The sequence below is a fragment of the Lactuca serriola genome, chromosome 8, assembly GCF_051521515.1.
Source record: "Lactuca serriola cultivar US96UC23 chromosome 8, Lser_US96UC23_V15, whole genome shotgun sequence".
Taxonomy (NCBI): domain Eukaryota; kingdom Viridiplantae; phylum Streptophyta; class Magnoliopsida; order Asterales; family Asteraceae; genus Lactuca; species Lactuca serriola.
In genome coordinates, this window is record NC_136415.1 from 154,009,098 (window position 1) to 154,081,186 (window position 72,089).

Sequence of the window (72,089 nt, forward strand, 5' to 3'; positions counted from 1 at the left end):
AACCTTCTTCAGCTGTGGGTACAAGTGCTCCATCCCAATAGCAGTCACAATCACAAGCACCGTAACCAACACAGGTACTTTGATTGTAACGACCCAATTTTCAAGTCCAAAATTTTCATTTTAATTAGCTGACTCATAAAAACATTCATAAGAAAATACTGTGAAATCACATCATCTCATAAAACAATGTATCATGTCTGAAAACCCAAGTCATAAAATTAGTAACATGTCAGAGTACAATCCCAAAATATCCATGGTGCGGAAAACAATGAGTGTGTGTATGATGTGCCGCTACCGCGCCAGCTCCTTCCCCTTCGCTGAAGAGGTACCTAAAACCAAAACTGTAAACTGTAAGCACGAAGCTTAGTGAGTCCGCCCATCGTACCACATACCATACAATCACATAGCATACATACCGCCGGGAAATTCTGGGGTGCCTGACCTACCCGGTACGGCCATTCTGAGGTGCCGACCTACCCTTGCGGCCATTCTGGGGTGCCGTCCTACCCAGGTCAAGCCATTCTGAGGTGCTGACCTACCCGTCGGTCCTAACAACCGACCGTCAGGGACTATTCCACCCCTACTGCTACTATCACATATATCATAACACAAACATACTATCAGACATATCTGGGGTGTCCGAACTACCCTTCGGTCCTAACAACCGAACTTGGGGACTATTCCCCTCCTACTACCACTATCACATATAACATATCATGCCAGCATATAAACATATCATTACGTACTGTCAGACATATCTGGGGTGTCTGACCTACCCTTCGATCGTAACAACCGAACTCTACTACTATCACATATAACATATCATGCCAACATATAACATATCAGGTAGTAGCATACCTAGATGATATCACAAAGACAATCATCTAATCATACAACTCCTACTGGTGGGCCGGCATTGTGGCCGTAGACCCGCCGCTACTGGAAGGTAACTCACCTCGAACGAGTAGCTGCTGATAATCTGTGCGGGAAACCTCTGTCTGCTGCTACTCCGGAAATCCTCCAGCTTTTAAAGACTGCAAATGATGAACCAAACTCGAATGCTTCAGTCTCCACTTGATCCTTCTATGCTCTTCCTTCTTCCTTGAGGTCAAAACCCACAAAAATCACTCAAAAGCCTTAGATCTTGCACCAAAATACTTAGGGTTTGCTATGGAGGGTTTCTGGGAGCAATAGGGACGAGTGGTGGCTGAAAGAGATGATTAAATATGGTGCAAACACTCAGATTAGGGTTTTTGTCCAGTCAGAGCCTACTCATTGAGTCCGGGACCCGACTCAATGAGTCCATCACTTAAATCCCGCGTCCTGTCCCGATTCTACTCGGCGAGTTGGTCCTTCAATTCGCCGAGTCCCAGGCCAAAATTGCAAAACTCTAAAATGAAAATACATACTAAGAACCAGGTGCTACATTGATGGTTTGTGGTTTGTTAAATTGTTAATGACTTAATATGTTTGTGACTTAATTGTAGGATGGTGATATGAATGCTTTTCTTCAAAACCCGACATTTGTGTGGCCATTGGAGACATTATCCGATCGTTTAAAAACCAAATTAACAACGAGGAAAACAATGATATGGAATACGAAGACACATAGTATTTCTTGTTTTATGTTATGGATGATGTTATTTTGGATTTATTAGATATTTTAAGGATGATATATTAGATGTTTATTTGAAATTTATTAGATAGTTTATGTAATATGGTATATTTGATGTTTTATGTAATACGGTATTTATTTATTTATGTATTTTTATCAAATCTGCATTTTATAATATATACAAACTAACATCATAAAAAAATATGTTTTTTTTATAAAAAAAAAAAGAGAAAAAAAAAGAACATTAGCAGCGACACCTTTAGGGACGACATCGACCAATTGCGACGACCAACGACTCTGGGAAGCTTTGTCGGAAAGTCAATAGAGACGAAGTCAATAGCGACAACACATGCGTATTTGAGACGACAAGTATTAGAGACGACGCTATCAGCAACGTAAAAAACGAGTATTAGGTACGAGGTAATAGGTATTAACGACGACAAGGGGCATCAATCGTGACGATTTGTGTCCCCGCTAAAGGTTAGGTTTTTTGTTGTGTTGGATATGCAATAAACCGTTGAAGAAGAGAGGCCGATGAGACGGTGAGAATGATGCCGTCCGATTCTTTGGGTTTTTTTTTTATATTATTTTTTTGAACTCATTTGTCCTTTTTGCGGCATATGATATATGAATGCTGATAAGCTGTTATCATGTGAACTTACGTGCATGTTTTCAAAAGTTCCGGCAAGGTGGTGTTTGGTGTTTTACCCTTGGTTATAACTTATAAGCCCCTCTATTTTTGGTGTTGTTTATCATTGTCAAACGGAAAAACGTAGTTAAGCATATCTGATTTCATCATTTTCATTCCTACGTCTCATGTTGTTTTATTTCTTCTAGCTTTTGCTATAGTGAGCGTATCTCATCTTGAACTCTATATTTAAAAAGAATGAAATTTTCATACATATTAAACTATGACCAAAAAGCAATTCGTTGTGGATTATTTTTATTAAATTTCGTTTTATCTATTTTATACTAATTGAAAATTTTATAATGAGCAAAAATTGCATAGCAATCAAACAAAAACTAAATTTTAGTGATTAAACCTTTCAAATTTAATTTGGGCTATCTAAATGAAACAATATTGGTTATTATTTATGAAATTATATATTGAAAAAAAAAATATTGAACAAAAATTACATAACAATGAAACAAAAATTAAACTATAGTTGTTAAACCTTAAAAAATTAGTTTTATATATATATATATATATATATATATATATATATATATATATATATATATATATATATATATATATATATATATATATATATATATATATATATATATACTTGGTTACAACCTGTAGAAACCACATGTAAAAAATTTATAAAACATTTATAATTATTATTGAGAGTTAAGTTTTTTTAAAACTTTTTGTATTGATTATTTAAAAATAATATATATATTTATAAAACATAATACAAAATTGAGTATATTGTCAATGATTTATAAAACATAATAGAAATTTGAATAGAATTAAAAGAGAAACACATTGAATAATATAAATGACATTGATATATAAATATAAAAAATAAAATATAACACAAATGTAATAAATAAAACACAATAGTTTGACTTTAAAAACTACGAACCATTTATAAATTTCTAAAAACTTACTTATAAACAACATTAGAAGTTTTGTTTGTAAGTCTATCATCCTTATTTAAAATTAACAATTTCAATCATTATCTACTTTGAACTCTAGATAAGGCAACATACAACTGTCCATGTGAAAAAAAAAACAGGATGTTTGAGATACAGACCAACCTTTGATAATGACTGCCCCTGACTTTTATTAATTGTCATTGCAAAACATACAGCCAATGTAAACTGTTTTCTTTGAAATTTGAAGGGAATTTTTTTTTCAGAAAGAGTTAAAGACATTCTTGGAATAAAGGTTCAGTTTCCAATATTACTTCCAGATATGATAATTGTCTCAATAACACGTTTGCCTAGAGATTTGACTTGTAGTCTAGAGCCGTTACATAAGCCATTTTTCTGATCAATGTTTTTCAGTAACATAATTGGAACACCGACCTTTCAAATTAACTTGTGATTTGGAAAACCTGATACTTTAAGACCATTTAAAACATATGTGGAGTATAAATTGGCATCAAACTGATCATGAACAAACTCAGATTGACAGAGATTATCTAAACTTAAATACTCTACTTCGTCTCCGGGAAACAATGATAACAAACGATCATTTATTAGTTGGACAACTTCATTTTTTGGAGCAAGTATATGCAAACTCAATTAACGTTGAAGTTTTCCAAACGATCATTTATTAGTTGGACAAATTCAATAATAGTTTCCCCATCTTTTGAACCACCAACTTTTCCTTCTCCTATGTCCAAAAGCCAGTTTGCAAAATCCTTAATTTCTCAAATATCAGATGGATCCCTTCCAACAGTTAGCCTCATGTTCATCGTTAATATATGGACTTTGCAGTGTTGCCATATATATATGAAGAACTTAAAGAAGCATTAACGATGTTTTGTCTGCTACCTCCTTGAACAACATGTAGAATCTGTCTGAAGTCTCCTCCAAAAACAATCGCTTTCCCTCCAAATGGAATTTTTGAGTGGCTAGACTTATCAAACTTACATACATCTTTCAGAGCTCGATCTAAAGCTTCAAATGCATGCATGTAGACCATAGGTGCTTCATCACAAATAATCAATGAGCTTTTTCTTACTAATTTGTCGAGTTCAGTATCAGGCGGTATCTTACAAACAGAATCCTCCATAAGATTCAACAGAATTATAAACCGAGAGTGTGTTGTCCTACCTCCAGGCAATAATAACGATGTGATACCACTTGAAGCAACATTTAAAACTATCTCACCATTACATCTAATTGTTGCAGATATTGTCTTCCAAAGAAAGGTTTTACCCGTTCCACCATATACATACACAAAAAACACACCTCCTTTCTTATCCTTGACTGTAGTCATGATATCAAGAAAATATTGTGTTGCTCATTTGTTAATGCAAGAAACATACAATCAAACTCTTTCTTTAAAATCGGTATGTCATAATCTAGCTCCTTCGTGATAAGGCGAGTGTTTGAAGCAGAAATAGAATCAACATCAGGGTAAGGCATTTTTTTATAATTTTTAAGACTGGTGTTGTTACGAAGTAAAATTTTTCGATCTCAAACAAAGTCAAGTTTTTAAGTTGAACTTCATTGAGTGATAAACCTGTACGATGAACAATATTCAAAAAGAATATAATATTAATAATTTTAATGGTAATAAAAAAAATTGTACCGTGCATTTTGAAAATATATAGTATCTGTTTTTACAAATAATAATAGAAAATTATAATACCTAGAGACCTTAATCTACGTTGTTGGTTGTAAAGAATACCATCTGACAAGTGTTGCCATGTATTTTCCCAAATAAATTCTGGTCTACCCAAACTGTTAGACATTAACATCGTAGCAAATAAGAACCGTAGATAAAAACCAGTTCCTGAATGACTTGCTTCAATAATTGCATCGACGTATTCTTTGTCGTCATCTAATAGGCCCAAAGCATAACATCCATCTCTAAAAGAAGGAAATTCCTCACCATTTACTGTACGAATTTCTTCAAATGATTTTGGACCTTTCACTTTATTTAAAAGAATCCTTAAGAAGTATACTTCGCCAAGTTTAGGTGAAACCGAGTGAATTCTTCTAATTCAACATCCAATTTTCCTTGGCGCCCAAAACCTACCATTAGGTTTCCAAACAAACTTTGTAGGAAATTCAACGTATGTAAGTTTTTGTGCATCCTTATTAATTTTATTACATTCCATCCAAGATGTGAACATAGAAACAACAACTGAAGGTTGTTCAATAACATCGTCAATATCATCATCTGCAGCATATATGACTTGTTGTTGATCAGGAAGATGAAAAGGTGGTCGAATCACAGAAGGATATCGGTAATGAACATCGTATCCAAATATTCGCCATAATGTCTCACATGCAGATAGATATCTACAATCATAATAATCTTTTATTTCATCTACAACATCGTCGTGATCAAAATTGTTGTCGCTTTGTACAACAGTAATTGTAGCTCTATCTGGACCCTTGTTTATATATTTAAACAGATACTTTATGGAAGATCCCTAATTGCACCATTCAACATTAATGTGTGCCTGATATGTTTTCAACAGATATTTGTTATATGGAACAACATTTTTGTTGTCTAACTTGACACCATATATTTTGACAAAACTTCCATTGTTTCTTCTCATATATAAGGGATAACCGTTGGCATCAACTGAAGAATGATTAGAGAATTGCTTTGGAAAAATTTTCGAACATTGTTTGTCAACCATGCATGGGAAATTCATATTTTCAGCTCCACAAGGTCCATATATCATGAATTCACTCACAAGTGAATACAATTCTGGATCTTCATTCATGTTTGGAATCTCGGCGGAAATAACCGGATCAATATATTCAACAGTAGGCCACTTGGAGTCAGCATGCATAAATAGACAAATTTGACTGTGCGGCAAACCCCTTTTTTGAAATTCAATTGTATAGACCACTACAAATTAATTTTATAAATAACATATGATTTGTATTAGATGAAATATATTGCGTAAATAATAAAAACTGTCAATAAATAAAACAAATATTTTAATATGCATGTATTAAACAACAAGTTTAAATACCTGCTTGAACGATGCCAAAAATTTTATTTTCCCGTATGTATTTAATAAAAGCATCAAACTTTATCTTAAATAACCTACATAAGATATCAAGTCTATTTTCTGGATGTAGTGAAGTGTTATGAAGAAACCTTTTAACTTCAAGCCATTTTGGATTACATGTAAAGGTTGTGAAGAAATCAGGATATCCAAACCATTTACAAAACGACATGGCATCCAAATAGTTTTGCATCATATAATGTGCTCCGCCTATGAATGAACCAGGTAAGATAACACGCTGTCCGTCTTTGGATATATATTTATTCCCGAAATCTTGTTGATTACATAATTTCTCATAAGACTCGCATCTAAGAATTTGTTGTTTTCTCTTTACGAAATGTAATCTCTCACTTTCAATCATGGTATAAGCATCTACCAAAAATTGTTGGAACAACCTTTTCGAATTAAGAATTAATGAAAAACATTAATCCTTGTCTTGTACTCTATAAGAAAAAATACTCTCTCATTTTATAGTTGGGCCCAGTTGGGCCCCTTGCTGTTGCTTGAAGGTGTAATATCTCGATGTAGTATGTCAACTCTGTAACCATCATCACCATATGGAAACAGTAGCGGATACTGAAGAGGAAGGTACGAAGGATGTAATTCACTAATATGCCTTAAAGAACCAAAAGACGTTTGGACAACAATATCTCTATTATCAATTGAATCACCAATATCTCTAACAATTAAAGCGGCAACCTCAAAAGTAGTTGGTAGGTTATATGTCCTTCCATCTTGTTCCCCTCTTCCAATAATTCTCAACTTGATATCAACATGAGGGTTTTCATGAAAACAATCTCTAACCATTCTATAAGACTGAACCAAGACGTTATTTGAATCTAACATCAACTTCAAATCTTGTATAATATCATTATCAACGACAGAAGAATTTGATGTACATTGTTGATTTTCTCTACTACAATTAACATAAACATATAAACATAGGATAAATAAAGAAAGTAATGATAATGAATAAGATATTTATTAATTAGAAAATTATTAAAAGTATACCCAAGACATGTTTGTCTATTTGAGATCTCATTATCGGTATCGTATATGTACAACTGAGAGAATTTTGGTTTAGATCCATGTTCTGGTAAAAGGCTTTCAATACTACGATAATTTTGACAGCTAAGTCTAAAAATGTATGGAACATTTCCTCTATTGATTGATGAATCAATTTTGCCTCCCATTGACGTAAAAGAAAACATAGAATTGTAAAACAACGAATATTCTTCATGGAGTGTTTGCTTTTAGAATCTACAGATCTATAAAGATTTTCATAACGTGGAGGTGCATTCTTTAGCTCTGGTAGTTCAACTTTTCCATAAGCACAACATAAAGAATAATTAATATTCTTTTTTTTTTACTTCTAACAGATTCATCTTTCCACAATTTTGCAAAACATGTTTGACATACAACACTCTGATCATAATGATCTAAATAATCTGTTAATTAAGATTGACATAAAGAAGTTAATCATATGAGTGTATATAATTGAAAAGGATTGAATGGTCAAATGTAAATATTGTATTTGTGGAAAAAAATTACCTTTTGATATACCGATGTGTATATTTTGATTATTTTGGCCATCATTGTTGTCTTCATCAGATCTCAGATCAATTATTGGAATAAGAGATAAATTTTCCGTTTTTCTTTTATTTTTATTATTTGGATTAGTTAACATGATTGATGACCTTGATGTTACCGTAGATGATTTGTTGGATATGACACTATTTGAAGATACAAAGTATCGTCTGATATTTGGTAACCGTGATTGAAAACTGTTATTGTAAATATCCATGGCTGGGGAAAAAATATTGAAGATATACATTGTTAAATATGATAGAATAATAATATATATTATAAAATAAAATGGTAAAATAAATAAATTACCATTGGAAATGTTAGATAATTGAGTTCTAACATTTAGATGTGAATGAGGAGTCTGTAATGTTGTTGGGGGAAAAAATATTGAAGATATACATTGTTAAATATGATAGAATAATATATATATATATATATATATATATATAATAAAATGAAATGGTAAAATAAACAAATTACCATTGGAAATGTTAGATAATGGAGTTCTAACATTTAGATGTGAAGGAGGAGTTCGTTGCTTGTTTTGACATATTTGCATTTGATTTAGATGCCAATACATTTTTATTTAGACGGACAACTCCTTTAAATTTGTCTGGAAAAAAATTGTTATAAGAAATACAGAAATTATTAATATTTTTTATTATATTATATGAAGATTAATATTGTTAAAGATATGATATAAAAATGACGATGAAAGAATTTTTATTTTATATATTTAAAAGAAGCATAAAAAATGTAAAAGCAATTAAATAGTTTACCGTTTTCCTTCATTTTTAAAACATGTGATGTCGATGAAGTTGTATTGATTGATTCGGTCATAGTTTTTCTTTTTGGTATCCAAGTATAACCTTTTTTTTCGCTAGCTTGAACATGATAGATGTTCCTATTTGAATCAGTATATATATAAGATAGTTATAATTGAGATTAATAATTAATAATATTGATAAACAAAGTCGTAAAATATATAATGAAGGTACCGTTAGCACCTGGGTTAATAACATTTGTAGATGATTGAATTTGTACGACTGATGTAGTGTACAAAGGTATATGTTTTGTATTATCCAAATAAAAATTATTTAATTTTATCTTCTTATTAGTCTTAAAAATGTCCATGCTAATGTTTAAAATATGAAATATAAGAAATTTATAAGTTTATAAAAAAAAAAGTTGATATGTTCCAATTTATTGTAAAAATTTAAGAATGAATACATATTAAAAATCTAAAAATATAGGTTGCCATTAAAAGGCTATAAAATATTATTAATTAAATGTAAAAAAAAATATTTATGTGTGTGTTCTGTTAGTAAATATTTTGATTTTGAAATACTTGTATAAATAAAATTTAAAATATGGGGCCATTTATAGGGGCCATTTTTATAAATTCATTTTCATAAGAGGAGTAAAAAAATTAATATTTCTTTGATATTTTTTTTGGTTTTATTATTTAACCGTGTAAATGGTACATATATGAAAGTGAAATTATATAAATTGCCCTTGGTTTTTAAAAATGGCAAATAAAGTTATATTATCAATTATAATTTGGTATATTTGTAAAAATATAATATATTAATTACAATAGATTTTTAAAAATATTAGAAGGTAATCTCACTTAAACTATTATGGTTTATTAGGCATATAAGTAAAAATACATTGCTATTAGGCGATAAAAAAACACAAATTATGAGTTTTTAATGATAATATTTTTTGTTTGTGCCCCTTTATAAATTTTGTCCAAAAAAATGAACAACATAGAACCTGCAAAAGGATGAACTTTAAGAGAATAACATAATATTAGTTTAAAATACTAGGACAATTTATGTAAGGGTATAACATAATATTAGTTTAAAATACAGGGGCAATTTATGCAAATAGATGACTTTAAGAAAACTTCATAATAATTAATTAATGAAGTATACCATGGTTGTATCCTATCAACATTATTAAGTATGATGAATGATGAATTAGAAGAAAATCATCGGTTATTCAAGGAGTTCAAGATCAAATCGAAAATCGATTTGAAGAAAAGATGGCAATAACACTACATGCAGTGATTTCTTCTGAACTTTCTTCGATATTCAATACAATTTCTTAAAAGACCAAATAATGATACCTATGGTACAATTAGGAAGAATCAACGATAGGGAAGAATCAATCTTGCACAGTGGCTCGCATAGCCGGTCATGATTTTTATGTTTCGTGGGAGAAGTTGTTTGGTACGATTAAATTGATGAACTCCTATTAACCTCCGATGAAAAACACGTAAGAAATTAGGTTTTCTTTTTTAGGAGAAGATGAAAATAGTGTATTGTGAAATGCTTTCCACAATATTCTTTCAGTATATATGCTTTGATTAAGTATGATTTTTGAATCGCTGAATTATCTCCCATATTTTTGAAAAATTTTGATTCCCGCTTTTATAATTTTAGGTTAATTCCATTAATGGGTTATAATTCACATTGAATATTAATTATTTTGTATATATCTTGATGTTATTCTCTATCACACCCCAAAACCGGAATGGCAGAAACGTTCTGGGGTGGATGACGTTATGTCAAGTATCACAACACATGCATTATAGTAATCAAAGTACAACAAAACATTGCATTAATAGTAATAGTTTTACATGGTTTACATTACAGTACATCAAAGTAATACAAGTAAATATAATAAGTGCAGCTTGGTACTAAGCTATCATCATCAATAGCTCCGGGGATGTACCTGTCTAATGCCGACCTGATAATACAAGTTATTTGAAAAGCGAGTATCAGCATTTTTACAAATGTTGATGAGTTCATAAGCATTTAGTGACATTTTATATAAATAACTTTATATAGTAGTTTTCAAGTGTACAGTGAAATAGAGTCCTTTCCAGAAAATCCTATATTTTCTAATTAAAAAGCAGTCTTCTACCAAGACTGGTCAGAGTTATGTGGTAAAAAGTAGTTTTCCCTTGATCACTTTCATTATCAAAATACGGGATTTGCTTTTTAAGAAAGTCGGAGAATATCAGGGAAAATAACATATGCCTTAGCAGTGCGGACTGCTGACTATGGCAAAAGAATCATAGACTCCAGGAGAGTATCGAATGAACGGTACGCCTGGCTCAGTCTAACAAAGAGACACACAGACTCCAGATGGTACCAAATGAAAAGTACAGCTAGCAAGGTCTAAAAACAGAGGATACTGACCCCAGACAGTATCAAATAAAAGATACAGCTAGTAAGGTCTAAAACAGAGGATACAGACCCCAGACAGTATCAAATGAAAGATACAACTAGTAAGGTCTAAAACAGAGAGTACAGACCGCAGACAGTATCAAATGAAAGATACAGCTAGCAAGGTCTAAAGACAGAGGATACATACCCCAGACGGTGTCAAATGAAAGATACAGCTAGTAAGGTCTAAACAGTGTGACTCTGAGAGTGGGTTTCCAGCATACAGTGTAAATTGCTGGTGAAATACCGTTACCTTAAGGCCATGAATTATAAGGTAACCTGGGATACTCGTAACCATACTAACCGACACTAGAGTACCTGACGCCCTGCAAGCGTCTATATAAAATATAACATTTGTCACCCCTTGGCTTGGTAGGCTGTGGACTGTAGCTAGCAGTCAGGGTGCGGGGGTGTCAATCCCATATAGATCTATACACACAATGTCTGCTCTCCCTACAGGAGACTCTGGTTACCAACTAGACGACGGAGAAGGCCGTGTCCCGAAGATGCATCCCAAATAGTGGGTAGTGAGTTTTCCAATATAAGTGTTGAACTAGAGGTAGAGACTCATAACTGAACTGACTAGAGTAAACCTATATGGCTATGCTCGTACACATAATATATAACTAATTAATCAAACGACCTTCAGATGGACATCCGATCCTACCAGACCACATCTCAACGAAGAAAAGGAAATAGGGCGGACAAGCCTTCCTAAGTCCTTCAATCATTATTTATATGCATCTATACAAGCACACACATACATCTAACTACGTTTGAGTGTGTAACAAGTGGAATCATATCGTGAAGTATAACCAAATCATGATGTATAACCGAATCGTATGTAATAACCGAATTGTGAAGTATAAGTGTACAGTGTGGAATAACCGAATTGTGAAGTATAAGCGTACAGTGTGGAATAACCGAATTGTGAAGTATAAGCGTACAGTATGGAATAGCTGAATCGTGAAGTATAAGCGTACAATGTGGAATAACCGAATCGTGAAGTATAAGTGTTACCAAATATAAGTATATCACGAAGTAGAAGCAACAACAAGTGAAGTAGGAGCGTATCGAGTATAAGTGAAGTAGAAGCGATATCAAGTATAAGTGAAGTAGAAGCGTATCACTAAGTCAGAGTGTAAACAAGTATAAGCATTTAACTAAGTAGAAGTATCCACTAAGTAAAAGTATAACAAGGTAGTGGTATATAACGAGTGGGGTATCAAAACATGGAAGAAAACTTTATACTTAAGAAAATCACGACTGGGTATTCCTTTGTAAAATAAGTTTGAAAACCTTTAGAATTTCTTTGGAAACCTTTCATAAATCAGTTTTAAATGAAACTTTAATAAAACAATATAAGTAAGAGATTTGAACAAGTGGAAACATTTTAGAAAACCATTTACAGTATCAAACTCGGTAAAACAGTTAACAGTGTGGTAAATCCTTGTGCATGCGGGTTATCAATCACATGTGATTGATATGATAATTGGCATGTTAAACTTGTATTCCCCCCCTATAAAACATGTAAAAACGTTTAAAAGGTTCATTCAGGGGTATGAACTCACCTGGTGTAAGTGGATCCGACGAAGGTGACAGTTGGGTGCTCAGTGTCAAGTAAAGGCTTGGACACACTTAGTGACCTATTTAACATATGATAACATATGTTCACATACAATTAGTATATATAAAACTAATTAAACAAGTATACGCACCCTAAAGAGCGGAAAACACTTTGGTTAAGTGTTTGGGGTGTCCCGGGTAACATTTAAGGGTGTGAATGACTTAGGAATGGAGTTTAGTCTTCAAGAGTAAACTCTATACATAGTGTTTACGGCCCTGGGACAACTCCCCATGAGTTTACGGCCGTAAACTCATGGTGAGGGTGTTCTAGGATGCTTAAAGGCTTTATCTCGATCGTGGAATTTTGCTAGGTCCAAATCTAAAAGGTATGAATGGATTTAAGGCTTTTAAAGGAACCAAATGGGAGTTTACGGCCCATGAACCACCCCTATGGGAGTTCACGGCCGTGAACTCCTATACCCTTTGTTTTATTTGAAGTTTAAGCCCTTGATTAATCCTAGCATTTTCTAGTGAAGGTATAAGGCCAATTAGGGGGTTTAAACTCTCATTTGGTGAGGTTTGGGGGTGTTTACGGCCTAAGCATTTGCTTGGGCCGTAAACTCCTTTCTACCCCTCATTTCTTTGTGTTTAATTGTTCTAAACCCGAAATAGCATGTCCCTAATTTATGTCTTAAGCCTAAGGGTGGTTTGGGAGTGTTTGGAACTTGATTTTACAAGTTTAGAGGGTGTTTACGGCCTAAACATGTGCTTGGGCTGTAAACCCTCTTTTATGCCCCAAAATTGATTGTTTTAAGGTGCAAACACTCCTAGGCTAAATCCCTAATTAGTTTCCAAGCTTTTAGGGACAAATTTGGGTCATTTTGGCCTCTTTTTAGGGGTTTACGGCCTAAGGAGGCTCTTAGGCCGTAAACTCCTTTTTAACAGCTTAAATGGTCTCTTTTTGTGCTATAACAACATGAAATAGGTTGTAAAACAAGCTAGGATACAAGAACTTACGATCTAGAGGCGGAAACTTGCGGTTTTCGGGACGAAATCGGGTTTTATGAGAGAGAGTATAGAGAGAGGGTGAAAAAGGTTGAAATGGAGTTTACTCTCCCTTACAAGCACACACATACATCTAACGAAATCGGGTTTTATGAGAGAGAGTATACTACCATTAAACGGGGCTTTTGGTCGCAACCGATTTAGTGGTCGTAATAAAATTTAACTTTTTCCAAATTAATATGGAAATGTAATTTACATGCTTTTACTTTATTTTATTACGACGAATAACGACATAGAATATAAATAAATAAAACATTTATTTATTTGACGACCTCTTATTAACGGAACTTTTATACAGTGGAATATTCCGTCAACGGAAACGGGGTAATGTAACGGAATGAACTTTGGGTTGTCACATCATCCCCCCGTTAGAGGGAATTTCGTCCCGAAATTTAGGTCTAGGCAAGGAAGTATGTATGAATGATAGGGGCAGGAGGATACTTCCTACTCGGTTTGTCCTCGCACTCCCAAGTGAACTCTGGCCTGTTCTTGTCATTCCAACAAACCTTCACCTACGGGATGCGGATTCCGTCTCGTGTAGTTAGCGAGTTCCGACTGGTGCATCTACGAGGTTAGGGTTCTCAATGGTTTCTATCAAGATGGGTGGGATACGCAGAGTGACGTCGGTTAAACACATATCAAGTCTAAGAAGTGGATCGATCTGGTGTGGAACTTGTGGAATATCCGAAAGTAGTAGTGGTCTGACGAGGTTTGGACCAAATCTCCGTGAGGATTCTCAGCTGGTCCTGAGCTCTCGGAAGGGTAGAGCTTTTCAGTACTTAGAACATAATGTATTTCTATGTCAAGATCATCACTGGCGTGATTGCCATTCCGAAGTTCCTAACGTTCTCTCCCATATTGGTAGTGTAGTCCTTCAGGTTGGTTCTCAGGAAGCTCAGGTTATCTTTGGTTTCGCGTTTCCTGTCAATTGGCTTTTAGAGGCTTTCTAGATCATCGGATGGGTTGCGTGTCTATGGTATCTATTTGCTGTAGAGTGTCTATCTCAAGCTCGTGCAAAATGAACCTGCACAACGAATCTTGAGATATTCCCAACGGAAACCCTCAGGGTTAGGGAGATAGGGTTTCACTAGATGAGTGTTGGACTATCTCAGGAGGTGGTTCTACTATTTCTGCATGAGATAGTATTCGTGGAACACCTAATAGTCCAATGAATCTCTAAGACTTTGGTTTATTCTAGTGCGGAAAGCGCATGCTCCTGCATAACCCCTCGACTAACACCAAGGCTGGTGTTAAGTCTATAATCTCTTCGGGATCTGGGTCATGAGGCTTAACGCAACTACTTTCGCACTTTGATCAAGTATTCTAGGCTGCGGAGGTTATCCTGTGGTTCTCGGTATCCTAGTGTTCACTTCGGAGAATGTAGTCTATCGTCTACAGGGCGACGACGATTTCCTCCATGCGAGAGGGTGGAGGTTATAGGCACTACTTTTCTGTAACAGGGTGGACGAAGTGCCTGAGTAGTGCGAACGTCTACTGCAACTACTCTTCCGAAGGTTCTGAGTTTCCCCGGTGTAGGTCAAATCTAGTGAGTATAGGTTCCCATCACTCGGAACTTTAATCTCTTTACTAACTGAGGGTGTTAGCTACTATGTGGACTTAACCGGTATGACAGCAATTTCGGATCTGTGGTCATTTTAGTAGCTCAACCCGCAGTGGTTCTCTTGACTCCAGCTCCTATTTTATGGAATAGGATGAAGGGCTTTACTATGAGGTTCGTGGTAGAGCTCATACTTGGCTTAACCACTAATACTTGGTGTATGCAAGCTGTATATAATTGAGGTCGACAGGATGTTCAGTTGTGCGACTCCACCCCAGACCCACAACCCAACGAGGAACAGGGAGTAGGGAGGAAACACACATCTTAAATCTTTTTGATCTCAATTATATACCACCTTTACGCCTATACCTGGTTATAATGGTCATTCCTATGAGTTCTTTTTTCTGGTTTCACGAACCTAGTGTGCGAGGTGTGAAGGGTCTTTATGGGGGATCTACGAAGTGTGCTTCGGGTGGTTATTGTCTTCTGGAGTATCTTGCATAGTCTTTTGCTTCGGATTCCATATGACTAAGAGAGGTCGGTCAACAGCGCGCGGTACCCTTCTCCGGGTACTTCGGAAAGTTTGAGGTAAGAGGGACGACTGACGGATCGCATTAGGTTTGTTTATTTGTATTATGTTTAGGTTCGGGAGAACCTTTATTTACCGACATGGCTATGGAGAAAGTTCTTTTTACACAGCACTAGGGATGTACACATGGTTGCACTAGGTCAAACCATGATCGATAGAGTCGTCGAAGTTGGCATACCTCGACAGGATATAAAATGAAGATCGATAGAGTCATGCGCCGATCAGGCACACAAGTTCTAGGTGTCTAGGGTTTCGTCCTATTTATCATTGTCGTGGATACTTGGACCGATAGAGTCGACGCGGAACTATAAAGTGTTCTAAGTGTTTCTGAGTAGAGTATCTTTTCGTGAATGGATTCTCACGAGACATTTCTATAATCGTCTAACATTTACTAGTCATGTATAGTTAAGGTGGGGAGGACTATTGACTGAGCGACTCCGCCCTAAATCCACAACCAAACGAGGAAACAGGAAATGAGGCGGCATTCACTCACTCTAGGTCTATGCATCTTAACTATACATGGTTGTAACGCATATGTTTAGCCATTATAGTTTTACCTAATGAATTTTAAATTTTATAACAGTGATGCGACTTTCGCCTTAATGGGGAAGTATTTACATTTGAATTAGCCCTTTAATGTTCTTAGTTAGTTATCTGAGATCGAGAGACGTACCAAAATCTTCCGGGTTCCTTGACGCTTCTCCCTAAACAGTAGAGTTAGGCTCCTCCTGTGTCCTTGTTGTTTCCTTCAGTTGGGCAATCCCTTTTGAAGTGTCCAATCTCACCACATAGACGACAAACTGGGTCGGTCGTCACATTGGTGATTGATGCAATACGCTCCACCGGAGTTTTGCATACGCGAGCAGTATGCCCCTTCATGTTGCACCTAGCACAATAGAGTTCCCGACAGCCACCATGATGGTGGTAACTGCACTTGCTGCAGTGGGGAAGGTTTCCTAGGTATGGTCTTCTTGAAGTCGGGAGGGAAGGATTGACAGGGGTATCGACTGTCTCATCTCGTTGTCCTTCGGAAGGTCCTTGAGCCGAGGTACCTCCCTCCTCGATCTTGAGTTTTCTCTTCAGTGGATTCGGTTGAGGTTCTTGGGTGGCTGGGTATGTAGGGGTTGGTTGCTGCTGTCCATTGCTAGGATCGGGATTCCCGATAGGGCCCTTGCTAACATTGGCGTTGTTAGCATTCAGGTGAGCCATGACAGCTGCTATGGCTGCCGAGACTGCAGCTTGGAACGTAGCTTCATGGAATAGGAGAGTAGGTTTCTTGCTTGCGGACTGGTTACACTTCTTCGGTGGCATGGTTTTCCTACACGGAAAGAATACATGATAATGAGAGACGACGGCTAACCCTGGACATATCTGTCCTGACTGTATTAGGCGTAAATTTTTCCCGTGCCTCGGGTACTGGTTGTCTGAGTGTCGACCTACATCCTTATGATGTAGTCCTGGTAATCAAGGTAGGAGTATGAGTATCGGAAAAGGCCATAAGAGGCGAGTCGTTCCTACTAAGTTACCTTTATACTGGGAAAGGTTTCACTCTCCGGCCAGGAGAGATTTGAGAACAGTTCGGAACGAAACCGCGGAAAGAGAGGCTCATGAAGGCTTATGGCTAAATACTCTCAATAGAGGTGCGGGGATCCGCTCTAATCGTGTGGCTGGCAACGGGAAACGACGATTTACCTAACACATAGCGTGAGTAGTGTAACCACTTACTCACTAAATTGTATTATTTTAAGGGTGTATTAGCGTGACGAACACGAGGAAAAGACACTTCCCGGGTTCCATGTACTGGCTCCCTCTGTCTGCCTCGTATCTTCGTCTGGAATCGGCGTTGGTTTCCTTCGGGTAGTTACCTAGGGTTCTTTTCTCATGAAGACACATTGAATTTCTACTCCACCTTACTTCCGAATCCGACTCCGGGTGTCATCACTTCATGATGGATGACTGGAAATTTTGGAAGTTTAGGCGAATTTCTCACCGATGTCCCTAAAAAGATATAGGCACTTGGTGAATTAAATAGTCTCAACCCAGTTCATTTATTTTCGAACAGGAAATCTTCTCAATGAACCTCTTCTGGGTCTGTATCAACTCTTCTGTCAAGCACTGAAGTGGATAGGGTTGTCTACAGGGTTCGTGCGAGAACGGGAATGTCTAAAGAATCCTAAGAGATTTTTTAACATTTCACTGAGTGATCCATATTGAGTCCTGCTACGATTACACAGGGTATACAAATCATATATAACTTAGATCCGATAGGCCTTCGAATATGTGATACTACTCTAGATCCACATCCAAACAAGGAAAAGGAAGTAGAGCGAAACCACACATTCTTAGCCTATGGGATCCTTATTATATATAACCTTGGGAGTACACTCTCTGTAATTGTAGGTATATCAATAAGGATCTTTTTAGTTCTTCACACAAGGTTAGTTATGGATCCTAAAATACCCCTATGGTATTTTAATTTCTTGTTTGATTCTTATCTTCTGAATATGGTTCTGGGATTAGTGTGAATCTTTTAGTGTTCCAAAATACTCCTATAGTATTTTAACTTTATGTTTGGCTCTAGCATTCCTAGTTGGTAAGTTTCAGACCTGTTGCAACACCACTATCACTCCCAATCACACGTTCATCGCATCTCGAATAAATGTAGTTGATCAGGTTAGATTTATTCCAGCTTACGATTACATAACTGCCCAGGTTTGACGGTAATGCTCAACATCCGAAGACTTTTATTCTTGTTGTTCTTGTGATACTTGTGTTCGAGTGTTTAGCTTCTGGATGTTCATATACTTTGGTAAAATATGGTTATATTTTAAAGTATAATTCTTGGTCATAGTGTTTTATCCCTTTGTATTTATAGGCTGTATATCTTTTATGAATTGATATACTTAGCTCACTATAAACAATGCTCTGATACCAATCTATCACACCCAAAAACCGGAACGGCGGAAACGTTTGGGGTGGATGACGTTATGTCAAGTATCACAACACATGCATTATAGTAATCAAAGTAATACAAAACATTGCATTAATAGTAATAGTTTTACATGGTTTACATTACAGTACATCAAAGTAATACACGTAAATATAATAAGTGCAGCTTGGTACTAAGCTATCATCATCAACAGCTCTGGGGATGTACCTGTCTAATGCTGACCTGATAATACATGTTATTTGAAAAGCGAGTATCAGCATTTTTACAAATGTTGATGAGTTCATAAGCATTTAGTGACATTTTATACAAATAACTTTATATAGTAGTTTTCAAGTGTACAGTGAAATAGAGTCCTTTCCAGAAAATCCTATATTTTCTAATTATAAAGCAGTCTTCTACCAAGACTGGTCAGAGTTATGTGGTAAAAAGTAGTTTTCCCTTGATCACTTTCATTATCAAAATACGGGATTTGCTTTTTAAGAAAGTCGGAGAATATCAGGGAAAATAACATATGCCTTAGCAGTGCGGACTGCTGACTATGGCAAAAGAATCATAGACTCCAGGAGAGTATCGAATGAACGGTACGCCTGGCTCAGTCTAACAAAGAGACACACAGACTCCAGATGGTACCAAATGAAAAGTACAGCTAGCAAGGTCTAAAAACAGAGGATACTGACCCCAGACAGTATCAAATAAAAGATACAGCTAGTAAGGTCTAAAACAGAGGATACAGACCCCAGACAGTATCAAATGAAAGATACAACTAGTAAGGTCTAAAACAGAGAGTACAGACCGCAGACAGTATCAAATGAAAGATACAGCTAGCAAGGTCTAAAGACAGAGGATACATACCCCAGACGGTGTCAAATGAAAGATACAGCTAGTAAGGTCTAAACAGTGTGACTCTGAGAGTGGGTTTCCAGCATACAGTGTAAATTGCTGGTGAAATACCGTTACCTTAAGGCCATGAATTATAAGGTAACCTGGGATACTCGTAACCATACTAACCGACACTAGAGTACCTGACGCCCTGCAAGCGGCTATATAAAATATAACATTTGTCACCCCTTGGCTTGGTAGGCTGTGGACTGTAGCTAGCAGTCAGGGTGCGGGGGTTTCAATCCCATATAGATCTATACACACAATGTCCGCTCTCCCTACAGGAGACTCTGGTTACCAACTAGACGGCGGAGAAGGCCGTGTCCCGAAGATGCATCCCAAATAGTGGGTAGTGGGTTTTCCAATATAAGTGCTGAACTAGAGGTAGAGACTCATAACTGAACTGACTAGAGTAAACCTATATGGCTATGCTCGTATACATAATATATAACTAATTAATCAAACGACCTTCGGATGGACATCCGATCCTACCAGACCACATCTCAACGAAGAAAAGGAAATAGGGCGAACAAGCCTTCCTAAGTCCTTCAATCATTATTTATATGCATCTATACAAGCACACACATACATCTAACTACGTTTGAGTGTGTAACAAGTGGAATCATATCGTGAAGTATAACCAAATCGTGATGTATAACCGAATCGTATGTAATAACCGAATTGTGAAGTATAAGTGTACAGTGTGGAATAACCGAATTGTGAAGTATAAGCGTACAGTGTGGAATAGCCGAATCGTGAAGTATAAGCGTACAGTGTGGAATAACCGAATCGTGAAGTATAAGTGTTACCAAATATAAGTATATCACAAAGTAGAAGCGACAACAAGTGAAGTAGGAGCGTATCGAGTATAAGTGAAGTAGAAGCGATATCAAGTATAAGTGAAGTAGAAGCGTATCACTAAGTCAGAGTGTAAACAAGTATAAGCATTTAACTAAGTAGAAGTATCCACTAAGTAAAAGTATAACAAGGTAGTGGTATATAACGAGTGGGGTATCAAAACATGGAAGAAAACTTTATACTTAAGAAAATCACGACTGGGTATTCCTTTGTAAAATAAGTTTGAAAACCTTTAGAATTTCTTTGGAAACCTTTCATAAATCAGTTTTAAATGAAACTTTGATAAAAACAATATAAGTAAGAGATTTGAACAAGTGGAAACATTTTAGAAAACCATTTACAGTATCAAACTCGGTAAAACAGTTAACAGTGTGGTAAATCCTTGTGCATGCGGGTTATCAATCACATGTGATTGATATGATAACTGGCATGTTTAACTTTTATTCCCCCCTATAAAACATGTAAAAATGTTTAAAAGGTTCATTCAGGGGTATGAACTCACCTGGTGTAAGTGGATCCGACGAAGTTGCCGGTTGGGTGCTCGGTGTCAAGTAAAGGCTTGGACACACTTAGTGACCTCTTTAACATATGATAACATATGTGTAACACCCAAAGTTTTGAAGGCCAAGAAAGGAAAGAAAACCTTAATGTTAAGGGGCGACTCAGCGAGTCCAAGGAGGAACTCAGCGAGTCCGAGCGGGATCCGGGTCGAGGAGTAAGTGACCGACTCGGCGAGTCGGCCAAGGTGACTCAACGAGTCTGGTCTGTGCGTGGAAAACCCTAAATTCGGGACTTGGAGCCTATATAAACGTCTTAATCTCCTTCCTAGGGTTCCTTGTTGCCTTTTAAGCCCTGGATATCAAACCCTAGCCGCCATATCCTCTATTTGAGCCATTTATTGCCTTCAAGAGTGCATTAAGCTTGGAGAAAGAAGAAGAATCTTGAGAGTGCAAGAAGGAGGCTGTAGATCCGGGATTGCGAAGACATTTCTGGGCTTTTGGAGGTATAAAATAGTTCCTGGACCCTTTTTGCATCTAGATTTATGTGTGGTTGTTGGCTCTTTAGCCATAATGATATTATCTTGAGTTAGGAGCCGGATCTGGAGTTGCTACTTCAGATCCAAGTGTGTTATGGACTGGAGAAGCATAAAGTATCAGCCCTTGAGTCAATTTTGAAGCCCCTTGGCCTTAAACCCTAGTTTATGGTGCTTTTTTCCTAGATCTCCCTCTCTACACGTAAAGTTTGCAACTTTACGTGGGGGATAGGCTTGGGAAGGGTAGATCTACAGTTTGGAGTCCATGCATGACTCGAAAGTCCTCTGCATGTATGTAGATCTGAATGGACTCGGCGAGTCCTTCGAGTGGACTCGGCGAGTACCTTGAAGATGAGGAGGCACTCGACGAGTGGGATGAACAGCTCGTCGATTCGGATGAAGATGGGCATGAACTCGACGAGTTGGATGAACAACTCGGCGAGTTGGATGAAGATTGCCTTGTGCTCGGCGAGTCTGCTCTTGGACTCGATGAGTCAGGTCGCGTAGCCCCAAACCCTTCGAGTTAAGATTCGAATTAGTGAGTCGGGTGGAGACTCAGCGAGTTGGTCAGGTCAGGACTCGGAAATCGTGGGACTCGGCGAGTCATGGACTGACTCGGCGAGTCATGTCGCGAATGGAAGGACCTTGAATATGTGAACTCGGCGAGTCAGTAAGTGGACTCGGCGAGTAGGGTTGACCTGGAAGGGTTGACTTTGACCAGCACTTTGACTTGACCAGAGTTGACTTGGTTGTCTGTCAGGGGTCAGTTTGACTCAGTGTTGTATTGATATTGGTAGCTCGGGGAGCTAGTGGAGCAGCAGTTCGGAGTCAGTGGTCAGGTAGCGGTCAAAGGGATTAGCAGCAGCAGTTCAGCAGTATCAGGTGAGTTTCCCATTATATGAATGGGTCTACGGCCACAATGTCGGCCCATGTAGTTATGAGTAGAAGACCCAGGGGTTAGCCCTAGGCATAGTATGCTAGTATGATACTCGGGACGAGGTCCAATGATAGAGGGTGGGTGCCCAAGGAATGGTTTATTTGATAGTTTATACTTGTTGTCTGTGTGATACTTGTATGTGCCTGGTAGGGAGGTGAGTGTGGGCGAGGTCCCGTATCTCACCAATAGCAGAGTGTGGATGGTGTTCTACATCTCAGTAGCAGCAGAGTAGGGGCGAGGCCCAAGTCAGGAAAGGAGTGAGTGTGGGCTGGGCCCGTATCTCACTACCAGTAGGAGCATGGACGGGGTTCCGTGACTCATCAGTAGCATGTCAGGGGCGGGGCCCAGAGATAGGCGAGGCCTTAGGACAAGATCCGTTAGTATGTGTTTAGCTTATGTGAGATGTTTATGTGCTATTATATGTTAGTGGGCGAGGCGCTGTGACAGGCGAGGCCTACGTGAAACAGATATGTATCCGAGCGGGGCTCGAAGCTAGGCGGGGCCTGGAGCGGCGGGGCCGTTGTAGCGGGCGAGGCCCGAGGTAGGGGGCGAGGCCCAGGATAGCGGGCGTGGCCCGGTATGTGCAGTATGTGGTTATGCATGGTGTGTGGTAGGGTGGGGAACTCACTAAGCTTCGTGCTTATGGTTTTCAGTTTTGTTTACAGGTACTTTCGGTAGCGGAGGGAAGAGCTCGGGGTGATCGCATGGCACACACCATAGTTTAGACAGCCTGGGAATGTTTACTCTGATAACGAATATGTATTTTGGAAACTAATACTTTGTTTATGATTGAAAACGATGAATTTGCTTAACATAATGTTTTATTAAATGAAATTTTTAATCTTGAATTTTGGGACGTTACAAGTTGGTATCAGAGCCTTGGTTTGAGGGATTCGGGCATACTCTCGGGTTTGCTTGAACTCAAACTGAGGGGTCGGATAAAAAGTTTCCAAAAAAAAAATGAAAAGACAGTTTTGTAAAAAGAATTTTTGAGAACGAAAGACAGTTTTAGAAAAGCAAAAAGAATTCAGAAAGAGAAAAATTTTGAAAAGAGAAAAAGGGGTGTGGTGCATGTAATCAGCCGAGCTCAAGTAAGTACCCCAAAATACCCATACCAGTTTATGTTATGATTATCTGTTGGTAGAACAGCATGCTAGAATAGGACTAAGGATCTAGGGATGATGCCTTATGTGCCTGTTATTTGTGCTTTTGAGCTGCATGATAGTGCTGATTAGACAGTAGTAGGATAGCCTGTTTAGGTTATGCCTGAGTTTATGAGTTTGTGTTGCATGCTAGTTCAGATTCTTGCTATGTGGATATGATTGCTTGAGTATGTTATGGTTAGATTTCCCCTTGTCCGGTTGTTGCTTGCTTTGTGCATTGTGGGATTCTGAGTGATGGGAGTTAGCCATTAGGTGGATACGACACGCCACATGTGATCAGGGTTGAATAATCTCAGAGTGTTGGATTTGGTCCTATTGCGCCGCTCTTGTTTGAGTCCAACCGTTGTAGGAACGAGTCTTTTACTTGAAGGATTATCTGAGCCTCGTCACATGTGACGGTATCCAGGCGATGGCTAGTTGGCATCACAAGGAGACCTTCAGCAGCTGAGGATTGGTTTGGGTTGAGTCAGAGGTTCCCTAGGGTAAGCCTAGGATGAGGTAGTGCTGGGACCAGTAGAAGCGGTTAAGGGACCTAGTGGAGTCGAAGCAATTCCTGAGGAAAGTACGGATAGATGTGGAAGGTAGTATGGGCCCGTACTACTGAAAGCAGAGGATCCGTACTCGATTCGGGAAAGGCCGAGACAAGACCGGGAACCTGGTGGGGTATGGTTGGTCTCGCATCAGGGATGAGTATTCTGATAGTGGTTGTGTTATATGTTTCAGCATGGTGACGTTGCGAGAGAGACCAGCGGGCGGATCAGGCACCAGAGAGGGATCGGGCTTGGGTTCAGGGGCCGAGCAGCTAGAGGAGCGGATGAGAGAGTTGATATCAGCTGAGGTTACGCGCAGTATTCTAGCTCAGACTCCTGTGATCTTTGGCACGGTCAAGGAGGGTATATTGGAGATCTTGGATGAGAGGCTGGGAGCCTTCCGTACCGAGATGATGGCTTTGTTGGGAGCGCGTACCTTGACATTTCGAGAGTTCAGGGCTTACGGGGCACCAGATTATCATGGGGCTAGGGACCCCGTTGCTAGCAGCAGATGGTTGGCTGATGTTGCCAACGCTTTTCGTACGAGCAAGTGTCCCGAGGGGGACACGGTTAGACTCGCCTCCTGTCTTCTGAAGGACAGAGCGAGGGATTGGTGGGAGGAGATTGGTCATGCTTTGGGGGATGATGCCGCGTTGGACGCGATGACTTGGAGCGATTTCTCGGCCAGGTTTAGGGCGGAGTTTTCGCCGATTATTGAGGTGCAGCAGCTGGCACGAGAGTTTCAGGATTTGACGCAGACTACTGAGACTGTGGCGGAGATCACCGCCAAGTTCAGGGAGAGGGCTCTTCTTGTACCGCAGTATGTCACAGATGAGGAGATGAAGAAGGCTCGATAGCATGAGATGTTGAGGGATGACATCAGGGAGTTCGTGAGCAGATCCAGCTGTAAGACGCTGGAAGATATGATTTCTCGGGCTAGAGAAAGGGAAATTGATTTGGAGCAAATCCGGAAGAGGAAGCCGGATGAGGTTCAGGTAGCTGCGGGTTCGGGCAAAAGGCCCAAGGGATCGGATTCGAGATCGAGGGATCATCAGGACAGCAGTCGGTGCGGAAAGTGTGGCAGGGCGCACGGGGGCGCGTGCAGGAGTGGTAGCGGTGGTGAGTCTGGCTGTTTCAAGTGCGGTCGGACTGGTCATTTCAGCAGGGATTGTACTGTTACCGCCGCGCAGGGATCAAACTTGATATGTTTTCACTGCAACCAGCGGGGCCACAAGAAGGCCCAGTGTCCCAGTTTGTTTTCAGCAAGATGGGTGATGGCACCCGCCCCTGCAACTTTGAGGATCACGGATGGCCGTCAGGGCCGGGTAGAGGCACCTGCGGCAAGGAGCAGGGCTTTTCAGATGACGACCTTGGAGACACGAGCAACGCCGGACGTTGCAGGTATGCAATTTCCCATTTTTAGTTCTTTTATTTGTGCATGATTTTATTGTTATGGTTCTGCATCATTAGCAGTAAAAGTATTTTATTTTGAGTGGTTGATTGTGATCGAGTATATGCCATCTGCATGCCCCGGATGTTGGTATGGTAGTTAGGGGATGTGCTCTATTGGATAAGGTTTTGGAGGATGCAGTAGCTGTAGCATGCTTGGGAGAGATTTGGTACGTCTCGCTAGTTTGGAGTGGTACAGTGATTGTGATGGATTAGCTAAATCCCTAGCTATGGCGGGCTTGGGTTCCTCAGTAGATGGGTTATGGAATGGTAGCAAAGATCGGGATCTCTTTTGAGTATTGAGCAGCAAGGGGTAAGCAGGATCGAAGTGGGGGAGAATCCTCCGGGTGTTCCCAGAGAGGAGCACGTAGACCCAGAATGAGTACGTGACCTCCGAGAAGGAAGAGAAGTAGTTCAGTGTTTCATGGATTGAGGATTTCAGGGTTGGGAGTTTGAGAAACTCCCCATCAGCTAGTGCGTGTGATGGTAATGGTTAGTTTATGGTTGAGAATTCAGGTTGTGGATCGCCCGAAGGACTCGAGGGAGTCGGAATGAGGATCTTGAGAGCTAATGGCACATGGGTGCCTTCGTACTAGCAGTCAGCAATGGATAGTGATGTAAGACTATGGGTAAGCCGTAGCATTCCTTAGTAGTTTTGTGAGCGGAGTTGGGGCGAGGCCCTTATCTCCTAGTGATCAGATAGGGATCAGGAATGGGTAGTGGATGAGAATGATATGGAATTTGCCTGTATAGCCCTAGAGAGGTGAGACCTTGGGAGAGGCTGCTCCAGGATATAGTTGGGTGAGACCCGTGGGCAAGGCCCGAGCGAGAGTGATTAGACTAGTGGGAATAGAAGGATAGAGGCGGGTGGGACCCGTGGGCGAGGCCCGTGAGTTTTAGCAGCACAGGTGGGACCTAGTAGGGACCTTAGTGTCAAGTTAGGGGATCGAGAATCCCAGGTTTGTAGTGCCTGAATGGCAGAGTAGATTGAGCAGTTATAGGTGATCGAAGTTCTTTAGAAGTCGCTGGGATCGACTAGCGGTGGTGTTGGGACTAGCTATCGGTAGGAGCCGGTAATCCAGTCATTGATAGGTTGGTAGGGACCAGGGTGGTCTTAGTTCATCCGGAAGTCAGAAAAGGAACAGCAAAATTGTCCGGCAGTGGCAGTGCGAGCATGCAGCGCATGGTGGAATTCAGTTAGTTGATCGTGGGGTGCTCTGCACCAAACCATAGTAGAAAGAAATGCCCAGTGGATACTGGCGATAATGACCCGTACTGGTAAGCGAGGGTGATGGAGTTGGTGAAGGATAGGGCCTTCACAGTGATAGAAGGAATAGTTGGTTATGGGGTTTTGCCTTAGGAAGGCAAGGAATTGTGCAAGGAAAGAAGGGGTGAACCCCTATAGGTTCAGTGTAGTACTCGGTGAGTACCAGGCGGATTATCGGTTGAGTAAGTCGTGTTTCCAGAATGTTTAGGGTTAGGGTTGACCCGAGATGATTATCCGCAAGGTTTGATGCTAGTCAGAATGATCGGGCGGTAGGCCAGCGAAAGAAGGCAGCTAGTGTTGGGATAATTGGTTGGGTATTGTAGGCAGATCGCATGCGGTGGGCCATAGCAAACTTTGAGGACGAAGTTTAGTTTAAGTGGGGGAGAGTTGTAACACCCAAAGTTTTGAAGGCCAAGAAAGGAAAGAAAACCTTAATGTTAAGGGGCGACTCGGCGAGTCTAAGGAGGAACTCGGCGAGTCCGAGCGGGATCCGGGTCGAGGAGTAAGTGACCAACTCGGCGAGTCGGCCAAGGTGACTCGACGAGTCTGGTCTGTGCGTGGAAAACCCTAAATTCGGGACTTGGAGCCTATATAAACGTCTTAATCTCCTTCCTAGGGTTCCTTACTGCCTCTTAAGCCCTGGATATCAAACCCTAGCTGCCATATCCTCTATTGGAGCAATTTATTGCCTTCAAGAGTGCATTAAGCTTGGAGAAAGAAGAAGAATCTTGAGAGTGCAAGAAGGGGGCTGTAGATCCGGGATTGGGAAGACATTTCTGGGCTTTTGGAGGTATAAAATAGTTCCTGGACCCTTTTTGCATCTAGATTTATGTGTGGTTGCTGGCTCTTTAGCCATAATGATATTATCTTGAGTTAGGAGCCGGATCTGGAGTTGCTACTTCAGATCCAAGTGTGTTATGGACTGGAGAAGCATAAAGTATCAGCCCTTGAGTCGATTTTGAAGCCCCTTGGCCTTAAACCCTAGTTTATGGTGCTTTTTTCCTAGATCTCCCTCTCTACACGTAAAGTTTGCAACTTTACGTGGGGGATAGGCTTGGGACGGGTAGATCTACAGTTTGGAGTCCATGCATGACTCGAAATTCCTCTGCATGTATGTAGATCTGAATGGACTCGGCGAGTCCTTCGAGTGGACTCGACGAGTACCTTGAAGATGAGGAGGCACTCGACGAGTGGGATGAACAGCTCGTCGAGTCGGATGAAGATGGGCATGAACTCGACGAGTTGGATGAACAACTCGGCGAGTTGGATGAAGATTGCCTTGTGCTCGGCGAGTCTGCTCTTGGACTCGATGAGTCAGGTCGCGTAGCCCCAAACCCTTCGAGTTAAGATTCGAATCAGTGAGTCGGGTGGAGACTCAGCGAGTTGGTCAGGTCAGGACTCGGAAATCGTGGGACTCGGCGAGTCATGGACTGACTCGGCGAGTCATGTCGCGAATGGAAGGACCTTGAGTATGTGAACTCGGCGAGTCAGTAAGTGGACTCGGCGAGTAGGGTTGACCTGGAAGGGTTGACTTTGACCAGCACTTTGACTTGACCAGAGTTGACTTGGTTGTCTGTCAGGGGTCAGTTTGACTCAGTGTTGTATTGATATTGGTAGCTCGGGGAGCTAGTGGAGCAGCAGTTCGGAGTCAGTGGTCAGGTAGCGATCAAAGGGATTAGCAGCAGCAGTTCAGCAGTATCATGTGAGTTTCCCATTGTATGAATGGGTCTACGACCACAATGCCGGCCCATGTAGTTATGAGTAGAAGACCCGGGGGTTAGCCCTTGATTAATCCTAGCATTTTCTAGTGAAGGTATAAGGCCAATTAGGGGGTTTAAACTCTCATTTGGTGAGGTTTGGGGGTGTTTACGGCCTAAGCATGTGCTTGGGCCGTAAACTCCTTTCTACCCCTCATTTCTTTGTGTTTAATTGTTCTAAACCCGAAATAGCATGTCCCTAATTTATGTCTTAAGCCTAAGGGTGGTTTGGGAGTGTTTGGAACTTGATTTTACAAGTTTAGAGGGTGTTTACGGCCTAAGCATGTGCTTGGGTCGTAAACCCTCTTTTATGCCCCAAAATTGATTGTTTTAAGGTGCAAACACTCTTAGGCTAAATCCCTAATTAGTTTCCAAGCTTTTAGGGACAAATTTGGGTCATTTAGGCCTCTTTTTAGGGGTTTACGGCCTAAGGAGGCTCTTAGGCCGTAAACTCCTTTTTAACAACTTAAATGGTTGATTTTTGTGCTATAACGACATGAAATAGGTTGTAAAACAAGCTAGGGTACAAGAACTTACGATCTGGAGGCGGAAACTTGCGGTTTTCGGGACGAAATCGTGTTTTATGAGAGAGAGTATAGAGAGAGGGTGACAAAGGTTGAAATGGAGTTTACGCTCCCTTATATAGGGGTTGGAGTTGAAACTCAGTGGAAATCTACCAAATACTGTCGTTAAACGGAGCTTTTGGTCGCACCCGATTTAGTGGTCGTAATAAAATTTAACTTTTTCCAAATTAATATGGAAATGTAATTTAAATGCTTTTAACGACATAGAATATAAATAAATAAAACATTTATTTATTTGACGACCTCTTATTAACGGAACTTTTATACAGTGGAATATTCCGTCAACGGAAACGGGGTAATGTAACGGAATGAACTTTGGGTTGTCACATTCTCTAATTAGATGAAGATATGAAATGAGATTTGCAGATCTCTTTAATTCCTGATTATTACTGGTGTTTCTAACTTAGATGTGAATTCTGTTAAATGGCATAAAGGTAAAACCCCCTGAATGTCTACACTCTTTTCATGTGTCTTGTACTGATATGTGGCTTTATTCTCATTTAACTTGTCCTGTTTGTCGTACTGATGCTATTCCTTCATCGCAAATTTTGTTTCAGTTTTTGGATTCTGATTCAGAACATATAGAGGTTAGACATGAAGTTTCTAATACTGTTTAGATACCGAATGGTGGATAAATAGTGTTTTAGTGATTTTTTTTATCCAAGAGGAATGTTGAATTCTCTTAATTCATACATGAGGACAACTAAAAAGATAAATGTTTAGATTTGGTCAAATGTTACATTTTGATGATTTATGAGAATTAAACAGTTTTGATAGTTTAATAAAGACCTCTTGATGTGCATTAGGGTTCATATTTGTGAAAAACATGGATTCAGGTATCTGCAAATAGGAAACATATAAACTTACATAAAGTGATTAGAATTGGTGGAAATTTTTAGAGAAAAGTAATATTTATATTTAAAATAAATATATTTTACTATGTAGTTAGTGTAAAAGTGAAAGTACATTACCTAAAATGAGAGTTTGCCATAATTTTCATATACTTTGGCATAGTTTTGCTATAGTTTAAAATGAGTTTGCCATAAGAATGTTTTTTGACATTTTAGGTAAATAACTTATTTTAAATTTGTACATGTACTCATCAAATATTGTATGTTTTTTCAATTTTCTTGTAACCTTTTATTATTATGGTTTATCAGGATCAGGATGTTGCAGGGACGCAACAGGTGAAGGCAGTAACAACACTTGTGTATAGTGGTTAACCCAAAAAAATACATTGCCTCTAAGCCATTCACCAGTTCAACAGAGGGCGCTAAGGTAATTTTTGTAGTCATCTTAAAACTACATTGATGTGACTGTAAACAAATAAATAGGATATGAAACATATAAAATTACATAAATGCATTATTTAAGCTCTTTTCCAGATCATCTACCAAACACAATGTTTGAAAGTGAATGCCATAAAAACCCATACTACCAAACACAATGTCTGAATAGTGAACACCATAAAAACACATACCATCAAACACAATGTCTAATCTCTAAATATTATTAAAAGAGAACCTTTAATTCATCAATCAAGCAATCAGGGCCTTTGATTGTTTTTCAATCCTATATTTTCCACCATTAGATCAAATTGATGATGTCATCTTGACTAAACTTTTGGTCAAACATCATTTTTGTAACTTACATTCTTAACTTACAGTTATAATCCCTGATTTTTTGGAATTGAAATCAACAATCATTTCCGTTTTCTAATAGTCTCAATCCTTTCCATTTTTTAATTGATGTGCTACAAGGAAAGAGTTTATTCCAAATCTATTTTTAAAAAGTGCATTTATTTCATCCATAATTGTATGAAAATTTTATTTTTTACCTAATTTAAACCTTTCTAAAATTCAATTTCTCAATCTCTTTTTATATATAGAATTACAACTACACATCTATCGTTATTTGACAAATTTCGTCTCCACCTATAATGCTTGCTTCTTTGTAAGGGTTTTAACCATAAGATTGAGCTTCTTTTACTACTCTTCTTTGTCTGTTCATCATTTACCCCTCAATAGATAGCACAACCGGTGAGTTTATTTATTTATTTATTTTTTATTTTTATTATTATTATTTTTTTTACTTTCTTTGCATATCTTCTTTTTTGTTTTGTGAACTATAAAGTCTGTATTGTGTGTCTATGTGTATTTCCTATTTAGTCGATTTCATCCCAAATACAATTTGGTGGGTGTTCAATCTTCAAAACTTTAAAATCTTCGATGTTGGCAGGTGCTTAATCTTTATTTTCCTTTTTAAATTCTACTTTCATTATTTATAAAAATAAACATGCATCGTTTTTGTAACTTACATTCTTAACTTACAGTCATAATCCCTGATTTTTTGGGATTGAAATTGACCCTGATTTTTTGGGATTTAAATCAACAATCCTTTCCGTTTTCTAATAGTTTCAATCTTTTCCATTTTTAATCGAGTGCTATAAGGAAAGAGTTTACTCGAAATCTATTTTTGTATAGTGCATTTATTCCATCCATAATTGTATGCATGATTTATTTTTACCTAATTTAAACTTTTCTAATATTCAATTCCTCAATCTCCTTTTATAACTAGAATTACAAATACACATATATTGTTATTTGACAAATTTCGTCTCCAATTATAACGATTGCTTCTTTGGAAGGGTTTTAACCATAAGTTTAGGCTTCTTTTCCTGCTCTTCTTCGTATGTTCATCGTTTACGCTTCAATAGATAGCACAACCGGTGAGTTTATTTTTTTATTTTTATTTAATTATTTATTTTTTTACTTTCTTTGCGTATCTTCTTTTTTCTTTTGTAAACTATAAAATCTATATTATGTGTCTATGTGTTTTTCCTATTTAGTCAATTTCATCCCAGATACATGTTGGTGGGTGTTCAATCTTCAAAACTTTATAATCTTTGATGTTGTCAGGTGCTTAATCTTTATTTTCCTTCTTAAATTCTACTTTCATTCTTTATAAAAAGAAACATACAATTGTCTATTCATTGAGTTACACCTTGCACAAATGATTGAATTATATCTCTTCATATGAAGTTGCTTCAAATTGCCATTGAAATTTCATTTGATTAAATGTTTTGTACCTTGTAATAAGAAAATGATAAGAAGGATACGAGAGTTGATGATTGTGAAAATGCATACAAGGTGTTTGATTGAACGTATGAGTGAAATTATATTCACATACATGAACAAATTGACATTCAATTCACTTTTTATGAAATTTGGTCTATGTTTGAATTTTTCTGATGAAATTTATTTATTCCTAACACTTTAAATTTTATACAAATACTTGAATATGCTAAAATGTGTTTACTGGTATAGCTTATATTTATCGAAAATGTAATATGCATACGTGGCTATTGGAACACACCCAAAACAATTGATTTATTAAAAGAACAAGTTGTTGAATGGTTTAAGGATCAAATACAAAGTATCGACATCTTTAATTTGACAGATACCCTTTATTTTCCTCAAAGATAACGATAAATTATCATGTGGTGAAAGCAATTTGTGGTTGCTTGGAGTAAAAAACCAACTCATTACACATAATAGGAGCCAAAAAAATATGGTAATCAAGAATAATTTCACAACTTTTCTATCCCTGAGTTTAACCATTTTTTTTGGTTTTGGTCCTAAAAAGATTTGAATTGCAATTCCAATCCTTATTTGAGGATTTTGCATCGTCTTTGGCCTCTCTATCATTTGTTTTGTTGTGTAAAATTAATTTTTTTTAATAACCGTTGGTAATAGTTTTTTTGCAGCGGATTTTCCAAACTATTTTTGTTTTATTTTGTTGATTCAAATTTATTTTAGTGGTTCTTAGATTATGAAGTACCTCATGGATTGGAACTAAAGCTCATTTAATCAGATCTGAAAACTAATCTTTTTTGTATTTATTTCATTTCAATAGATCTAGAAACAAGATCTATAAAAATACTAACTTTTATTTGTATTTTTGTTTGTTTCAGCAAACCTAGAATCATAGATCTTTTCGTAACTTCAGGTTTAGTAGCACCTTTTTATTTTCTTTTCACATATGTTCAATTTACTCACATTCTTTTTTTTCCAGTTGATCTTTTCCTTTATATCATTCCATTTTTCTAATACACCTCAATGACTCCAAGAACAGAAACATAATGGATTAATATCACAACAATAGCTTAATGGCTTAATATCACAAAAATGTAAAAGTCAAAAGTATATTTCAATTTAATTCATGATTTTCATGTATTTATGCAAATATGTTATGTTTTTTATAATTTATTTTGATCCGACTTTTATCCTCTTATGTCTTCTATACAAGAAAATATTGTTTAGGTCCATGATGACAATCTCGAGGTTGTTGATCTCTAAGCTTTAACACCATCATCCAGTGCCGGGAAGCGCCCTATTGAGATTGTTGCCACCACTGACTCATTGGAGTGGTCTTCTTCGAAAGGCGGTGTTGTTTCCGCTACCTTGAAGATCCCAAAAATGGAAAAGTTAGGGTAATATGAAGCCACCCATCAACATTTTACATTTCATCTTAAAGATGTTTACTGACATTTTCATTTTAATCTTTTGTGTGTTGCACTTTTAATTGTTGGTTTATGGATTTTTTGGTCAAGTCTTTTACATGTTTTTGAAATTTGGTTTAGATGTTATTTGGTTTGAACACGATGTTATTCGTGTTATTTATGACAATTTCATATTATTGAATTATTTTGTGTTAATGAATATTATGTTTCTTTTACTTTCATCCATGATTTGATTTTGTAGCATTTATTTTATGTACATTATTATTGTGCATGAACATAGCATATATCGTATGCCTACAAGCTTACTTAAAATCTATGCATGTTTAATGTATTATCGGTTAAGTCATTTGAATACTAAATTACAATGTTTTTCTTTTATCATATAGGACATAAATTGTTGATCATTGTAACATGGTACTTGTATCATGTTGACACATACAAATCGATATATATATATATTGGTGTCAACATGTTTGTCACGTATCTTATCACACGTCTTCAAATATGGTAAGTTTACAAATTTCATTTCCAACACCACTTTTTTTTATTACATATGGTATTTCACCTTCTTTTATACGTCAAAATGAAATTTAAATTTTATTTGTGTAAATATACATCGTTTGCATATGGCAACAAAATAACATCATACACCCGAATGTGCAATCCACATTTATTTCGTCAAGGTCGTCACTTTCACAAATAAACAATCAGAGTAAATTATTCTTAATTTCTTTAATATTATATTTACACCCACATCTTAAATCATATAACATCAATTTTAATTTCCCAATATATTAAGTGTTATCATTAATTTTTTAATACATATATGTCTATAATGTTTAATTTGTATAAGTGATTTTTTCCTTTAATATCGTATTTATTGTTTGATATATATTATTCTTCTTTAGTGCATGCATGTATTCCCAATCTATTTGTATACTGTACTTATTCCCTTCATAATTGTATAAATTTATTTTTTACCTAATTTAAACTCTTCTAATATTTAATTCTCTTATTTAAAGGTTTAGAAATCATCAATATCAGTGTATATATATATATATATATATATATATATATATATATATATATATATATATATATATATATAGGGTTAGGTTATTTTGTTTTCACTATCTATTGTGTGCATGTATGACTGATTCTGGACCAATCATTTTAGTTATTTTAAGAAAGTAATTAATGCATATTACATGTTGAAGATATAATACATATTAATTACATCTTCAGCATTTAATATGCATTAAATACTTTCTTAAAATAACTAAAATGATTGGTCCAGAATCAATCATACAGGCACACAATAGATAGTAAAAACATTTGAACCTAACTCTCTCTCTCTCTATCTCTCTCTCTCTCTCTCTCTCTCTCTCTATATATATATATATATATATATATATATATATATATATATATATATATATAACCAAGAACACAAACCAAATCAAACGTAGGTGTGGCAATTTATGACACGATACGACAAAAATACACGATACGAAACGAAATTGGGATGAAACTAAAATTTGAATTCGTGTTCGTGTTAACTGTAAAAAACATGATGTCGTGTTCTTGTTCAAAATTCGACACGAAATTGACACGATTTAGTAGTTCTATATCGTGTTTTTCGTGTTTGTCGTGTTATATTTGATAAAGTATTCATTAAATAAACTATTTTTTTAGTATATGTTTTATTTATCGTGTCGTGTTTATCGTTTTTTAGTTCGTTCGTTTTTGTGTTAGTTAAAAAAACACGACATTGTGTCGTATCGTATCCGTGTTACATAAAACATTGTCGTGTCGTGTCGTGTCAGACAGAAACACGAAACGATAGCACGATTTGCCACCCCTAATCAAACGTATTGAAATGAGTGACATTTCATATGCTTCGAGAAAGAAAAAAATCTAAAAGTTATGTTAGTAATATTTTACCCATCAGCTCTTCACCAACCACACCAATGTCTTACAACAAAAATGGCAAAATTCATATTTAAGTATTATCTATGTTTTCAATGCTTAAATGACTATAATGTTTAATTTGTATAACTATTTTTTCCCTTAAATTTCGTATTGAGTGTTTGATATATACAATTGTTCTTTAGTGCATGCACCTTCTTCATCCAGTGCTCTAAAAACACCATCACATTATGGCGTGAATATACAGTTTTACGTTTAACAATAACATGAGGCTTCAATTTCGTTGTCCAACTAATGATTTGATGAGACAATCATTTTTTGAATGGATTCTTTAAATTACTGAAGGTAATATTGGTGGTCCTAATGATAGTGAAGCTGAAGTTGACTTTCCAGAGGACGTTATCATTCGCTCTACAGGTGACCATATTTTTTCAGTTGAATTGACCATTTATCCGTCTTTTCAAAAGCATCTTGATGATCCATCATATTTTCAAGATAAAACTATTTTGGTCCCTACAAATGAAGAAGTCGATGCTATCAATGACTACATGTTAGGATTGATGAAAGATGAAGGGAAAACTTATTTTTGGATTCTTTATGTGAGACAGAGTTAGCATATTGTTTTGAAGAATCAGTGTACTCTCTGAATATATTGAATGCTTTTTAGGCATCTGGAATTCTCAACCATAAACTTACACTAAAAACAAGTGTTCCTGTCATGTTGCTTCGTAATGTTGACCAAACCACATGTCTATAAAATGGTACTAGGTTACAAATAATTAGACTTGGAAAACATGTAATTGAGGCACGAATTATAGCCGGTAGATTCTTCAATGAGACTACTTATATACCTCGCATGAAGTTAACTCCATCTGATAAAAGAATTCCCTTCCGTTTTCAGCGGAGGCAATTCTCAGTAGTTGTTTGTTTTTCTATGACCATTAACAAGAGTCAATGACAACCATTATCAATTGTTGGAATGGAATTTCCGTAGACCCGTATTCACTCATAGTCAGTAATATATAGTTGTTTCTTGCGTGACAAGTAAAAAAGGCTTGAAGGTACTCATATGTAACGATGAAGGCCGTCCAACCAATAAAACAAAAAATATTGTCTACAAAGAGGTCCTTCAACGATTATATATAATTAGAAATTTCGTTTTATTTTTTAGACATTTAAATATAATCAATAATATGAATTCTCTTTACGTTACTTTATATTTTTTTTATTGTTTCGGCTTTTTATAACTTTATATGTATTTTTTATAAGTTCCCCGCGTTTTACGCGGGTCATAATCTAGTTATAATCATAACTCAAAAAGGAGTCTTTACTTAAGAAAGAGATTAGCAGGGAAAATAAACCAAGAACTATCAATTTTTGAATACTGAACACCATGAAAACCAATACTGTCAAAGACAATCCAAAAAAAACAAATTCAAGAATATTCTTGATTCAAAAACGACAATCTGAAATCATTTTTCAAGCTTTGGTATCAAGAGACCTGTGTTGCCATCCACCTTGGAATTCAATCGAGGTACTTTGGTGGACGAATTCACATTATCATACTCATCAACATCAATGGAATCTCCAACGTTTCGTTTTTTTTTTACCATTGGTGGCGAATTAAACTTGAAAGGACTTGTAGCTTCAAATTTGTCAGGATGGGAAGGGGTCAAATTATCACCGGTTTGTGAGATCGCATCCTTAAATCGAAAACATGAAATAGCTTTAGTAATATTTTTTTTAAAAAAAAATAACTTTTTAAAAAAGATTTATATAAAATTAAGAAATGTAGATTTACAATATAACCTTTAATGACTTCGTTTCGTGAGATGCCATTTATGTATCATCAACATTTGCAGAATTACCTACCTGTTTCAGAAGTTTTAATATTTATATAATTTGTGGAATTAAGCTTTTTTTCCATGGAGACTTACAAATAATTACTGAAGATCATTATATAAAAGTATGCATCATAAAAACTAATAGTATAAACAAATAAAATAATTATATAAATACCTCAACCGCTAACTTATTTTCCAAAGCATTGATAATGTTATTATCAAGCGTATAGCCAAGTATCCCAAACTGAATGTAGTTATTGAAGACGTTAAAAATATTGACATCTACTTTGAATGCCAACTTTTTATGCTCCAAACATTTAAGGTCATAAGGATACGATCTTGGATTATCCCCAACCTAGAAAAATGTGTTATATAATATTGTTATGGCTAAAAACACATTAATATAAAAAAATCGAACAAATAAAAGCAATTAATAAAACAAATATTATAATTATGTTATACCTGTTTAATTTTCTCTATAAGATCACTTGCGCGTTTTTTTGACGAGTTTATAAGCATCTCTATCAAACAAAGTTAGTGTGATTGTTCCGGAATCATCGTGGACACGAATAGGTATCTTTATACCTATAAAAATTTCTCACATAAATAAATATTAAATATGTTTAATGTTTAATAATGTATTTAAGTTGCCGATTTGCAATATTTTTAAATGTAAACAACCTTGGAGCATAAGATATTTGCTTGTCTATACACTTATCATTATAGCAATCATAAACCACATTTGCATCACCACTTTCTGGACCGCTGAACACATTCCTTGCATCAACTTTCTTTCCACAGTTTGTACACGCATCATAGTACCAATCAATATCCTGTCGAATTCCACAAATGGTTCCAACAATGATGAATTTCCCGACCTAAAAGAATGTAGAATACAAAAAGATCATTAAAATCAATACAATTATAATATTCATCAGTTAGAAAATAAATACTATTAAAATGACTAAATTATTCACATACCTCTTGTGGTTCTAGCAAATCGACAACATTTTTAACATTGTGTTTCTTCAAAAAGTCATCATATTCAGAATATGATTGAGAGGTATCAACAGTCAAAGAAGAAGAAGGGTTTTGAAGTCCTCGTAGACCAACCAAGCTGTTTTTTTTTATTAAGGAGATTAATAATAAAATTAATAAAATAAACAAAAAACAATGAATCATTAAAAAAGTTTGTTACCTATCCGTGAACGTAACAATATCGGGAAGATCAGAATTTATGAGCATCCGAGTGTGGTCAAAATGACTGTTAACAGAAGGTAGTCCTAACAAAACAAAATAAAAGACTCAAAAGAATGATTAATATAAAAGCCTAAAATAAGGTTGATTTTTATAAAAAATGTACCGTTATAGACATGAATTTTGCAAACTACAATAGAACAATCACACAACCAACTTGTTTATGAGCTTCAACATAAGAAATTAATTGGTATGCAATATCTCCAAACAATGTCACGTTATCCTGCAAACCTCTGCAAAAATAATAATGGCTAAATGAATATATAATACAAACATAACACATGCAAAGTTTAAAGTAATGAAATATAATATAATAATATAAGAAATATATAAGAAAAGTGATGGTTACTCTAAGTTTCGGATTTGTAAAGGTAGCCTATGTCTGGATTGGTTGACATCACGTGAATCAAGCATTCCTAATGAAACAACTTCACCAATAACATCTAGATGAAGATAATACAATATGTCAAAATGATGTAAACTTAAAGAATTAAATATAATATACAATGGAGAAGAGAGGAAAAATTATCAATTGACTCATTAGAGGTAGTTGATGCAGAGATAATTCTTTCAAACGAAACACTAGAAAATTCGTATGTTGTTTTGGATTGAAAGTGTAGACACTTATTCATAGTTGTTCTTCCATGCAAGTTTAACTTGTCCTTTACATCACTTATTTTAAAAGTGTATCTGTTAGGAGCGATAGTAGGGGATCGGATGTAAACAGCTTGATCTTCTTTCAGTTTTGATTTAAACCTTTGAAAATATCTTCGATAGACACTTGCTCGGATTTTAGTACACTATGCACATAGGTTAAGAATATTATATAATGTTAAATAGTTGTATTTAAATTAATAGAAATTGGTTAAAATGATTTTGAATAATGTTTTTTGAATTTCAGATTTTACCATCTCATCCATCAATATAATATTCTTAACCTATGTGCATAGTGTACTAAAATCCGAGCAAGTGTCTATCCAAGAGATTTTCAAAGGTTTGAATCAAAACTGAAAGAAGATCAAGTTGTTTACATCCGAGCCCCTACTATCGCTCCTAACAGATACACTTTTAAAATAAGTGATGTAAAAAACAAGTTAAACTTGCATGGAAGAACAACTATGAATAAGTGTCTACACTTTCAATCCAAAACAACATACGGATTTTCTTGTGTTTCGTTTGAAAGAATTATCCTTGCATCAACTACCTCTAATGAGTCAATTGGTAATTTTTCCTCTCTTCTCCATTGTATATTATATTTAATTCTTTAAGTTTACATCATTTTGACATATTGTATTATCTTCATTTAGATGTTATTGGTGAAGTTGTTTCATTAGGAATGCTTGATTCACATGATGTCAACAAATCCAGACATAGGCTACCTTTACAAATCGGAAACTTAGAGTAACCATCACTTTTCTTATATTATTTCTTATATTATTATATTATATTCATTACTTTAAACTTTGCATGTGTTATGTTTGTATTATATATTCATTTAGCCATTATTATTTTTGTAGAGGTTTGCAGGTTAACGTGACATTGTTCGGAGATACTGCATACCAATTAATTTCTTATGTTGAAGCTCATAAACAAGTTGGTTGTGTGATTGTTTTATTGCAATTTGCAAAATTAATGTCTATAACGGTACATTTTTATACAAATCAACCTTATTTTAGTCTTTTATATTAATCATTCTTTTGAGTCGTTTATTTTGTTTCGTTAGGACTACCTTCTGTTATCAGTCATCTTGACCACACTCGGATGCTCATAAATTCTGATCTTCCCGATATTGTTACGTTCACGGATAGGTAACAAACTTTTTTAACGATTCATTGTTTTTTTGTTTATTTTAATAATTTTATTAATTTTATTAATTTTATTATTAATCTCCTTAATAAAAAAAACAGCTTGGTTGGTCTACGAGGACTTCAAAACCCTTCTTCTTCTTTGACTGTTGATACCTCTCAATCATATTCTGAATATGATGACTTTTTGAAGAAACACAATGTTAAAAATGTTGTCGATTTGCTAACCACAAGAGGTATGTGAATAATTTAGTCATTTTAATAGTATTTATTTTCTAACTGATGAATATTATAATTGTATTGATTTTAATGATCTTTTTGTATTCTACATTCTTTTAGGTCGGGAAATTCATCATTGTTGGAACCATTTGTGGAATTCGACAGGATATTGATTGGTATTATGATGCGTGTACAAACTGTGGAAAGAAAGTTGATGCAAGGAATGTGTTCAGCGGTCCAGAAAGTGGTGATGCAAATGTGGTTTATGATTGCTATAATGATAAGTGTATAGACAAGCAAATATCTTATGCTCCAAGGTTGTTTACATTTAAAAATATTGCAAATCGGCAACTTAAATACATTATTAAACATTAAACATATTTAATATTTATTTATGTGAGAAATTTTTATAGGTATAAAGATACCTATTCGTGTCCACGATGATTCCGGAACAATCACACTAACTTTGTTTGATAGAGATGCTTATAAACTCGTCAAAAAAACGCGCAAGTGATCTCATAGCGAAAATTAAACAGGTATAACATAATTATAATATTTGTTTTATTAATTGCTTTTATTTGTTCGATTTTTTTTATATTAATGTGTTTTTAGCCATAACAATATTATATAACACATTTTTCTAGGTTGGGGATAATCCAAGATTGTATCCTTATGACCTTAAATGTTTGGAGCATAAAAAGTTGGCATTCAAAGTAGATGTCAATATTTTTAACGTCTCCAATAACTACATTCAGTTTGGGATACTTGACTATACGCTTGATAATAACATTATCAATGCTTTGGAAAAAAAAGTTAGCGGTTGAGGTATTTATATAATTATTTTATTTGTTTATACTATTAGTTTTTATGATGCATACTTTTATATAATGATCTTCAGTAATTATTTGTAAATCTCCATGGAAAAAAAAAACTTAATTCCACAAATTATATAAATATTAAAACTTCTGAAACAGATAGGTAATTCTGCAAATGTTGATGATACATAAATCGCATCTCACGAAACAAAGTCATTAAAGGTTATATTGTAAATCTACATTACTTAATTTTATATAAATCTTTTTTAAAAAGTTATTTTTTTTATAAAAAAAAATCTATTACTAAAGCTATTTCATGTTTTCGATTTAAGGATGCGATCTCACAAACCGGTGATAATTTGACCCCTTCCCATCCTGACAAATTTGAAGCTACAAGTCCTTTCAAGTTTAATTCGCCACCAATGGTAAAAAAACGAAACGTTGGAGATTCCATTGATGTTGATGAGTATGATAATGTGAATTCGTCCACCAAAGTACCTCGATTGAATTCCAAGGTGGATGGCAACACAGGTCTCTTGATACCAAAGCTTGAAAAATGATTTCAGATTGTCCTTTTTGAATCAACAATATTCTTGAATTTTTTTTTTTTTGGATTGTCTTTGACAATATTGGTTTTCATGGTGTTCACTATTTAGACATTGATAGTTCTTGGTTTATTTTCCTTGATAGTATTGGTTTTCATGATGTTCACTATTCATACATTGATAGTTCTTGGTTTATTTTCCCTAATCTCTTTCTTAATTAAAGACTCCTTTTTGAGTTATGATCGTAATTAGACATTGTGTTTGATGGTGTGTGTTTTTATGGTGTTCACTATTCAAACATTGTGTTTGGTAGTATGGGTTTTTATGGTGTTCACTTTTAAACATTGTGTTTGGTAGATGATCTGGAAAAGAGGTTAAATAATGCATTTATGTAATTTTATATGTTTCATATCCTATTTATTTGTTTACAGACACATCAATGTAGTTTTAAGATGACTAAAAAAATTACCTTAGCATCCTCTGTTGTTGACCTGGTGAATGGCTTAGAGGCAATGTATTTTTTTGGGTTAACCACCATACACAAGTGTTGTTACTGCCTTCACCTGCTGCTTCCTTACAACATCCTAATCCTGATAAACCATAATAAAAAAAAGGTTACAAGAAAATTGAAAAAACATACAACATTTGATGAGTACATGTACAAATTTAAAATAAGTTATTTACCTAAAATGTCAAAAAAACATTCATATGGCAAACTTCCATTTTAAACTATAGCAGAACTGTGCCAAAGTATATGAAAATTATGGCAAACTCTCATTATAGGTAATGTACTTTCACTTTTACACTAACTACATAGTAAAATATATTTATTTTAAATATAAATATTACTTTTCTCTAAAAATTTCCACCAATTCTAATCACTTTATGTAAGTTTATATGTTTCCTATTTGCAGATACCTAAATCCATGTTTTTGACAAATATGAACCCTAATGCACATCAAGAGGTCTTTATTAAACTATCAAAACTGTTTAATTCTCATAAATCATCAAAATGTAACATTTGACCAAATCTAAACATTTATCTTTTTAGTTGTCATCATGTATGAATTAAGAGAATTCAACATTCCTCTTGGATAAATAAAAAATCACTAAAACATTATGCATCCACAATTCTGTATCTAAACAGTATTAGAAACTTCATGTCTAACCTCTATATGTTCTTAATCAGAATCCAAAAACTGAAACAAAATCTGCGATGAAGGAATAGCATCAGTACGACAAACAGGACAAGTTAAATGAGAATAAAGCCACATATCAGTACAAGACACATGAAAATAGTGTAGACATTCAGGGGATTTTACCTTTATGCCATTTAATAGAATTCAGATCTAAGTTAGAAACACCAGTGATAATCAGGAATTAAAGAGATTTGCAAATCTCATTTCATATCTAAATCTAATTAGAGAATAACATCAAGATATATATATATACAAAATAATTAATATTCAATGTGAATTATAACCCATTAATGGAATTAAACTAAAATTATAAAAGCGGGAATCAAAATTTTACAAAAATATGGGAGATAATTCAGCGATTCAAAAATCATACTTAATCAAAGCATATATACTGAAAGAATATTGTGGAAAGCATTTCACAATACACTATTTTCATCTTCTCCTAAAAAAGAAAACCTAATTTCTTACGTGTTTTTCATCGGAGGTTAATAGGAGTTCATCAATTTAATCGTACCAAACAACTTCTCCCACGTAACATAAAAATCACGACCGACTATGCGAGCCACTGTGCAAGATTGATTCTTCCCTATCGTTGATTCTTCCTAATTGTACCATAAGTATCATTATTTGGTCTTTTAAGAAATTGTATTGAATATCGAAGAAAGCTCAGAAGAAATCACTACATGTAACGTTATTGCCATCTTTTCTTCAAATCGATTTTCGATTTGATCTTGAACTCCTTGAATAACCGATGATTTTCTTCTAATTCATCATTCATCATACTTAATAACGTTGATAAGATACAGCCATGGTATACTTCATTAATTAATCATTATGAAGTTTTCTTAAAGTTCATCTATTTGCATAAATTGCCCCTGTATTTTAAACTAATATTATGTTATACCCTTACATAAAATGTCCCATTATTTTAAACTAAAATTATGTTATTCTCTTAAAGTTCATCTTTTTGCAGGTTCTATGTTGTTCATTTTTTTGGACAAAATTTATAAAGGGGCACAAACAAAAAATATTATCATTAAAAACTCATAATTTGTGTTTTTTTATCGCCTAATAGCAATGTATTTTTACTTATATGCCTAATAAACCATAATAATTTAAGTGAGATTACCTTTTAATATTTTTAAAAAACTATTGTAATTAATATTATATTTTTACAAATATACCAAATTATAATTGATAATATAACTTTATTTGTCATTTTTAAAAATCAAGGGCAATTTATATAATTTCACTTTCATATATGTACCATTTACACGGTTAAATAATAACACCAAAAAAATATCAAAGAAATATTAATTTTTTACTCCTGTTATGAAAATGAATTTATAAAAATGGCCCCTATAAATGGCCCCATTTTTTTAATTTTATTTAAACAAGTATTTCAAAATCAAAATATTTACTAACAGAACACATACATAAATATTTTTTTACATTTAATTTATAAGATTTTATAGCCTTTTAATGGCAATCTATATTTTTAGATTTTTCACATGTATTCATCCTTAAATGTTTACAATAAATTTGAACATATCATCTTTTTTTATAAACTTAAAATTTTCTTATATTTCAGATTGTAAGCATTAACATTGATGTTATTAAGACTAATAAGAAGATAAAATTAAGGGTTATTGTCATTGTGGCCCAACAAACTTTCGTATATTGGATTAAATGGTCCCTCGTGACTATTTTTTACATTTGAGGGGCACGTACTTGTGTTTTACCGTCTGAAAATGTCCCTTTACCCATTTTAGCCGGTATTCCTGCCTAGTCACTTGCCAAGTAAGCAGGTTAGTGAATACATATAACCCGGTGAGTCAACATAGAGTCACTAATGAGTCGACTCAATGATAGCCTCGCCCGTTTTAGGGCTTGTTTCCCACGTTGTTTAAAGTTCATTATCCTGACACTTCCTCTTCCATTATCATTATCAATGTTCATGTTATCTCCAGATGGATCGTCAACATCGGAGGATTCTATGGTAATCGATGTCGTTGATTCGTGTTCCACTACTCCTCACCTATTGTCGGACACTGGTCTATTTTGTTATTCATCTTCTCAATCCTCTGAAATCGATATCCACATTTTCAGAGGCAGATTCCCAAAGACACAAGATCATGTTGCTAACTCTGCTCTAGATGACCAAATCGCACTTGGCGTTCTCGACATGTTACCTCCATTACTCCATGTTCTCCACTCCGGCTCTGATAGTCCCGCCATGACTTTGCCTTAGCTCTTTGCCCCTTATCTCTCGTTCAAAGAAATCGCTCAAGTGTTTCTACATGGTAAACTTCAATCAATTATTTCTCGTAACAGAATATGATTTTGGTTTGATTTAGGACTTTAGGATATGTTTGATTTTGTCGATTCTATATTTTGGTTTTGATTTAGGACTTTAGGATATGTTTGATTTTGTCAATTCTATCTATATCAGAACTCGTTATTGGTTGTTATTGATCGATTCGTTGATTATGATAGCAAGATCGTGATTTGTGGTTTGGGTATATATGGTTGATCGTAACTTGGTTGTGGTGAAGCCAATATGGATGAAGCAAGCATAAGAGGAAAAAATAAAAAGCGAAGCTCAGAAAGACACAACGGCTAAAGCTGCCTTCGAGGCTACCTTCAAGGACGTTGAGAAGAATCGAGAGTCTGCTCCTTTATCAGAGATGCTCCTTTACCAGATAATGATGGTGATGAAAAGGAAGACCTGTCTAGCAAGCCTATTGAGAGCCAGGGTTGCAAATCTGGTTTTGTTTCGGGTGAATTTGGTGTTCGATTTGTTGATTTTAAGGGAGAACGAAGATAGTATGAAGATGCTATCAAGGAAGCAACAGGAGAGAACAATGGCTTTTAGATTTTTCACCACCGACATAGTAGAGCTTGGAGTTCGATTCTATTGCGTACAAAGAAAAAAAGGTAGAGGTTCTTCAAGTGTTTATAGCGTTTGTTGATCCTTAATTTAACTTAGGTGAAAGAGAAAGAGTTTTGAATTTCTATGAAAGATAGAGAGTTTTAAAGGTTTAGTTTTAATAGGAAAAATCCACGTGGATAACATATGGGCGCTACATGGACCATTTCAGTTGACCAAATGCCACGTGGCATATCAAAACTGATGATTAGGAAGGGGTTCACCGGGTGACCCCTTCATATTTTTGATAATGACCTTTTGAAACAGTAAAACACAAGTATGTACCCCTAAAAGACAAAAAAAATCATGAGGGACCTTTTAAACTAATATACTAAACATCGTTGGGCTACAATGACAATAACCCTAAAATTAAATAATTTCGATCTGGATAATACAAAACATATACCTTTGTACACTACATTAGACGGTCAAATTCGATCTTCTACAAATGTTATTAACCCAGGTGTTAACGGTACGTTCATTATATATTTTACGACTTTGTTTATCAATATTATTAATGATTAATCTCAATTATAACTATCTTATATATATATATATATATATATATATATATATATATATATATATATATATATATATGCTTATGCAGATTCAAATAGGAACATCTATCATGTTCAAGCTAGAGAAAAAAGAAAAAAAAAAAAGAAAGATATACTTGGATACCCAAAAAAAGTATGACCGAATCAATCAATACAACTTCATCGACATCAAATGTTTTAAAAATGAAGGAAAACGGTAAACTATTTAATTGTTTTTACACTTTTTATGCTTCTTTTAAGAGAAAGTCCTGAAAACCGTCAAAAATTTGCAGTTTGACCCTTTTTGACCGGTTGAAACCAGTACCAAATTAATTTGGGACTATTTCGTAAACTAATCCAAAATATTAGGACTTTTCTGTAAACAAAAAATATTGGGACTTTTTTGTAAACAAAAATATTAGGACTTTTCTACAAACAGAACCCTTATTATTATTATTATTATTATTAAAAATATAAATAAGAATACCATTTTTTGAAATTTTTATTATTAATATTGTTACTAATACATATAAATGCATTAAATGAAAAAATAATATTAATGACATTGTTTAAGGGTGGATGTGGAGGAGATTGTGATGCTTTTAGTATTGAAATCGTGAATGTCTACTTGTATATTTTTACTTTGTATATGGTCATTTCATATTTGTTATTATTGTTTTCAATTCAGAATATTAATACTTAACAATTTGAAAGAAGTTGCATATTAATAGTTTAAGGTAGTAGAGTTTCTCACTTTGTATATAAAATTGTTTACGGTTGAAGAATTACTTTCCAAATCCAACAAATCCACTACAAACATCTGCATAGGTAACCCATATCAAAATTCAAAAGTATTAATTACAATATTTTGTTTAATAAAAAGTAATAGGAATAATTCAAAAGTATTAATCAAAAGTATTAATCCAAAAAACATGTCCTATTATTTTTTATTAAACAAGATATTGTAATTAATATTTTTGAATTTTGATATATGGGCTACCTATGTAGATGTTTGTAGTGGATCTGTTGGATTTGGAAAATAATCATTCTACTTTAATCATTTTTATATACAAAGCGAGAAATCTTCTAGCTTAAACTATTTATAAACAATTTTACAAATACACAATTTTCTTTTAAATTGTTAAGTATTATTATTCCGAATTAAAAACAATAACAACAAATGTGAAATGACCATATACAAAGTAAAAATATACAAGCAAACATTCATGATTTCAATGTTAAAAACATCAACATCACTTCCACCTCTACCCTTAAACAATGTCATTAATATTATTTTTTTCATTTAAATACATTTATATGTATTAGTAACAATATTAATAATAACAAGTTCAAAAAAAGTATTTTTATATATAATAATAATAATAATAATGATAATAATAATAATTATAATAATAATAATAATAATAAGGGTTTTGTTTGTTGAAAAGTCCTAATATTTTTGTTTACAGAAAAATCATAATATTTTTTGTTTACAGAAAAGTCCCAATATTTCAGATTAGTTTACGAAATAGTCCCAAATTAATTTGGTACCGGTTTCAACCGGTCAAAAAGGGTCAAACTGCAAATTTTTGCCGGTTTTCGAGACTTTTTCGTTCAAAAAAAAATCTTGGGACTAAAGTATTAATATTAATCTTCATATAATATTAAAAAATTCTTGGGACTTTTCCATAAATCTTGGGACTTTTCCGTAAATATTGGGACTATTCTGAAGATTTCCCTTCTTTTAAATATATAAAATAAAAATTCTTTCATCGTCATTTTTATATCATCTCTTTAACAATATTAATCTTCATATAATATTAAAAAAAAGTATTAATAGTTTCTGCATTTCTTATAACAATTTTTTTCCAGACAAATTCAAAGGTGTTGTCCGTCTAAATAAAAACGTATTGGCATATAAATCAAGTACAAATATGTCAAAACAAGCAACGTTACAGACTTCTCCTTCACATCTAAATGTTGGAACTCCATTATCTAACCAAGGGAAGTATATAAAAACTAAATGTCTAAATTACAAATTAAAGTGAAAAAAGTTGGAGAAATAAACGTATAAAGGGGAATGGAGTTTTAAGCCACGGAAATTGGTAAATTTTGATACAGCCATTCTCTCCACAATTCTCTCCTAACACCCCGTTCTCGAGTTCAACTTAACAAGAGAAAGGAAAGGAAATGGGTTGAAATGAGAAAAAAATATAAGAAATTGGTGTTCCCGAGTTTCATTAAAGGAGGGAAGTGGAAGAAAATAGAACAAAATAATTCATTTTCCTTCCACTTCTCTCCAACTCGGGAACACAAAAGAAAATTTTATTTTTCTTTCCTTTCTTTTCTTTTCTCTCGTGACTTTATTTTCTCTTTTTTTTTTTTTGAGTAAATTACACGAATGGTCCCTATGGTTTAGGGTAATTTGCGCGTTTAGTCCCTAACTTATTTTTTTAACTCGGAAGGTCCCTACTATTTGTTTTTGTTACACGCTTGGTCCTTCTCTTACCTAAAAAAACTATTTTGCCCTTGATTTTTTAAAATTTTTAAATAAACACACCCCAACCCCAACCCCCCTCACCGTACCTTACTTATCCCATAATTTTTTCCTATTTAAATAATATTCTTTTTAGGTAAGAGAGGGACCAATCGCATAACAAAAACAAACAGTAAGGACCAAGCGCGTAACAAAAACAAACAGTAGGGACCAAGCGTGCAACAAAAACAAACAGTAGGGACTTTCCGAGTTAAAAAAATAAGTTAGGGACGAAGCGCGCAAATTACCTCAAACCATAGGGACCATTCGTGTAATTTACTCTTTTTTTTTTTTGTTAAATTCGGGAACGAGGCATAAAGTTGGATGAAGGAAAAGATGAAAAGGGAATGTTAATGTACATGTTCAGGGTACCTAGTTTTCAATGATCGTTTTTATTGTTTATTTGTCATCGTGTGGTATCTTATTAAGCGACGTAATCTGTTCTCTTTTACTTATGACTACCTCTAATTGTGAATGCAAAAACATGCACCACCTTTTTTATAATATATTATTTCTACATCTATATAACCAAAGCAGACTAAGAGATCACCACCATAATCTAGCAACTTTCTTTCGTTAACAAATTGCAGAAATGGCGACTCAGGTCAAGAACACAGAGAGGCCTTCTCTTGAGACGAACAGAACTGGACAGGGGTAATCATCATCCATCAACAACTAATTAAATCTACTAAACACCCATAACCAGAATTGTTTGCTATTATCTTTTAACTTAATCTATATAAAACTTATTTACTTCTTTCTATTGTTTCAGGATTTTCCCTAACCATATCCCATCCGACATATTGGTTCAAGTTGGTGAAGCAAAATTCCCCCTTCACAAGGTATAATCTAAGACCAATTTCTAAAATCCAACAATGACTTTGTGTCTTCGTGAGTTTGTGAGTTTGTGTGTATGTATTAACTAATTAATCATGGATAATGGCAGTTAATGTTGGTAGCAAAGAGTAACCACATACGAAACTTAGTTGTAGAATCGGAAGTACCTGATTTGGGGAGGATAGATCTCTCCGATATCCCTGGAGGAGCTGAGATCTTTGAGAAAGTAGCAAGGTTTTGCTATGGTGTTAATTTTGAAATCACTGTAAATAATGTCGCAGCTCTCCACTGTGCTGCAGAGTACCTTCAAATGACTGATGAGTACTGCGACGGCAACCTTGCCAGCCGGACATATGGCTTCCTCGCCGAAGTAGCCTTAAAGAGCTTCTCCGGCGCCATTACTGTTTTAAAATCATGTGAAAATCTTCTTCCTGTATCCCAACAACTCAATATCGTTAACCAATGTGTGGAAGTTGCCAGCGCTAAGGTATATTTAATAAATTGGATCTTAATTTCGTGCTAAATACCTCGAAAATGCGAATCCAGAAAAGTTGAATCGGACTGAATTCGACTGAAAAATGCGGTTGAATCATTGTTATCTTGCAGGCTTGTGACGAAGCCAATTTTCCTAGTCGTTCACCTCCGAATTGGTGGACAGAAGAACTATCAATCGTCGACATAACCTTCTTTCAAAAATTCATCGATTCGATGAAATCACGCAGCGCCAAGGCATTCACAATCGCCGATGCAATCACAACCTACGCTAAGAGATCGTTGCCGGACCTCATGCGTGACCATTCCATCAACGGCATAAAATCTCCGGTATCCAATCACTCCTCCACGTCCATAATCAATCAACGAGAGCTCGTAGAATCAATCGTCGCACTATTCCCTATCGAAAATCAACAAGTTGTTTTCTCAATCAGCTTCCTATGTTGCCTCCTCCGGACTGCGATTTTTCTCGAAACCAATGATAATTGCAAGAAGCAGATCGAGAATCGGATATCAGTCATCCTAGATCAAGTAACCGTCGACGATCTAGTCGCCCTGTCATACACGTTTGACGGGGAGCGATTGTGTGATATGGAGAGTGTACGGAGGATCGTGACCGGATTCGTGGAGAAGGAGAAGAGTGTGAAGGTATTTAACTACGGGGAATTTAAGACGACTCCGTCGCCGGCGATGTTTAGCGTGGCGAAGACTGTTGACGCGTATCTCGCTGCAATCGCCAGAACTGCTGAATTGAGCGTTTCAAAGTTCAATGGAATTGCTAATTTGATGCCGAAAAATGCTCGGCAAGTGGATGATGATCTCTACCGCGCCATTGATAGATACCTCCACGTAACTTTCGTGCCAAGACACACAAAATATTTTTTATAATAAATAATTAAGTAAATTAATGAATTGTCCTATGGTTTGGTCAAAATTGCACGTTTGGTCCCTAATTTTTTTTTTTCACTTGGATTGTAGTTTGATTTTGTTGTGTTTTTCGTCCCTATGGTTTGGTAAAAGTTGCATGTTTGGTCCCTAACTTTATGTATGTAAGGGACGAAAAATGAAACAAAATCAAACCAAAGAGACGAAAAACACAACAAAATCAAACCACATGAACGATCCGAGTGCAAAAAAAAAAGTTAGGGATCAAACGTGCAATTCTAACCAAACCACAAGGACGATTTCAGTTATTTACTCTAAATAATTTTTAAAAATATTTAAAAATACTATGATTGATTTGAATAAATAGAAGAAAAAAATAAGTATGAACCTTTTTATAAAATATTAAATGTTTAAGTATGAAAAACCATAGTTTCATATTTTAAAATAACTTTTAATAAACTTTATTTTATAATTTTCAGGCTCATCCGAACTTGGATGAAATCGAGCGAGAGAAAGTTTGCAGTGCAATGGATCCATTAAAATTATCCATTGAAGCAAGGGTACACTCTTCACAAAACAAAAGACTTCCACTGCAAATAGTTTTGCACACGCTTTATTATGATCAATTAGAAATAAGAAGTGGGCAAAGCACACCTATCGCCCAAAGCATGAGACTTCAGGTACAATCAGATGTGTTATTAGCGAAAGAAAATGAAAAATTAAGATCTGAATTATTCAAAATGAAGATGTACATATCGGATATGCAAAAGAATCAAGTAGGTGCGACATCTAGTAAACCGAAGAAAATGAAGAAGCCTACACTTTTCTTATCAGTTTCGAAGACTTTGGGAAAATTAAACCCTTTTAAAAATGGATCAAAAGACACTTCGAATATCGATGATGGAATAAATCATAAACAGCTTCGTAAGAGAAGATTTTCTATATCGTAAATGTAAAGTCATATTTTGAATTATAAATTACTTTCGTTGTTGAATGAGGTTTATCTATGGCAATTTGCGTGGTTAAAACACTAAGTATTTTCTAATTTTGTAATATCATGTTGTAGTGTATTAATGTGTATCTTTTCGTACTTATTATTATTATTATTATTTTTTTTTTTTGCAGAAGTTGGAAACTACTTAATTTAAAAAGGAAGAGAAGTACTTATATAATTCAAACTTAAAGCAATCACATCTATTTAACATAAGAAATTCATTAAAAACCTTGCACTCTTGATTTCATTATGTAATGTGATTGCTTAAGGTTTTTGCTATATTCATAATACCATAATGATGACCGGAACACAAGTTGGATCCTCATATTCTAGCCATCATTGTGGTATGTCTTTTAAAATGACTCTTGAGAACTCTGAAGAAATGAATACTATAACCTCAATGATGATTAGAATATGAAGAACCAACTTTTGTTCCTATTGGTATCACTTTTTATACGGATAACAAATACACTATAGTTAAATTTATTCTCTCACATATATTGGAGAAGATGATACAATAGGACCGATACTTCAAGATCCATAAATTTAGGAAACGATTTTGTATGTTAGATAACTTAGGAAGTTTGTTTTGTATTTTATCCTTTTCATTTATATTGTTGTATTATTTAAAAGGATCGATCCACAATTCACCAAATATAATGATTTTTCCAAAATCCTAATATGGTATCAAACTTTTTTTTGAACAACTATATATTCATGTAATCAAGTTCTAGCAATTAACTAGAACTAATCTTCTGACCACCTGTTTCTTTTGCAACTATCTTTCACATACTTATCATTAAATTCTCTGCATCCAACTATCTTATACGACGAGTCGACGACATCAAATGATCCATATTTTTGCATACCAAAACCCATGGGTGTGTATAGGGTGGTTTGATTCAGTTATTAGCTAAAACGGAACTATAACCTTTACAATTGGTTAAATCATTTCGGTATCCATTGGTTATGATTAGTATTGATTATGGTTCATGGTTTTCGTCGGTTAAAGGCTTTGGTTAATGGTTAATATTGATTAATTAACCATAATGATTTCCTAAAAATAAAAATAAATAAGACACATAGATACATTATTCAAATTATAAGTTAGTATTTTGTTATTTTGTCTTATATGATAACTACATACTAGAAGTGAGCAAAACCGAACCCGAAAATCAAAAAGCCAAAAAAAAACCAAAGAAACCAAAAAACCGAAACCAAACCCTAACCGTCGGTTTTGGGTTTATATTTCTTAAAACCGAAAAAATACGATTGGGTTTGGTTTTGTAAATATAAGAAACTGCGTAAACCCTAAACCAAACCGAATGTATTTATGTATAGGAATTCTGTGAAATAAGAACATAACCAAAATCTTCATTCAGTGGTTAAGTGTTTGGACCTCCAACCTTTACTGTTACGCCCGCAGATTCGGGCTAACCAATTTAGAGATAATAAGCGTTAAAAATGACTTTTTGATAAAGATTATTTAGAATAAACAATCTTAACCAAAGTTATGGTATATATCACAAGGATTACGTACAAATAAAGAACGTTGAAATCTGACTTTTAACGAAGAAGTTATGACCCGTCAAAGTTTTGCGATTAAACCGGTACTACTCCGCATATCGTAAAAAGTGAGTTTTTGACGAAATACTTTTTAGCCTAAGCGACCTAAACGAAAGTCATAGTAGATGATAAACCGATATCGTGCGTATAAAGAACGTCCAAATCTGACTTCATTTGAGGAAGTTATGAATTTTCTAAAATTTAGCGTAGCAATACACAAATCGGAAATCGAATTTTAATTCGATCGATTTTTAGCCGACACAACTTGAAAGAGAATTGAAGATCTCATTGATAGGTGCCCAACAATATAAAGACAGTCGAAAACGAACGTCAGATGACAAAGTTATTAATTTTTAACAGACTTTAACCGTCTAAGTCTATTAAAATATAACTTTAAAAATAAAGTCAAAATTAGCCGACGCAGTCTAAACGAAAGTTGTAGATCATGTCGCTACCTACGTGCGGATATAGAGAACGTCAAAAACGGAGCTTGTATGGGAAAGTTACGGATTTTAGAAGATAATTAATTTTTGGACTAAACAAACGAGTGACATATGGCATGATCTGAGCCACTACTTCTTCCCCACGGCTTTGCACGAGATGGCGACACTGGGCATGAGTATGCTCATCATACCCTTTGCTTATGCCCCACATACTTGGTGCTGACAGCCTATAAGTAGAAGGCGTTTTTCATTCATTTCTCCACACCTCTTCACCTATTTCTCTCCCAAACACCCCCAAACCCTCTAAGCCTTTCCCTAGAACCTCCTAGGTGTTAGTAGCGAGTCCCGGAGCACCAGAAGGCCTCGAGAAGAAGAGTTTTCGGCTCAGAAGTTATGTCCGTGTAAAGCCCGGTTCCTCGCTAAACCCTCTTGTAAGTGAGTTATGCTTACCATACTTTAAGTATAACTTATGTTTAAGTTCATTATTGTTATTATGAACATATAATCAAAATTTATCTATGATTCCAAGTCGTTATACAGATTGACCTACTTACGGGGATGATGTCTAGGTTGTGATTTAGTGAGGTGTTTAAAGTGGGATTTCCAAACAATATACTTCATATACCAAAGAGACCCTACCTCCGATAAGATCATATCTGGTTGTTCCTTACTTGATAGATCTTGAAGTAGACTTTGAGTTAATGATGAATCTAGACTAATAATTGGTTGCAATAAATATTAGACTAAAACTTAGTGATAATGACACTAGGTTACGTTAAAGGAAAAGACAGTTGCTAGAAGCGAAGTGCTGCCCAAATTTCAAGTCGTCACTTTAACAAGTGAGTGCATAGTTACTTTCATCTTACACATAGAAATGAAGTATTTAATATTAATACATGTTGTATGTGATTTAAACTATATATGTATTTTATACCTATAAATATATTGGTTAAAATATGGGTAGACGGATCATGAGAGATGAAAGATGATATAGATGATGAGGGGTGAAAGATGGTGAGAAGCTTTGACTTTAAAGTTGATCCAGTCATCTAGAAGAGTATAGATGACGACCACAGACTATTCTAGACAGTCTAGTGGAACACTAACAGGTTCACAACCTGTAGATGTTTTTGAGCTACGTGTTCACCAGATGTACTCTAAAAACCCTGGCAGATATGGAATTAGTGCCTTATAAATGAACATTGGAAGCTATGGACTGAATGCCTAATAGATAACATTGGCAGCTATGGACTTAGTGTCTATTGGATAAACCCTAGCAGCGATGGATTTCGTGCCTATTCCTCAGGACAATCCTTAGGAATAAATAAATAAATAAATAATATATGGTTATTAGGGAAGATCCTTAAGAATAAAGAAGATAATGAGGACGGAAAATTAGGTTAATATTTTGATGATTAAACATAATAATTATATTATTGTGGGTTGAAAACTCTATGTACTCACCAGGTTTCCAAACATGACCCTGTAACACCCAAAGTTTTGAAGGCCAAGAAAGGAAAGAAAACCTTAATTTTAAGGGGCGACTCGGCGAGTCCAAGGAGGAACTCGGCGAGTCCGAGCGGGATCCGGGTCGAGGAGTAAGTGACCGACTCGGCGAGTCGGCCAAGGTGACTCGGCGAGTCTGGTCTGTGCGTGGAAAACCCTAAATTCGGGACTTGGAGCCTATATAAACGTTCTAATCTTCTTCCTAGTGTTCCTTACTGCCTCTTTAGCCCTGGATACCAAACCCTAGCTGTCATATCCTTTGATTGAGCCATTTGTTGCCTTGGAAGGTGCATTAAAGCTTGGAGAAGGAAGAAGGAGCTTGGAGGAGCAAGAAGGGACTATAGATCTGGGATTGTGAGTTCATTCTGAGCATTTGGAGGTAATAAACTAGTTCCTGGACCCTTTTTGCACCTAGATCTATGTGTGGTTGTTGGGGCTTTTTAGCCATAATGTTATTATTTTGAGTTAGAAGCCAGATCTGAAGTTGCTACTTCAGATCTAAGCACATTATGGTCTTGAGAAGCATAAAGTAGCAGCCCTTGAGTTGATTATGGAGCCTCCTTGCCTTAAACCCTAGTTTATGGTGTATTTTGCTTAGATCTCCTTCTCTACACGTAAAGTTTGCAACTTTACGTGAGGAATAGGCTTGGGAAGGGTAGATCTACAGATTTGAGTCCCTGCATGACTCAAAAGTCCTCTGCATGTATGAAGGACCGGATGGACTCGGCGAGTCCTTTGAGTGGACTCGGCGAGTAGCTTGAAGATGAGGAGGAACTCGACGAGTGGGATGAACAGCTCGTCGAGTCGGATGAAGTTGGGCATGAACTCGGTAAGTTGGAAGAACAACTTGGCGAGTTGGATGAAGATTGTCTTGGACTCGGCGAGTCTGTTCTTGGACTCGGCGAGTCAGGTCGCGAAACCCCAAACCCTTCGAGTTGAGACTCGAATCAATGAGTCGAATGGAGACTCGGTGAGTTGGACAGGTCAGGACTCGGTAATCGGTAGACTCGGCGAGTCATGGACTGACTCGGCGAGTCGAGTTGTGAATAGAAGGACTCTGAACATATGAGCTCGGCGAGTCAATAGGGTGACTCGGCGAGTAGGGTTGACCTGGGAGGTTGACTTTGACCAGGACTTTGACTTTGGCAAGAGTTGACTTAGTTGACCTTTGAAGGTTAGTTAGACTAAGTGTTATGTTGATATTGGTAGCTCGGGGAGCTAGTGGAGCAGCAGTTCGGAGTCAGTGGTCAGGTAGCGGTCAAAGGGATTAGCAGCAGCAGTTCAGCAGTATCAGGTGAGTTTCCCTTTGTATGAATGGGTCTACGGCCACAATGCCAGCCCATGTAGTTATGAGTAGAAGACCTGGGGGTTAGCCCTAGGCACAGTATGCTAGTATGATATTCAGGACGAGGTCCAATGATAGAGGGCGGGTGCCCAAGGAATGGTTTGTGTGATAGTTTATACTTGTTGTTTGTATGATACTTGTATATGCCTGGTAGGGAGGTGAGTGTGGGCGAGGTGTCGTATCTCACCAATAGCAGAGTGTGGATGGTGTTCCACATCTCAGTAGCAGCAGAGCAGGGGCGAGGCCCAAGTTAGGGAAGGAGTGAGGGTGGGTTGGGCCCGTACCTCACTATCAGCAGGAGTATGAACGGGGTTCCATGACTCATCAGTAGCAGGACAAGGGCGGGGCCCAGAGATAGGCGAGGCCTTAGGACAAGATCCATTAGTATGTGTTTAGATTATGTGATGTGATGTGATATGTTTACGTGCTATTATATGTTAGTGGGCGAGGCCCTGTGACAAACGAGGCCTAAGTGAAACAGATCTATATCCGAGCGGGGCTCGAAGCCAGGCGGGGCCTGGAGCGGCGGGGCCGTTGTAGCGGGCGAGGCCCGAGGTAGGGGCGAGGCCCTGGTTAGCGGGCGTGGCCCAGTATGTACAGTATGTGGTTATGCATGGTATGTGGTAGGGTGGGGAACTCACTAAGCTTCGTGATTACGGTTTTCAGTTTTGGTTTCAGGTACTTCCGGTAGCGAATGATGGAGCTCGGGGTGATCGCATGACACACACCATAGTTTAGACAGCCTGGGAATGTTTACTCTGATAACGAATATGTATTTTGGAAACTAATACTCTATTTATGTTTTGAAATGATGAATTTGCTTAAAGTAATGTTTTACTAAAAGAAATTTTTCGTCTTGAATTTTGGGACGTTACAGACCCACTCAGTTTGTTGTATCACAGGTGGCTATATGAAAGATACATTATGCTGAGAGATTCAAGGAGTATTAGGACACAAGTTTAATTATTATAAGGCTTGTAATATTTCATTATGCTTATGTTTCTGTATTGATGATGACATCCCAATGTTTTAAATAAAAATACATTTCTTCGGAAATGCTTTGATAACATCTTTATCATGTTTTGTGGGAACAAATTCCGCAATACTATTTTTTAAAAAGGATACTCTAATTTTTAAATAAGCATAACCAAATCGGTCTTTTTGGTCGTGAAAATGGAGATATCACACTTACATCCTGAGGAATCCGCTCATATATCGCACTTTTTTTAAAGCAAAGATGTGCGTCCCACAAACAGTTTTCTTAAGTTTTCCACTTTCGCATCCTACATCGCCTATAAGAATAAACTATTCCCAAGGTACCCTCTTATAAAAGAGAGATTAACTCCATTCTCTTCTAATCTGACCAAGATTGTAAGTGGGTACAAGTTTAAAACCAAAACCGAAAATTGATAAACTAACTTATCGGTTTTGGGTTGGATTGGGTTCTAATTTTCTAAAAACCGATAAGTCGGTTTTCAAGGCCGGTGATGAGGGTGTGCAACTTGTGCACATGCATAGGGTCTTTTCTTTTTAGGGGCCCAAATTATTTTTTTATATACTATATTCAGTTTTGGCCTAAAGTAAATGTAGAATAGTCGGGAATCTATATTGGGTCATCCGAATTTCACTCATCAAATAAAAAGAATCATTAACAAATCAAAAGAAACCGTATTACATTAGGAAATTAATAAAGCTAACAAACTTTCTATAAAACAAAACCAAAAATATAATCAGACATACAATTCTTTTAACTTAAAGATTTGGGTTAAAGAAAACAATGAAAACCTAGAAATTTCAACGCCGAAAAACTTCTAAATCTCACCGGAATAATGTTGCCGCCCTGCATCTCCACCATCGATCTCTTTCGCCGCTCGCCAGACGACTGTTATGCTTATTTTTCGGCACCTCGCTCTTTTTTCTTCATCGTTCGCAGGCCCTCTCCGCTAATCCTTTAGCCTCCCCGGTCTTCTGGTATTATTTTTCTCCTCTCGTTTCTCTTTCTTTAATTCTTTCTACTTCTTTATGTTCATAATGGTGGAGTGTGTATTCGGTTATACTCTGACATGTTTGAGATGAAAGAAAATAAAGAGTAAAACTAATCGAAACTTTTATTTTTTAAAGTAACATTTAATTAAAAACCAGAAATATAATTTCTATGAATGATTATTAAAAGCTGTAATAATTTAATACATCATACAAAAAAGATGTCAAATATTACAATATATATATATATATATATATATATATATAGCTTGTCGTTGTTTAAAATACTATGATTTTGCTATGTTTATCACTATAAAGTTTATCGTCGTTTAAAAAAAATAGTTTATGTAATTTAATTTGTTACACGTTAATGCCTATGGGCCTTCTTTTCCGACTCGTCCTGGACATTTAAATCATCAGAACCGGCCCTATCGGTTTTAGTTCAAAACTAACCCAAACCGACCCATATTCACCCTACTAAATACAATCATATTCAAGGCTCTAAAAGACATGAGGCGTGGCATTGCGGCAAGGCCAAGCCTCAAGCTTTACGAGTCATGGCGAGCCATGACGTTTTTCCAGGCGTAATGTAAGGCGGCGATTTTGTATTAATTTATAATTATTTTACGACATAAATATAGGTTTATATCAAATATAACCAATTTTTAGAAGTGTTTTATATCAACAACTAATAACAAAATGTTAACAAAAAACACAATACGTGTATGCCCGATTAAAAAAGACATAACAAAGAGCATAAAAACGTACCTCAAACAAAAAAAACTCACACCATAACACGTCATAACGCGTCATGACACGACATATCACGCATTGTCACACGTCACAACTTACAGGGCGGGGTCACGTGTCACGCCATGGCATGCCTTGGCGCGCGCCATGACACACCTTTTAATTTGAACATTGATCATATTATGACATTGACATTCAAATACCATTAAAAATGTTATTAATGGATCATTAAATAACACATTAACATGTATATTATGAAATGAGATGCATAGAAAAAATTCAATATCATATATTGACATCCAACATGAAATATGCACTGAGATATATACAGCCACTTGACAACAAACAATCAAACATGAAACTTATACCAGGAGAGCGTACGAGACTGCCAAACATAATATATCCACGTGTTATTATGTAACATCCCGGAATATCAAGAGTAAAGTTGAAGGGCTAAAAGAGTAAATTGGGAAGGGGAACTCGGCGAGTAGGGTCGCGACTTTGGTCGCGTGTTAAGTGGCCGACTCGGCGAATCAGCAGATGGGCTCGGCGAGTAGGCGTTGAATGGAGAAAACCCTAAATCCGGAGGATGAGCCCTATTTAAAGAACATCATATCTTCTCCCCAACCTCCTTATCATTCCTTGAGTTCCAGAAGCCCTAAATTCGTGAGGAGACCCCATTGTTGAGTGAATTAGAGCTTGGAGAAGGATATTTGGTGCTTTAAGCTTGAAGATTGGAGGCTTGTATCAGGAAGCTTAGGGGGGATCAGGAATCTACAGTTGGTTGGGCTCATTCTAAGGGTAAGGAACCATTTCCTTAAGTTATTTCTTCATGGGTTCATGTGTGGTGGTTGATATGACATCTAAATTGAGATAGAAGCTTGGATCTGAGGATGCTACTTCAGATCTAAGCTTGGGATGGTCTTGTATGTCATAAAGTCCCTATTGATGAGTGATTGGTGAAGCTACCTTGTCCCAAGCCCTAGCCCTAGAGTGAAAATGCCTAGATCTCCTTGGATTCACGTAAAGTTTGCCACTTTACGTGATGGATGGCCTTAGGAAGGGTAGATCTATGGTTTGGATCATCTGCATGGCTTGGAAAGCCTCGGTATGGATTCAGACCCGGTGGTACTCGGCGAGTCACATGGGTGGACTCGGCGAGTTGCTTGAAGTTAGGCTGGAACTCGGCGAGTTGGAAGAACAACTCGGCGAGTTGGATGAAGATGGCCTGGAACTCGGCGAGTAAGTTGAAGATAGCCTTAGACTCGACGCGTCTGTTCTTGGACTCGGCGAGTCTTGTCGAAGAGTCCCAATCTTTTCTGGTTGAGCCGTGAATCGGTGAGTCAAGGGGTGACTTGGTGAGTTGTGTGCGGGTGGACTCAAAGTTGTTGAACTCGGCGAGTCTCGGGGTGACTCGGCGAGTTGGGTCGCGGATTAAAGGAAATGTTGAGCATGGGGACTCGGCGAGTCATCGGGTTGACTCGGCGAGTAGATTCAGTCAAGGGTTGACTTTGACTTTGACCAAGGGTTGACCAGTCGTCTTCCAGGGGTATTTTGGTAATTATTGAGTTCAGTGCTTTGGTGTTGTTCAGTGGAGGAGTTCGTGTCGGAGTTTGGAGCAGCGGGATCTTATCTTTTCAGTCGGCAGTTTCTAGGTGAGTTATCCTCACTATATCGACAGGGTCTAAGGCACCAAGGCCGGCCCTTTATCAGATTGAGATTCGGGTATTTGTTGTATGTTATTGCTTTGATATGTTGCATCCTGGTAGCTAGGATGGTATATGATAGAGACCTGGTTAAGGTCGGTTCCCTGATATGTAGGGTGATGCTATGCTAGTGACCGGTTAGGTCGGTATCCTGGTTAGGATGATGATATGTTATGTGATTTGTTTGATCGGCTTGTTGACTATGAATGCTTATATGATTGTATGTTTATGTGCACATGGTTGTTTAGACTGGAGTTGGGTTGAGGCGGTCCTACTTTGTGCTGTAGGCCAAGATACCCAGGGCGGACCGGTTGTCCCGAAGGCCCAGCGAGCGGTCCGGATAGGCTGTAGGCCCCAAGAGGGCGGACCAGACGTGCCGAGGCTCGGAGAGTGGACCAGGCCGACTGAAGGCCCGGTGCGAGCGGACCAGTCATACTGTAGACTCAGAGAGTGGACCAGGTGGATTGAAGGCCCGGTGCGGGCGGACCAATCACACTGCAGACTCGATGTATGTGGCTAGATTCGGAGAGTGGACCAGGTGGATTGAAGGCCCGGTGCGGGCGGACCAATCACACTGCAGACTCGATGTATATGGCTAGACTCGGAGAGTGGACCAGGTGGACTGTTGGCCGGTGCGGCGGACCACTCACACAGTAGACCCGAAGTGCATGGCTGTTCTGTGATCGGATATGATATGGCATGTTATGCGTGTATGGTATATGTGGTTGGTATTTTGGGGATATTTCACTAAGCTTTCGGGCTTACAGTTGTGGTTTTATGTTTTTCAGGTTCTTCAGGAGACCGTGGCAAGGCAAAAGCGTGATCGTACCGCTCCTCATGTTTACGTCGTGATAAGATTCTGGGAATACTTTAATTTAACTGTATTGAAAACCTTTTTGTAATAATTTAATGAAAACGGGTTGTTTTTGAAAAGTTTAAATTGGTTGGAGTTTTTCGGTTGTTACATATTATTAAAAGAATCAAGCATGAAACAAATATGAGACTTGATAACAAACGACCAATTATGAAACGTATACCAAGAGAGCATACCATACAATCAAACATAATATATTAATGTGATTGCATTAAAAGAAAACAATTAAACATGAAACATATACTGAGACTTGATAGCAAAAAAATTGACATTCTTATTAAGATTAGGGAACATACAAAACTACCAGGAGGCAAGTATTGAGACTTAGTGCGAATTACAAATTAAGGAGATGGAGAATGAGAAAGAGTCAGATTAATTGAGAATCAAAAACATTAATCATACATTCTTGCGAAATTGTGTATCTTCTGCTATAGTATTCAACATTATGTACGATAATGAAGGAAAGTCTGCAGTGGTACGATAAAGTTTGTTCATCTTATTCGTGTGTATCTAACTTAACAATAAAAATTGCCCTTCAATTCCTTTATTTCCTTAAATAGTTATTATATTTACCAATTATTTAATATATAAAAAATTCAAACTTTTATATGTTTATCGGTTCGGTTTGGTTATGCATGGTTCGGTTTTCATAGAGAAACCGAAAACAAACCACTAGATTCGGTTAATGAAAATCAGTTGCATCACCGTTTTCAGTAATGGTTCGATTTAATGGTTTAGTATTTAATTCGGTTATGGTTTGTTTTTTTTTGTTATTATTCTCACCCCTACCAAAACCTTACGTGTTATATATATATATACACACACACACACACTAGCCGTTTACCCGCGCAAAACGGCGGACGACAATTAGTTTGTTTCGACAATTAATTTTCTTTCGATGGAGAATGATTATTTTCAATTCAATCATTAGTTTGTTTTAGGAAATATGTCATATTAAAAATAAAGAAAATTCATGAAATGACCAAATTATAGGGTGTTGAGTATTTATTTGGATGAAAAAAGATCTGGTCCAAACCTTGGAAGAGAAGATTTATAGGAGTTTGTTTAAATTTTAATATTATTTTATTAGTGATTAGTTGTACAATTAGCTTAATGATTTGGACGTCTTAAAAAATATTATTATTTTATTCAATCTATTTTTAGAAATAGTGGGATTTGTTTTATAAGATAGTATATATATATATATATATATATATATATATATATATATATATATATATATATATGTATATATATATATATATGTATGTATGTATATATATCGATGGCTCATTATCTACACCTTCACCCACCATTGTTACCGGTAATGTCCCCTCGTCAAAACCTGCCTATCTCTCTTGGATCGTTGTTGACCAACAAGCTCTTATCCTTATTCAATCATCACTTTTAGAGGAACCAATGACCGAGACACTTGGTCACAAAACAATCTGTGATGTCTAGTGTACATATAACCATGATTTGTTGAAAAGATGCATACTCTCCATTCATCCATTCGTCATCTTCAGAAGGGTTCATCTATTGTTGCATAGTTTAGACGAAAATTTAAGGGAATTTGTGATTAACTCACTGTTATTGGTCAACGTATTGATGAAATGCACAAGCTACATTAGTTTCTTTGTGGTATAGACCCATCTTTTGAAATTTCTCAATCACAAAATGTTTGATTATGCATCGCTCGTTGTTTCATGATCATGTATGTAGCATCCCTAAAGGCATGTGCCATAATATTGTCTGTTTTTTACAGCCCAACACGAAAACCTTATAATGGGTCACCCATTCTAGAATTGATTTCGCCCCGATCACACTTAATTGTAGAGTTCATATGGGATTTGTTGTCCTTACATCTTTAAAACACATTATGACATGAAATGTATACACACCCTTTATATTGCAATGCTTAATTCTTCTTCCCACCGGATGTAAGACCAGGAGCAAGTAGCCACCAACTTTACATAATTGCTTTTGTCCGAAAAAGCTTAACCACAGAGTTCTTATGAGATCTGTTGTCCTCACATATTTAAACGTTTTGTGACAAGGAAGATGTCCACACCCTTATAAGGCAATCTTTAGTTCTCCTTCTCAGTCCTTACAATTATTAGAGTGTGTAAAAGGGGTGAAGATGGGTAGATACATGAACCTGATCCCACATAGAATAGGATTAAGAACTAAATGTTACCTTATAATAGGTGTGGACACATTCCTTGTCACAATGCGTTTTAAAATCGTGAGGGCAACATATGTCATATGAACTTTGTAGTTAAGCGTGTACAAATGAGAGCAATCCAATTAGGACATTTCATTAGTATTCTTTGTGATTTTGGCCATCCATAGAAATATAATGTTTTAGTATGTTTGATTATGTAGTTGTAACAACGTAAAATTTCAAACCAAATTTTTCATTTTTAAAAAACATAAACTTTTATAATATTTCATGAAAACCACAAGTGTCTTGAATGTCAACATAAATTCACAATAAAATTCAAATCCCATAATCCTCAACATCGTCTCAGGCAGGTGTGTACAATCATGCTGGTGCCTTCCCGCGGTCCTGAGGTACCTGAAACACATAACATAGTAATCACGAAGCTTAGTGAGTTCCCCAAAATACCACACACCACAATAGTCACTCGAGGCTAACTCAACACGACCCTCCGGTCCCACAACTCAGGTGGACCCTCCGGTCCTAACTCAATAAGCTTAAAATAAAAATACTCAGCATAAATCACAAAGACATAATGCAAATATCACAATACTCAAGTAAGCACGCAAGACTCCTCGGTCACACGAAAATACCACTCATGGTAAGTATAGTGAGAAGACTCACCTCGTAACAAGCAAGCAATATTCTCGTACACGAATCTCGAACTAGCCTCCGCCTAACACATAAGATAATAATCTCTAATTAACACTTAAATCATGACTCAAAATAAACTAGGTTATTTTCCCTCTCTAACTCTTGGATTGAGTAAAAGACCATTTTTACCCCTCCATGGTCACCATGACTCCTGATTGACCAAACCCTAAAGTCAACAGAAGTCAAACTCGAGTCAACAGTCCATGTTGACCCAACTCGCCGAGTACACCTATGTGACTCGCCGAGTCCCCATTGTTCCTCAGAGCGTCACGAAAACTCAACTTAACTTGTCGAGTTGTCTCATCAACTCGCCGAATCACCCTTGTCCAGACTCATCGGGGAAAACCTAGCCGACTCGTCGAGTCAGCTTGTTGACTCGACGAGTCCCTTCAATCTGAATTCTCATTCAGACTTTTTAAGGCAGATCTACTACTCCACACTCTAGATCTAGGCTCCCAAGGCTCGAATGTCACGTAAAGCTTCGATCTTTACGTTCATGCATGACATATTTTGCTCCAAAATGACAATACAAATCTAACACGGGGGTGCAAGCATAATAACCCTTATATGGCTGAATAAAGCTGAGACCTTTAGACTTTATGGACCTCACAAGGTCCAGATCTAAAGTCTAGACCTCCTGATAGACTCAATGTCCCAAATAAAAAGGTGGTAAAGGTCCTAACTTCCATAATCATGAGATCTAACCAAAAAGATGGGAAAGGTGTAGGCATTTTACCTTCCACGGAAGCTTTGGTCGATATAGCACAAGATCCAACAGTTTCTCCTCGTCCCTTGCTGGATAATCTCCCCTTCTCCTCAAAAGATGCACTAAAATACTCAAAGATTAGCTCTATAACTCTCTTAGCTCACTACAAACGTTTACGGTTTCACACAGGGGAGTTGGCAATTGGTGAGGCGAAAATAAGAACATAAGTTCTCTTAAATAGGCCCCAACCCGAGAGATTTAGGGTTTCACCTCACAGCATCAACTCGGCGAGTCAGCTCTCTGATTCGTCGAGTCGATCATTAAACCCGCATGACCAAAACGAACTCTACTTGACGAGTTAGACTCACAACTCGTCGAGTCACTCATGAAATCCCAATAATAAATAATAAAAGAAATACATGGAAGTCGGGATGTTACAGTAGTTCATGAAACTTGTTAACCTCTATAAATTTAATTTCATATTTAGGTAGACAAAGTCGTACCAATTACATCAAACAAAAGTCTTAGATCTTGTAGTTGATACTAACATTTTAATTTAGCATGTTTTATATCTTACATGGAAATCACATGTTAATCTTTCCTACTTTAAAAGTTCAAATCTTGGTTACTAGCCCAAGTCGGATGGTCGGAATTTTAGTACGTTCATCCCATGTCCTAAAAGATAATCCACAGATCATCTAGGTATTAGCCTGATAATGATATGGATGATAAATTCTATATGTATTTCAAAAAGACGACATGAAACTTTCATTTTTTTTTTTGTAAAATGTTTTTTTATGTTAGTTTTAACCAACATTGTTATATAATTTCTAGTTTGTATAAAACATGGTTTAAAGAATTTTAAATTAGAATAAACTTTTAATATAAATTATTTTCAATTGATAATTATGATTCACTCCTTTCATATTGATTAAATTGATCGAGTCCAATAACTTTGTGTTTAGAGGATCCAAAATATATATGGATAGAGTTTTATAGAAATGTTGAATGAGGTAATATATATAATTGTCATATAATTTTTTTTTTTGTGAGATGTCATATAGACTTTTAATAAATATGGAGATTAATAACTATTGAATTTTTAATAAGAAAAAATTAACATTTTAATTATTAAATATGTTATCAATATGCTCATTTTCACTTTATAAGTTTATTGCATTTTTTATACAGTTGTATAGAAAATAATATAACGACAAGATGTAAAATCGATTATTGATGCTATTAACAAACTAATCAACTTTTAATTGGAATCTTATCTATATACTATTAATTGCACAAGACAAAGGTACCATGAAATTCTCTATAAAAGGGAAGCTAAAAGGGCGTATTGAGCACCCAAAACTCCATTATGGCTTCTTTAAGCTCTACCTTAGCCACCGTCATCCCCTCTTCGCCGGAATTTTCCAAAACAGCCACCAAACGACGGTTGAAGACACATGCGAAGCGAACCCACCGCTTCCAAGTCTCATGCAACGACCATGAAAAACCACCAACCACAAATCCTCAACCTGAAAAGCTCATACTACCACCAGAAACATCACTCAACAGGCAGAACGTAGACAGAAGAAATTTGCTCCTTGGGCTCGGCGGCCTCTACACCACCACCAACCTGAACACTCTGCCACCGGTCTTTGCCAACCCTATCAAAGCCCCATCCTTTGTGCCAGGATGCACGGACTCGTTATGGAACTTGGATTTCGAAAGTGGCGTAAGAACTGGTGCGTGTTGTCCTCCGGCAGCCAAGGAACTGGAGATGGACTACAAGTTCCCTACAACAGGTGAAACTCGCATCAGACAACCTGTACACAGAGCTTCACCAGAGTACATCCAGAAGTTTAAGGACGCGATGCAGAAAATGAAGGCTCTCCCAGATGACGACCCGTGTAGCTTCAAGAACCAAGCTAAAGTTCATTGCGCTTACTGCAATAACAGTTACACTCAAATGGCTAGCGGTTACCCGGAAAAAGTACTCCAGGTTCATTACTCGTGGCTCTTCTTTCCCTTCCATCGCTGGTTCCTTTATTTCTTCGAGAGGATACTCGGAGATTTGATTGAAGATAAAACTTTCGGGTTACCTTACTGGAACTGGGACAACCCTGCCGGAATGGAAATTCCCGCCGTGTTTGAAGACGGAGGAAGGTCTAACCCTCTTTACAATAGCTACCGGAATGTCAATCACCTCCGGCCAGCTGTTATCGATCTGGATTACCGAATGAAAGAACGAAATATTTCTCCTCTAGATCAAGTACGCGTTAATTTGTGTATTATGAATAGGCAGATGAAGCGCAACGCCTCCGATCCAACAAGCTTCTTTGGTGGTGAATATGTCGCCGGTGATAATCCCATCAGTTCAGTAGGATCCATAGAAGCCGGGTGTCATACGGCGGTTCACAGATGGGTGGGTGACCCTAGAACTCCGAATGAAGAGGACTTAGGCAACTTCTACTCCGCCGCGTATGATCCTTTGTTCTATGTACACCATGCAAATGTCGACCGGATGTGGACACTTTGGAAAGGTTTAGGAGGTGAAGGGCGGAAGGAACCCAACGACAAAAACTGGGAAGAAGCATCATATGTGTTTTACGACGAGAATCGGAAACCTGTACGTGTTTATAACAAACACTGTGTGAATTTGGAAGATCTCAAATACGAATACGAGGATTCAGAAACTCCATGGAAGAGTAATCCGCCGAAACCACGTTCTGCTACTTATTCGGAAACCACGTCGCCGGAAAATGTGACGGAGATGGAGTTTCCGTTGAGTATAAGCGAGACTGTGACTGTTCAAGTGAAGCGACCTGAAACAAACAGACCGAAGGACCAAAAGAAAACTATAAAAGAGATCTTGCTACTGAAAGGAATCAATTTCAATGGTGGGAAGTTTGTTAAGTTTGATGTGTTCGTGAATATTTTTGAAGATATTAACAGGATCTCGCCATGTGAGAGCCAGTATGCCGGTGGTTTTGGACTGCTTCCACATAAAACTAGTGAGAAAATGAATTCAAAGACCGGAGTCAGAATAGAGTTGACAGAGCTGTTGGAGGAGATAAACGCCGATGGCGATGATTCTGTTCAGGTGACCATTGTGCCAAGAGTAGGGTGTGATGATGTCACCTTTGAAGATATCAAGATCGAGTTGATCGACGTTTATGAAAAGGAATCAAATTGATGACATGCATGGTGAGGTAATAAAATGGAGGATTCGGCAATTCGATTCTGGATTCCTTCCACAAATGAATAAGTTATAGTTTGTAAAGGAAGAAAGCGCAATTCCTTTTTTACTTTTATTGTGTTGTTTATCTTTTATGATATCACTACAACTAGTAATTAGTTGTGTGTATCTCTGTCTCTCTCGTGAGCTCACCGTAATTTGGAAGATTAGGCCTCTCATAATCTCTCAGTAATGTTTATTAGAGTAACTAGGGTCAATTTGTTTGAATATTTATATGGTTTTTGATGATTTTGCTCTCGTATAATTACATGGTTTTTTTTAACATTACTCTCAAAATGGAACAATTTGTTAATAGGGTTAAAGTATTAAAATGTTTATTAACGTAAGTTGCTGTCACATGATTGCTTGAGGTTTTTTTTAACAGCTAGAATTCAATTAAAACACGAAATTGGACTTACATGTACAATGGGTTTTCAACCCAAAAGTTCGAAATCAAATTTCTACCCCATTTCACTCTATTTGTAATCCATAAAAAAGCCAAAGCCTTACATCACAGGCCAAAGCTAAGAGACTCTTGACCCTTAGTATTGGTGTTGAAGATCACATGGTTCCTATATTTCCGTATAGGGCGCTGCAAACTAGCCGAGCCGAGCTCGAGCCTGATCAATATTTATAGGCTCGAGCTCGAGCTCGGCTCGTTTCGAGCCTTGTGGTACAAAGCTCGAGATCGATTCGTTAAGAATTATATGAGCTCGAGCACGGTTTGGGCTCGGCTCGTATACGGTATACTCTAATTTCCTAAAATGGTGTTTATTAAATTATTATTTATTTTAATATATAAAAATAAAAATAATTTTTTTATTATATATATGTAGGCTCGTTTAGGCTCGTGAGCCTAATCGAGCCAAGTAACAGAGGCTCGAGCTCGAGCTCGTTTAATAAACAAGCTTAATATTAAGTTCGAGCTTGGTTCGGGCTCGTTTATAATCGATCTCGAGTCGAGCTTTTAACGATTCGATCTTGAATAACACACAAGTAACTTGGCTCGTTTGCACCCCTATTTCCATATAGTCCATAAGAATGCTCTTGATATCGCTTCTAAGATATCTAAAGACCTACTTCCCACTTTTAGAGTAGAGTTTACCCCCAACAAATCTTCTAAGGAGTCCGATGAGGCAGTAAAATCATTCCACCAAGTATGTGTATGCCCTTGAATCTCCAGTGTCTTGGAACAATTATTAAATATGTGTACCTCGTTCTCTTCAAAAGCATTGCATAAAGGACAAAAGGTGTTAGGAATGTTTACTCCTCTGTGTGCAAAGATTTAATCTGGTAGACAATATGTCAAGTCTCACCCGCCATATAAAGATATTTATTTTCACTGAACCACCTTGGATTGCTTGAGTACGTAAACAGTTTTTGCTAGTGGTTCTCAGTGGTGAGAATCAGTTCGGTTTATGGGTTATTCGGTTTCCGGTTTCCTTAGTTTGAAATTTTTTTGGTCCATTTCGAAAACCGAACCAAATCGAATTTAATTTGTCTAGACCAAATCGAAAACCGAATTTTAATTCGATTTGAAAACCGAGAAAACCAAATATTTACTCCAAAAAAAAAATTAGTGTTGCAATTTTCCACACAAAATTTATAAATTACAATGTTTTTAACATATAAATCTAAAGTTGCAAACAAAAAGAACTAAAGTTTCATACAAAAACATCCAAATAGTAAATGGGCTCAAATCATTTTTACTTTATAAATAATATTTTTATTTAATATATAAAATATAAAATGTATTTTTTAATTAATTAATTTATGAAGTTCGGGTTTTCAGTTCGGTTGGTTTAAACTTCGTAAGACCAAAACTCGAACCAAAATGCAAATTCATAATTCGATTCGGTCTCGGACCAAACCTAAACCGAATTTGAATATGATTCAGTCTGAAATCGATTTTGGTTAGATTTGATTTTTGTGCTTTTCGGTTCCGGATCAAATAATTCCCACCCCTAGTTCTCATAGTGAAACAACATTTGTTAATAGAGTTTTAGTATTGAAATGATTATTAAAGCAATTTAGTGTTATTTTGTTTCAAGTATTTAAATGGTTTTTTCTCATTGCTCTTGTAATATGATTAGAGCCTTAAAATTTTTAGTCGGGTAACTAGGGCCAATGAGTATTTTAAAAGTTGTGTTGTCGGAGGACTTAATTTCTGAAATATCTTAAATATGACGGATACACATTCATTTTTATGGTCTCCTTACTTTAAATAATCTGAAATATGATACTCACCACTTCCTGAAACCTCACTTCACACTCCATCAAATCTAGACCATTCTAAAGGTAACTCCAAACTATGGATGTAACGCCCGGTTCCAGTACATATTTCAACTTAATTAATTGTATGTTTTTACACTGGGACTCGTCGAGTTGGAGGCCCAACTCGTCGAGTAGACTAGACTC

The 72,089-nt window shown here is 36.1% G+C and overlaps 5 protein-coding genes across 8 annotated transcripts; 2 read left to right on the top strand and 3 right to left on the bottom strand.

The window, feature by feature from the left end:
* Positions 1–4,049: 4,049 nt before the first annotated feature.
* LOC145067525 (uncharacterized) lies at positions 4,050–4,723 on the bottom strand. Its single transcript, XM_079014653.1, has 2 exons — positions 4,624–4,723; positions 4,050–4,564 (listed from the first exon to the last, which is right to left on the bottom strand). Exons 1-2 carry the CDS (start codon positions 4,721–4,723, stop codon positions 4,050–4,052), a joined length of 615 nt encoding a protein of 204 aa, XP_078870779.1.
* Positions 4,724–4,784: 61 nt separating this feature from the next.
* LOC145067526 (uncharacterized) lies at positions 4,785–6,691 on the bottom strand. The gene is made up of 7 exons (XM_079014654.1): positions 6,295–6,691; positions 6,010–6,167; positions 5,415–5,739; positions 5,266–5,335; positions 4,958–5,170; positions 4,890–4,914; positions 4,785–4,820 (listed from the first exon to the last, which is right to left on the bottom strand). The coding sequence occupies exons 1-7, from the start codon at positions 6,689–6,691 to the stop codon at positions 4,785–4,787; spliced, it is 1,224 nt and encodes a 407-aa protein (XP_078870780.1).
* Positions 6,692–32,562: 25,871 nt separating this feature from the next.
* LOC145065640 (uncharacterized) lies at positions 32,563–50,978 on the bottom strand. 4 transcript variants are annotated; one of them, XM_079012671.1, is made up of 6 exons: positions 38,997–39,756; positions 38,832–38,916; positions 38,615–38,750; positions 38,096–38,511; positions 37,599–37,988; positions 37,133–37,492 (listed from the first exon to the last, which is right to left on the bottom strand). In XM_079012671.1, exons 2-4 carry the CDS (start codon positions 38,876–38,878, stop codon positions 38,257–38,259), a joined length of 438 nt encoding a protein of 145 aa, XP_078868797.1. In that variant the 5' UTR covers positions 38,879–38,916; positions 38,997–39,756; the 3' UTR covers positions 37,133–37,492; positions 37,599–37,988; positions 38,096–38,256. The 4 variants fall into 4 exon arrangements, 2 of the variants coding, with proteins under 2 accessions (XP_078868797.1, XP_078868798.1); XM_079012672.1 differs by having other exon boundaries at positions 38,096–38,218; positions 38,315–38,511; positions 38,615–39,756; XR_013688500.1 differs by lacking the exons at positions 37,133–37,492; positions 37,599–37,988; positions 38,096–38,511; ... (1 more) ...; positions 38,832–38,916; positions 38,997–39,756 and adding exons at positions 32,563–33,800; positions 42,744–42,864; positions 50,482–50,745; positions 50,842–50,978.
* Positions 50,045–52,685, top strand: LOC145065639 (root phototropism protein 2-like). The gene is made up of 5 exons (XM_079012670.1): positions 50,045–50,131; positions 50,250–50,319; positions 50,424–50,801; positions 50,921–51,655; positions 52,171–52,685. Exons 1-5 carry the CDS (start codon positions 50,070–50,072, stop codon positions 52,639–52,641), a joined length of 1,716 nt encoding a protein of 571 aa, XP_078868796.1. The 5' UTR covers positions 50,045–50,069; the 3' UTR covers positions 52,642–52,685.
* Positions 52,686–67,808: 15,123 nt separating this feature from the next.
* LOC145067527 (polyphenol oxidase I, chloroplastic-like) lies at positions 67,809–69,878 on the top strand. The gene has a single exon (XM_079014656.1). The coding sequence runs from the start codon at positions 67,809–67,811 to the stop codon at positions 69,627–69,629; it is 1,821 nt and encodes a 606-aa protein (XP_078870782.1). The 3' UTR covers positions 69,630–69,878.
* Positions 69,879–72,089: the final 2,211 nt, after the last annotated feature.

Coding starts and splice junctions, on each gene's coding strand:
- LOC145067525 (XM_079014653.1), bottom strand. CDS start 4,723: ATGCCTTACCCTGATGTTGATTCTATTTCTGCTTCAAACACTCGCCTT. Junction 4,565..4,623: donor TTTAAAGAAAGAGTTTGATT/GTATGTTTCTTG, acceptor TCATGACTACAG/TCAAGGATAAGAAAGGAGGT.
- LOC145067526 (XM_079014654.1), bottom strand. CDS start 6,691: ATGATTGAAAGTGAGAGATTACATTTCGTAAAGAGAAAACAACAAATT. Junction 5,171..5,265: donor TTTCACCTAAACTTGGCGAA/GTATACTTCTTA, acceptor TCCTTCTTTTAG/AGATGGATGTTATGCTTTGG. Junction 4,821..4,889: donor ATATATTTTCAAAATGCACG/GTACAATTTTTT, acceptor TTCATCGTACAG/GTTTATCACTCAATGAAGTT.
- LOC145065640 (XM_079012671.1), bottom strand. CDS start 38,878: ATGCTCATAAATTCTGATCTTCCCGATATTGTTACGTTCACGGATAG. Junction 38,751..38,831: donor ATTGTTACGTTCACGGATAG/GTAACAAACTTT, acceptor AAAAAAAAACAG/CTTGGTTGGTCTACGAGGAC. Junction 38,512..38,614: donor ATTTGCTAGAACCACAAGAG/GTATGTGAATAA, acceptor ACATTCTTTTAG/GTCGGGAAATTCATCATTGT.
- LOC145065639 (XM_079012670.1), top strand. CDS start 50,070: ATGGCGACTCAGGTCAAGAACACAGAGAGGCCTTCTCTTGAGACGAAC. Junction 50,802..50,920: donor TGGAAGTTGCCAGCGCTAAG/GTATATTTAATA, acceptor GTTATCTTGCAG/GCTTGTGACGAAGCCAATTT. Junction 51,656..52,170: donor CCATTGATAGATACCTCCAC/GTAACTTTCGTG, acceptor TATAATTTTCAG/GCTCATCCGAACTTGGATGA.
- LOC145067527 (XM_079014656.1), top strand. CDS start 67,809: ATGGCTTCTTTAAGCTCTACCTTAGCCACCGTCATCCCCTCTTCGCCG.